The sequence below is a fragment of the Marmota monax genome, unplaced genomic scaffold, assembly GCF_021218885.2.
Source record: "Marmota monax isolate L192 unplaced genomic scaffold, Marmota_monax_Labrador192_F-V1.1 WCK01_AAM20220418_F8-fsc00021, whole genome shotgun sequence".
Lineage (NCBI taxonomy): Eukaryota > Metazoa > Chordata > Mammalia > Rodentia > Sciuridae > Marmota > Marmota monax.
This window is the reverse complement of record NW_026695228.1, coordinates 5,007,447-5,068,394: the sequence shown is the minus strand read 5'-3', so window position 1 is coordinate 5,068,394 and position 60,948 is coordinate 5,007,447. Positions and strand designations below refer to the sequence as shown.

Below are 60,948 nucleotides of genomic sequence, written 5' to 3'. Positions count from 1 at the left end.
AGTTCCTCATTTAAAAAAAAAGTGAGCTCTAGGGGTTGGGGTTGTGACTCAGTGGTAGAGCCCTTGCTTAGCACATGTGAGGCACTGGGTTTGATCCCCAGCACCACACACACACACAAAAAAACAAAACCCCCAAACAACAAAACAAAACAAAACAACAACAACAAGACCTAAATAAACCAAACAAAGATATTGTGTTCATCTACACCTAAAAATATTTTTAAAAATCAGCTTCAAACTCAGTGCTTTTGAAAAGCAAGCACATTATAGTATTATATAATTGAATAAATCAGGAAGTTGATGCAGCTCAAGGCAACAATAATGGCTGCTCAGTGGTATGCAGCTGGTGATTGGTCTGCTGAGGAGTGTCCAAGACCACCTTATTCATATATCTGTCACTTCTAAGGGATGATTGGAGGTCTGGACTCAGTTAGGACTGGAAAGTGATTATATGTGTCCCTATATCCTGCCTGGCAGTCTCAGTGCAATGAGACTCCTCACATAGTGGCTCAAGTTTCCTGGAGTCTCAAAAAACTTGGATGGAAGCAGCAAGACACCTTAACACCCAGCTTTAGAAGTTCCAGAATACACCTTGTGCTGCACTCTATTGTTCAAGCAAAACAGAGATCAATGTAGATTCAAGATGAAATGAATTGTACTCCACATCCTCATGGGAAAAGGATGAAGAATCTGCAGTCATTTTGAGTCTACCACATCTCAAATACACCCTCCTGGTCCAAACTGAGACATGAGCCTCTATATCATTGTATGTGCACAGATAGATTTCGTCTTCAGTCCCTTAGTGCTGCTAGATGAAAGTATTCATTATCAGTACGCACATAATTAAAAAAAAAAACTTTCAGAAAAAAAGTGTATCGGGGAACTTTTGATCATGAAAAACATTGAGCCATCAATCACTTAATAGTTTCTTAGCACAGTTTCTTAGCATCAATAACACTCTGAAACATCTGAAGGATCTTTTTAAGATCAACGATTTCCATCTTCTCTTCTGTGATGTGGGCCCAAGGAAGATTTGAACCCTCATTCTGTGCTTAGGTATGTGTTACCTTTGTGAACAGTTTGATGATGCCAGTGATCCTAGCTTAGAATTCAAACTGTAAGACTAATAGATGTGTTGACTTTCTGGTTTTATAGATCAGTTGAGGAGTGAATGACTTGTGTTAGAGACTGATAATGAAATATTAAGATGGAGCCCATTGCAAAAATGTGTGAGTGGAACGAACAACAAGAAAGGCAGAGGACTGGAATTCAATTATGCCATAAATGAGAACAGGGTAGTTGTAAAAGAATGCAGTTGGTCTCACAATTGTCTTTCATCTAGTACAAGTCTGTGACAGTTTAGATATGAGGTGCCCCCCCCCCCCAAAACTCACGTGTGAGACAATATAAGAGGGTTCAGAAGGGAAATGAGTAGGTTGTGAGAGCATTAAACTAATCAGTGAATTAATCCCTGATGGGATTCTTTGAGTGGTAACTGAAGGCAGGTGGGGAGTGTCTGGAGGAGTTAGCACATTGAGGGCATGGCTTTGGGGTGTATATTTGTATCCGGAGAGTGGAGATCTTACTCTCTGCTTTCTGATCAAAATGTGAGCTGGTTCCCTCTTGTCATACTCTTACGCCATGATGTCCTCCCTCACTTCGTGCCCCCAGGAATGGAGGCTGCTGACTGTGGATGGAGACTTCCAAAACCGCGAGCCCCTAAATAAACTTTTCCTCTTCTAAAATTGTTCTGGTTGGGTCTTTTAGTCACAGCAGTGAAAAAGCTGACTAAAACTAAGTTTTACAGCAGAGGCACCAGGCTGAATTTGTCCATCAAATTAGTGGGAAAGCATGATTTTCTGGTTCACTCTTCTTTTCTTTTTTTGTTACTGGGGATTGAATTCAGGGGCACTGAACCCCTGAGCCACACCCCCAGCCTTATTTTGTATTTTATTTAGAGACAGGGTCTCACTGAGTTGCTTAGCGCCTCGCTTTTGCTAAGGCTGTCTTTGAACTCTCCATCCTCCTGCCTCAGCTTTCTGAGCAGCTGGGATTACAGGCCTGAGCTACTGTGCATGGCTGATGTTTTCTTTAGTTTGCTTTTATTGTGAATTTGAATGTATTTGTATAAGGCATCCCATAGAAACTCAAGACAATCAGCCACAGTCCCTACCACTCCTTATTGTCTATACTAATCTGCTTTGCATATGTATTTTAATTTTTTAGCATCTGCAATTTGAGAATGCCTATTAGCTCTGACCTTCTATGGCCTTTAACAGCTTTGGGGCTCAGAAGCTAACCTCTAACACAAAGGGAAATGAGTATATAAAAAAATGTATCAACCTTAGCTGTTGAGGGGGTCCTAGAACTAGGGCCAAGTTGAGTTGGGAAGGAGTAGAATAAAGCTTGGGTCATTTTGTGGGAATGCGGGCACCTAACAATGGCATTCCCCTTTGGTCATATAAACTGACTGTCTTGTAGTTTTATCATTGAACTTTCAATCCAATAGCAAATAGATTGACCCTTATTTTCACAATGCTTACTCTGGTGTCTTACATCATCCATCTAAACCACACCATGCTGAAAAATACCTCATTTGTGGGAAAGGCAGCATTTGAAAAGAATGTACTCTAGAGGATAAACTGGTTTTCTTGGAGTTATTCTATTGCTTGTCTGGGGTCACTTTCTTCAAAGTCTGAGAAGCCTGTTGCTGATTATATTAACAGTGCTTGCAGTAGACCATCAATAGCTCATAGCTGTAGGGAGAATAAATATTATAGTTTTAACATTAATTTAATTGAGCATATTAAATTATCATGAGATTGCCTTTATTAGTCACCAATCAATCAGGTCAGGTCAAGCTTTCCCTGTTTTGACAGAGCAAATGCATTTAAGGAAAGTACAATTAATAAAATGATCCTTTTTTAAAGCATTTATATTTTCTTGGAGATATATTTTTCCCACCGTGAATATTCTCTACACACACATTATAGCTATTTCTTCTCATTATTGACACTTTAAGAACTTTCCTGTTGGATGACAAAGTGGAATGTTTCCTGGGTCGTATAGTAAGCACACTGCTGGATCTCTTTCAGGGACTACTGTAATTAGAGTGCAAATATTGGTTGTACCTCTAGTTAAGAGGTTATTCCTATTTCCAACCCCAAATGCCTTGCGATGTGAGACTAGCTATGTTTTCCATTTCTCTGTGCTTGTTGCTTTTTGGTACTGTGTCAAGGAATTATTATCATTAGTACAATAACAACAAAAACCCTTTGTTCTTTCATTGGTCTCTTGGGTGGTTTTGGTAGTATTGAACTCAGACATATATTTGCTGGTTCCTGAAATCATGAATTCCACATCTCAATGGGGTCATTACAGCCTTACACCATGAGATAAATCAAATTGTATGGCATTTGTTTGAGAGATTTCTAAAGAACAAAGGGAGTATATATGTCAGAAGGAAGAATGGGAGTGGACAGAAGCTATTCATGCCTCTAGGATCATGGAAAACTCCTTCTACTTAAAATAGCTGCTCTTTGTGGTAGATGCTGCTATTACCTACCCCAAATCCATTTCCCCTTCTTCCTTCCTAGCAGGATCCCTGATTTTATTTAGGGCTGCAATATATGTAGGTAAAAAGACCCATCTCCTGGAGTTGCATTGTGGTAATGGAACTGTTCCCTATCTTGATTGCAGTCATAGTCATCTGAATCTAGACAGGTGATAAATGTCACAGACCTGGGCACATAGATATAAAATCCAAAAATTAAGGGCATGCAAGAACTGGTGAAATCTTACTGGTGTCCATAATGCAGTCTAGCTTCTTATAGTCTGTCAGTGTGAATTTCTTAATTTGGATAATGTACTGCTATGTAGTTATATATCAGCATTTAAGGACACGTCATAACGGCTTCATAAGAACTTTAGTTATGATTTTTGCAATTTCTTGTGACTCTCTAATTTTTGAAAATAAAAATTAAAAAAAAAAATAAATTTCCAAAGTTCTTTGGAAATTGAATGACCTGGTTTTGACCAGTGAGATATAAGCAGAATTGCACAGATGTTGGTCTTGGGTAAACTATTTTATCATATTAAACAGATTATGCACGTTTTCACCCTTTCTTTCTTTCTTTCTTTCTTTCTTTCTTTCTTTCTTTCTTTCTTTTTCTTTCTTTCTCTGACCTTTCTTCCTATAGAACATAGATACAGGGCCAGGGTTACAGTTGATTTCCTCTAAGAATGGAGTAGAAAGTGGAAAAAAGTGGGTACAGTAGAATACTAGAAGGGACCTGGGTTCTGAACTAGCCTATTCTAGGACAGGCTACTGGGTCATGTTCTTTGTTCCGCATGAAATTCTAAATAACCTTTGTTCAGAGTATAACCTTGGTCACCAAAGTTCTGAGTGCCAGTGAGCTTTTATTTCACCATACAAAGGACACCTCAGGAAACGATGTTCTTGTAACAAGAATAGATAAGATGTTCCTTTTTCTCGAAAACAAGAAGGTTGGACTCGAGAACCCTGAAGGTTCCTATTTGTATGATTCAAGGAAAACCATGAACTAGGGGAATTGATATTGAGAGAATATGGGACATATTATCTCAGCAGCTGTGAGCAGAGTGGTGTTGGAGCAAATAACGTAAGAACCAAATGGAAATTGAAAAAGAAGGTGGCAGGATGTAGTGGCACACAACACACAGCCTCCCAGCGGCCCAGGAGGCTGAGAGGCAGGAGGATCGCAAGTTCAAAGCCAGCCTCAGCAGAAGCAAGGCGCTAAACAACTCAGTGAGACTCTGTCTCTAAATAAAATACAAAACAGGGTTGGGGATGTGGCTCAGTGGTTGAGGGCCCTGGAGTTCAATTCCAGGGTACACCCCCCACCCACCCACCCCCGCCCCAAATGAAGGTGGTAGCTTAAATCACTTTTCACAATTATTTACCCTGCTTTTCCTTTAAAGAGAATAATTGCTCCTTTGTATTCCTATGTCTTGATGTGTTTCCTGAGAGAAAGGCACTCATCTCAGCAACTGCCTTACTGACTTTGGGCTTGGCCAGGTGATATGTTTTGACCAAAGGATGTGATTTTTCTCACAGAAACTTTAGGAAGCACCACAGATTTCCATCTGAATGCCTGCTCCTCTCTGGAAGCTTCTCTACAAGTCTGGGTGGTGAATGAGAAGACATGTGGCCATGGTGAATCCACAACTCAAACATAACACAAACTAAACCTTTGTTGTCATAAGCCAATGATTTTTAAGGTTCTATTACTTCAGCAAAACTGATTAATACAGAGAGGAGCCTACAACCATCGGCAAGAAGCACTCCAACGAGGAATTTGCAAAAGTATAAAGCCAAAATCCAGGGGGGGAATTGTGAGTAGAAACTGGGAAGTTGTGCCAGGCCCTGAAGAACAGTGACTTGGATTTGGTTTGGTCATTCTTTACATTCTGTCTGATATTTTCTAGTACACTATATGGCATAATGCCTGCAAGCAGAGACTCTAAGGCCAGATGCAGGGGCTCTAATTCCAGCTCCTCCATTTGTGAGTTGGTTGCATCAAGTTTATTAAGTTACATCACGTTTCCTCCAAAAAAGAGTAATAAATAGCATCTATTTCTTTGGCTGGTGTACAAGGAAGATTAAGTATATTAATAAACAGCAGTTCAGGAACTCAAGAAATGCTAGCTAGTGTCATGTGAGATGTTGTTTCTCACCTCCATTATTCTACACCATTATGCCTTTGGCTTTCCCTAGACAATCAGAAAATTACCAGAACTGGGAGTATAAGTCCTAACCAGTAGGGAAGGTCTAGAAAGAATGAGGTCAAGATAAATGGAAGTTAGATGGAACATTTCTCTTTCACCCATTTTTCTATCAGTCTATCTACTTACCTACCCATCTGTATATCTATATCTATCTATAAAACTTGAAGAACAAATCAGTGTCAAAAATAAAATCAACTTTTTTTATTTTAATAGATATTTAAAGGACATCAAGAATACAATATACTTTATTATTTGAGAAAAATAGGTGAGATGGCTCTGCTGTTATAGTCTTTCTACCTACCACCTACCTACCTACCTACCTGTCACTTTATGGATTGGCCTCTAATGAAAAATATATTGACCAAAAGCAAAGGAAGAATCCCAGAGAGTTTTTTTCTCTTTAGCTGAACTGCTCTTAATTAATATTTTTTAAATTGGAAAATTTTTAAGCGTACACAAAATTAGAGGGAATTGTACAATGATCCCCCACGTATCCAGAAGTGAAGTAAAATAGTCCTCTATTCATGACTACTCTTGATTCATCTGTGTTCCTTCTTCTTCTGACACATCCAATCATCACGAAGAAAGCTCCAAACATCATAGCATTTGGTTAAATAACTCTGAGAAATAGTTCGCAATGGGTCTTTTTCTAGTAAAAGGAGAGCATGCTTGGACTCTAAGAGTTTCTCATTATGAATTACATAGCATCAGAAAATCAGAGTATAATTATTAGCCAGTGGGTGGTATATCAGCTTGTTAAAATACAAAGTGTGGGCTATGATCGTGGACTGGAGCCAAGAGTCTGCCACACGTGCTTCCTACATGGCTTTGGGGCACTCCTTTTTGGCATGCAGTGGTGTGAGCGAGATTTTTTAAAGTAGCACCTTATAAAACTCAAAGAACAAATCAGTGCCAAAAATAAAATCAATTTATTTTATTTTAATAGATATTTAAAGACCATCAAGATTGCAATGTAATTTGTTATTTGAGAAAAATAAGTGAGATGAGCCCTGCTATTATAGTCTCATGAGGAGATAACACGTAGTATAGATAATTTATAACCTAAGACACTTTGAAGAATTTGAATATGCTTAGAATTCTTTAGTATTCTTTAGAATTCCAAACCAGAGGCTCTAACAAAACAGGGGGTAGGTAAGTACATTTGTATCTAAAGAAGATGAGGCAAAAATAGTTTCATAGAGGAAGCAATTTTAATATTAGCTTTTAAGGAATGTGTAGCATTTTGATAGGCAGACTAGGAATTAGGTGGGTCAGAGTGAAAACACATTTTTAAAAGGTGTTAACATACATGTATGACTTATGGAAGAAATCAGTGACATTTAAAATCCCAATCTGGAAACTTCTTTGCAGCATTATGTCAGTCCAACCAGTATTTTAGAAACTCCTTTTTAAAAGACATCATTTGCAGGCATAACAAAAGCTTCCTATATACTGATGACATTTTATCCACAAATCAAATAATAAAACATTTACTTTTATTTTACATATCCCAGGAAATTTGGGGTCAGCAAATTATAGCCCTTGAACCAAATCTGGCCTTCTGCCTCAGTTTGTAAATAAAGTTTTATTGGAACACAGGCATGCCCATTCATGTCATGCTGTCTCTAGCTGTTTTGGCAGAATTGAATGGTTGTAAGACGAAGCCTGAAGTATTTATGCAGGTCAGGACTAGGGTAAGGAGAATGAAATATTTAGGGTGCACTTTTTAAGAAATCTCCCACTTTCAAGGGCTCTTGCGTAAATCCTAAGGGCCTATCCTAGTCTTGAACCTTATTACTATCCTGCTCTTTAAGCAAGTTTTTCCAACACCTATAATAAAAATCTTTACAGAAGATTATATTCTTAAATTATTTAGTTGCCTTCCTGAGATGAGATGTAGACTCCTCATTTTCCCATAGAGAAGAATAGAAAGTGGTTGACCATGAACATTCATTAGATCATGGGAACACATCACAAGTGGGAAATATATTCCACCACTTCTTGCTACCAGGACTGTTCATTGATCGCAGCAGAATGAATCAAGTAGGATTCATTTATTGATCTTTTCTCTTTCTTGTTTATTTTGTGTGATATGATGATTTTGACCCTGTTTGGTTATAGTAATATAAGCTTCAGGTATATGGGCAGATTGCTTTGTATTTGATGCTTTTGTCAGTGTATTCGTTGAGTTTAATAAAGGATTCTCACAAGATGAAAATAATATGAAATATGTTCTTTACAAATTTCTAGAGCTAGACAAAGCCCTACACTAGATGGGTCAGACTAAGCAAAAGCTCAAAAGGGATGCTTATGGTTGTAGCCTCTGCATCCCTGCTAGGTTTTCATGCACTCCTCAGATCACTCTAAAAAGCCCTCTGAACATGCCCCTGACTTCTAGTACTTCAAACAGAGCATTCTCCATAGGATCTCTGCATCCATTCCTGAGATGATTGCTTTAGAACAATGGCTGATACCAGTTTTTATCCATGTTCTCATAGCTCTTTCCACATAAAAGACCCCAAGTGGTGCAACTGAAGGCATCACATCACCAGTACTGCAGAGCTGAGTATCCAGACATCATGAGAATATGTCATCAGACTTATGAATATCTTTTTGTGAGAGTATACAGCATAGGGGAGGAAAAATAATTTTCTCTCTTCCTCTCCTAGTTCTTAACTTGGCCTCCCTGTAACAAAACACAGATTAACAAGAGACAAACAGAATTAAGTGTGCCTCATGGATCATGGCAGAAAACCTAGAGACTTCAATGAATCTCTACAGCGGATCTCAAAAGAAGATGATTGAACTCCAAGCTTAATTGCATTAAATTCATTTTCTAAAGCAAAGAAAGGAGAATGTGGGAGAAATGAGATGGCCAGGAAAAAAAAAATCCTTTAAAAAACCCAGAAGGTATGTTATGCAAATTCAAGTTGATTGCCATTGTTTAAGGGTCTCTAATGATTTAGTTGCCCTTCTCCAGGTACAGATAGGAAACACCTTTCAAATGGAGATTGCCTATGTAGGTGCAATAGAATAACATTTCAGAGCTACTTCTGTCTTCTATTTCTCAAAATAATCATTTGACAACTATCCTTATGGTAAAGAGGCAGATTTTTCTGGTGCCATGTTCTGGTTTCCTATAGGCATATTTTGGGGAGATGTGCCTTGAGCCTGTCAACAGCTGTTAGATTAAGAAATTTAAATGGTTGGTGTATTTTGCAACTTCATGAACAAATATAAAATGCCATCTATAACAAGATAATAACTCAATAAGTAAATATTAGATATCTAACAAAATAATAGAAGTAGTAGTAGGAAATGCAAGGATATATTTGAGATTTCCAATGCATTCCAGAGCAATAGTTTTTTTTTTAAAAAAAAATAACATTTGTGTGTTTTTTTTCTTATAGTTGTGTGAAAAATAGACATCAAGTAGAGACTAATAATAATCATTGTCCTGATGTGCCAGTGAAAACATAAATTGTTAGTGGATGAGATCAGGGTGGATACTAGAAAATTCATATGCAGCATTCATATGCAGGAGTGAGAGAATGAACACATCAGATTTATTCAAGGTTGAAAGAAAAAACTTAGAAAAGGTGATAGCAATAGCAGCGTATGGAGATACCAAAGGCAACAGAAATAGTAAAATACAGGAGTGTGTGTGTGTGTGTGTGTGTGTTGTTAATAATCACAGTACTCTTTCTGTAGCTCAGAAGTCCTGCTAACAAAGGTCTCTAGAAATCCAAATTAGGGGGACAAATGACTGGACATTGTTTACACATCCCACATGTTTCAGGAAGAAAACCACCCTTCCCACACTCTCCAAAGTCCCCCAACTCTGTACTCCAACAAGTGGCACACAATAGGGTGCTTATGTGGTGTTTAGCACTTCCTCAAATGAACCTGGCATGAGCCTCAGCAGGAGACAGGATATCAGCATAAATAGGTCATTGTTCTGTCCCATTAGGGTCATGCTGGTGTTCCTGTTGCTGCACAAAGACACCCGTGCTGGGAAGTGAGGGTGATTGTTTCATAGAGCTCACATTTTAAAGAGCTCCCCAGTTTCATCTTTTCAGAGTGGTTCCTCAGTTAGGGACCAGCTGGGGAGAGGGGCTTGAGAACAAGGCTGGGGTGGAGGGGGAGATAGCTGTTCCTTCTGTCTGCTGTTCACCATATGTTATGCATTACTTAGCAGAATTCCTAAAGTAGACAGGCGGAGAGCAGGCAGCCTCAGATGGGGCTTGGGGGAGATCTTGTGGTTAAAAGCAGAAAGAGAAAGTCATGTGAAAAACACTTGTAGATATACAGGCGTTAATCCATGTGTTGGTATTTGTTCTTTTCATAGTAAAGAAGGAGGATTTTTTTAAAACCACTCTGCTATGTGTAATGTGATCTAGAAAACAACTAGATTTGGAGATTTCAGGGAAATACCTACATATATTTGCCAGAGCTACTATCACAAAGAATCAGAGGATGGGTGGCCTAAGTGGTGGAATTTGTCTTCTTACCTTTTGGAAGACTATAAGTTCAAGGTCAAGTTTTCTGTCCTTGGCTATGGAGGACGACTTTTGGTATCTTTGGTCTTTGCTGTGTGTGTCTGTGTCCTCATCTTCTCCTCTTACAAAAAGAGCAGTTTTATTAGATTGGGGACCACCCAGATGAACGCCTTTGACTCAAATTACTCCTTAAGGCCATATCTGAAATAACCTCATTCTGAAGTGCTGGCGGTGAGGACCTGAACATATAGATTTGGGGTGGGGGCACAGTTAAGCCCACAGTAATACCTTTTTCCCTTCTTACTAGCAGACACTCCCTTTTTGGCTCATATCACAGAAAATGTGTCTGGTTTATAAATCTGGTTTATAAATGTGTCTGGTTTAACACATCTTAGCTGTGTTATTCATGGCCCAATTCACACAAACATAGATAGAATCAAAGAAATAAAAGATAGTTAGAAGGGAGACAAAAGAAGAAAAAAGAGGCTGTAATTTTAATCTGAAAGCTTTGTGTTCAAGTTCCTCACACTATCTCTGCCCAGGCCAGTTTTTCTTTCAGGGTTATCACTCTCAAATTTTTGAGAAACCGGTGAATCTTAAAATTACTGTAAATTCATTCACAATCTTAAAGTTATTATAAAATTATTCACTTATCAAAATGGCCTTGTGCACTGTAATTAGGCCACGCAAGGTAACACATATAAGGTAACAACACATGCATTTTTAGAATAAGTTAAACCAAGAGAGCTGCAATACTTTAAAAAGTGATAATGTAGGGTGCATTCCCAAACTTTCCTATTGCTCAGAAAGATGAGACCACATAGATCTAAATATCCTGAGAATGGCCAGCCTACCATAAACCTTCTGTGAGCAACAGGCTTACCAATCTTCCCCACATACCTTCCTAGCCTGCCTCTGGCAAAGTTTCCTTTTAAAGAACACCTCGAGAACCCCAAAATGTTTCCCACTCCCCACTATCAGGCATTCTGCTTTGAGAATGTGTATCTTCACCTTTCATTTACTAATACAACTCTTACTCTTTGCTAAGCCCTGAAATGTCCTTTAATTATTTTCTGCAGTGTTGTCAAGATCTTGGATGGTCCCAGAAAAGATCTCCTCTACCTCTGAGAGACATTCTTGAAACCCCTTACAGTGACATTCTGACTGCCAGGTCTGTGGAAGTTGCAGGTGCCTCTCTTCCAGAGCGCTTGGCTCTAAAAGTGAGCTTCTCCTGGTTTCCTCAGAATGGGGTGGAGAGTGATAGAGGAAGTCTCTGGGTCAAGACAATGACAATACTGAAAATTGAAAAGTTGGCACAAAATTTGCACAATTTTGTGTACCCTGTTGTTGTCCGTGAGCTATGCCATTAACAAGGACAGGACACGTTTGTGTCTTTCCACAATGTCAGAACTGATTGAAAAACAATCAATTCACAAGGTACATTACTTTCATCAGCTTTAATTCATGGACATTTTCAGGTTCACTTGGTGTCATGACTAAGGCCATCACGAGTTATCTTATTACTTTCCAATCTTAATTACTAATGTCTATGTTAGTTAAGTCACAACACAACACACTAGACACAATGACATAGAGTTCACAGAATGGCTAAGAAAGGGTTAATGGTGGCCTCAGAATTTCAAAGGCTGAGAGAGCAGATACAGATGCAAGTGGGGGCAGTGGGTCAGATAAGGTTATATAACAGAACAAGAAGAACTGGTTCAGGGGAAGAGAGCTGTTCAGGACCCTTGTTCTGGGCAAGGGTCTGAAGGGCAGGCAGTCAGGGAGATCAAGCTAAACAGAAGGCCCTGCAGGCAGTGGAGAGCTGGCTGTCTGTTGACCACATGATGCAGAGGTCTGATAAGATGAGGGTCAGCATATGCCCCCACACCACCATCTCGGGTGTCCTTCCTTTCCTGTATTCAGGGGAGGGGACTGCATCATTTGATGGTCTGGTGCATTTGATAAGCTTATAGGCCTGGTTTCCCTGATATGGACTTGATATGCCCCTGTGTCCATGAGCTGCTGAAACCATTCAGTAAGTCCACAGGTGGTCATTTCTTACTAGCATGGTTGGCTTATTGATCAGTTTGTGCCTTACGATTGCTCTGTGCAGCTGGGGGTTATTATCAATAACTTTGGTATGTCCAAAGTCTGGAGGTTATCTTCTTGCCCAGAAAGTTACCAAGTCATTCTGTTGTAGCACTCGCACTCAAAATGGGGCAGCTCAGGACAAACTGCTGCCTTATAAAATTTAGTAACTCAGGGTCATGCTCACCCTTCTTAAAACTGCTATCTGTACAACATGGAGTAGTTCAGAGCAGGGCACATCATGCTTTCCACATGTACTTTTTAAAACATAATGATTTTTTTTACTTCCCCCTTTCTATATTTTTTCTTTTTCACTGACAATTAAAAAAAGAAAAATTAATTGTACTTTGATCCTTCATTATGTCACCTCAAGTTGTTTGTGAAAGAGTGTGAACACTCATTAAGGCATCAACTTTTATCAAAATTTATTTCTCAGTTATTATTATGTTTATTGAAACTTGCCTTCATCTTAATTATCACTATTGGTGTCCCTGACGTACTAAAAAGGATCTATAATATCACTTTCATAGGGATAGATCCAATGTTAATTTAACCTTTCATTTACCCCAAGAATTTTATTTTAAAAATGTTAAATGGAAAGACTTAGAATACAGACAATGGAAACTATAACAGGACAGCCAACAAATAGGGACAATGTGGTTAAAGTATCCTGGGGATGAGGCCTGGTCAGGTAGAAGACAAAAAGGAGCCAGGCTTATTCTTTTATAAGGCATGGAGCTTCCTCTCTGCCACTATCAGGCTTAGTGGCTGCAGAAGTCCCTTTCTGCTATCAGACTGAGATGCCTTCATAGGTAGGAGCAAGTTTGACTTGAGACCATAGGAAGTGGAATGGAGGAATAAGGGTCAATTCTTAACTCCCTATTGGATGGCAGTCTCTCTAAATGTAATTATGACCATTGGATAAGGATCAAAGCCAAGCGATAGAGAGCTTGTTCAACTCTTTTAAAATCCTTAAAGGCACAGTTGCCCCAACTCACAACTGTCAGGTAGAACTGGCAGGATGTCCTGCCCTCTTGTCTGGAAGTTGCTTGGGTGTTTGCTCTCCGTTTGAAATGTGGAAATGAAAACTCAGAAATAAAGGAAGCAGTGTCCCCATCTATTAGTCAGTAAGCTCAATGAAAGATATGTTTTGGTGACAGATTTGAGGAATGTATTTAGTCACGAATGTCATTGACATAACCTTTTATTGCTTACCATACAGACATATTGAATAGTAAATAGAAGTAAATAAGTCTTCCTTCTGTTTTACAGACTTTTTTAGAAAGTCCTTCTGTTAGAGGTTTGTTTTTTGTCTTACTATTGATAGGGGAGAGATGGATGTGATGTGAGTGGTGGGAACACGAGGTTAAGGAAATAATTCTATAAAACGAACCCGCTGTGGAAACCCCAAATGCTTTTTTTTTTTTAAGAAGCAATTTACCTGCAGCCCTACCTGGCTTCTGTGGGCAGGATATGTCACATTCCTCAGCTAACTACCTGTTATCTGCAGGAGAAATGCAAGCCTGAAATAATGTTGGTAAGAGGAACACAAGTTACCTTGAAGGGGGAGACTTTTGTGACCTTTTTATACAACAGAACCCAGAACTCAGGGAGAAAAGGATAATTCCTCCTAACCATAAAATATGGATGTGATGTGAGTGGTGGGAACTTAAAATATATAAGAACTTATGGTTAAAAATTTAATTAGAACTAGTTGACATGGCCAAAGTAACCTAGAGTAGTCTTGGCTATGGGAACTCGAAAGTCTAATGTCATCCTGCTATCAATCAAAAGTCAAGAGGTGAACATGTATGGGACTCTTTGAAATCTTCTCTGTGATCCCCAATAAAACTGGAGTGCAGTAGAGGCATGCTGTCCCTTTCCTCTCTAAAAGGACCCACTCTCTCCCTTGAGAGTGTCCCCTTTCCCTTCAATACACTGATGGCTGTTACTCTGAGCAACATGCCTGAAATCTTCCTGACTTGATTACAAGAATCAGAGTTTAAAAGGGGACTTCACACTGGTTTCTCAGAAGGCCCCAGCCCTGTAACACTATCACTTTGTCAATTTAAAAAAAAATTATAAATTCCATTTTATTAAAAGACTAAAGACTTAGACACCAAGGTATTGAAAACATACATGAAATTGGAATCACACTGTGTTTATTTGTTCTTACAAATGTTAAGATTTGTTAAGAATTTATCACAACTTTTTAATTCTAACCTGACTTATTTATTTATGCTTCTAAGACAATTTTTTAACAGCAGGTTTATGTTCGCAGCAAAATTGAGAGGAAGGTACAGAGATTTTCCACATCTTGCTGTCCCCTCCCTATGCATTGATTTATTTTTTCTTATAAACTTGCTATGTTTTATCTTTCGATCAAAATCATTTTTAAAAGTTGTGGGGACTGTAGTTTCTTGGCATTTTCTGCTTTTATTGACTACCTTTTACTGAATTTATCAGGTGTCTAGAAGAAAAGTGTGTCAAAAGTGGGACATTGGATAAATACACTGTGAAGGATGAGAGGCTAGTGAAAGTTTCAGGGTGTAGGGGTCAAATCTAATGACCTACCCAGATAGGGGACACCTTCAAACAGCAGTCACTGTCATTTATGGAAGAAATCCCCAGCATTTTCCTTTGCTCTAAAGATAATCTAAAACCTATTCAACTTAGAACCTGTGATGTCCCTTAAGATAGCTGATATTTAAATTTAAATTTCCTGGCCTTGTGGGGAAAAAGAAGAGCTTCATGAGACAGTAAACACATGCTAAAAGAGGACCTAGCTAGGTGTTGAAATTAACCAATCACTGTTTCAAACTTGACATTGGCAGAAGCCAAAGACTTTCACAGACATGAATCTCTAGAGGCCAGAGGATGCTGAAGATCGAACACAATACAACCAAACTTCTCCAAAGAGTCCTCATCTTTTCCATCAATGTCTGAGTTCTATACCAAAGCCTCTCTCCGATGGGACTGTGCACTTCTATCTTTTATTTAACAAGCCACTTTTTATTACTTCTTTTTGAGATTTCAACTCAGTCCAAGTATTCTCAAATTACATTCAATACCAGATCACCACTAATTTAATTAGCTACATTAAATTGGTATAGTTCTTATATTTTCTAGGGGAAATTGCTTTCCACCAAACACTGGACATCAGTTGGATTAACAGTTAGCATATTACCATGTCACAAGAAGCTGGTTTTCACGCTGCAATCTTTTAATCATGTGCTTACAGTGAATGGAAAATAGGTGATATGATCCATGAGTTTTCCTTTAATTTGTTTTGCTATTCTAACACATTCTTAATTTTCATATGTGATGACCAGTACTATTATACCTCAATGGAATCCCATTTTTTTGCTTCCCTTTTAAATGCTCAGTATTAGAGATTTTAAAAACCCTTTAAATTCATTTGTTCTGGCATGCAAAAGTAGGGCATTTTGACTTTCATAGTAATTGCATATATAAGAGATGAAATCATCTGTTGATTTTTAATGCATTTAGGTTAAAATAATTTCCATATGGTTGAATTAAGAATGATCTCCACACATAAAAATCCATCAGACTGAAATTATATATACTAGACTTTAGATAAGGGGAGACGTGAAAATTTTACCACTGCTACCATGCAAATTAGCAAGGATAGGTTGCCCCTCACAAAGCATCTAAAATCAAATTGTCCATAATTGAGACATTAGTAATAAAAACATGATTCTAAAATCAAAAGTAGAAACACGTATAATTTCTTAGTGCTGACTATGTGCTAGAGACTGTGTTAAGTGTTTTAAAAATATTACTGAAGGTAGGTGTTAGCTAATTTTTCCCCTAAAGAGCCAGATAGTAAATACTTTAGATTTTGCAGGGCATGCCCTCTTTGTCACAGCTACCCAGCTGTGCTGTTACAGTGTGGAAGCAGTCCGGGACAAGACTGAAGGAATGCTTGTGGCCCTATTTCAATAAAACTTTCTCTATAAAAACAGCCAGTCAGCCAGGCATGGTGGTGCATGCCTATAATCCCAGAGGCTCAGGAGGCTGAGTCAGGAGGATCTCTAGTTCAAAGCCAACCTCAGCAAAAGCAAGGCACTAAGCAACTCAGTAAGACCCTGTTTCTAAATAAAATACAAAATAGGGTTGGGGATGTGGCTCAATGGTCGAGTGGCCCTGAGTTCAATCCCTAGTACCAAAAAACAAAAAAACCCAACAGCCAGTCAACCTGATTTGGCTGTTGGATTTCAGGTTGCCAAGTTTGATCTAAATTAATCCTCATACATAACTGATGGCTTTGTGTGGAGGATGTTCCTCCACCATGAAGTTTGTTGCTAGTGGAGTGAGGAAAATAAAAAAAAAAAATCCTCTCCTCCACCATCTGGGCTAGAAGGATCTCCTCTTGCAAAGGCTACAGGTACCCATCTATCAGTCCTAGACCTCTTCTTTGTCCTCCTTTCATTTGGAGCTCTGAGCATAGGATCAAAGCTGTGATGTCACATCACAGATGTTAGGGAAATCAGGCCTCAGCTACTGCTTGGATTTGGGATACCAGACTACCTACGTAAAACAATCAGATTTCAATGAAGAATTTATAATTTGAGAAAACCCTTTTCCTAAAGAATTGGGAGCTGTTGAGAATCTGGGTCAGGAAATGGAGGAGATAGCAAGTCATCTATTGTATATGCATCAAGATAATCAGAGTATTGGCATGCCTCAGTCTGGCAATAGTACCCAGAGCTCACCCCCAGAACCCATAAGCTTGCAACATCTCAGGCCAGCCCTTGTCTTACAGACTCTCCCAGGGCTTCCTGCCTACCTTCCTGACCTCCCCCTCAGGCTTTGACCTGCAGAACCTCATTCCATTGTGAATGAACTCCACTCTCTGTGCAGGCTCTCCAGAGAATTTTTTCCCCACTTGTTTTATCTTTCTTTCCCTTCCTATTTCTCTACTGTTCCTTCCCAGCTCCAGTGAGGATGGAGTTATCCCTGCCTGCAGTAGTTGGAGGGTCACATGGGGTCTGTTACAGCCAAAGTCTCTAGGATATCACTCTTTACTAGCCATGTCTTCTTACCCATTTAGTGCGTGCATACGCGCGTGCGCACACACACACACACACACACACACACACGAGGAAAATAAAGGAAAAAAAGGTAAAACCAAAGCCATTTCATTCATTACTATAGAATTGACTTTCAAATCTGAATCTCAACTGGAATTTTATCTCCTAGGTGCCTTAAATATTAACACAACTGTTTAGATATATCTTCCATTTGGTTTTCTCCAAAATATCTTATACTTAGTATGATTAAAGATGAATTCAGGATCTTCTCTACAAACCACTTTTCCCTTATATTGGTCACTGAAACTAATGGTAACCTTTAATCTAATCCAAAATCTGGGATGCTTCTTGCCTCTTTCTTCCAATAATTTATTGACCCATTCCTGTAACATATAGCTTTCTGCATCTCCAAAGGCTAATCTAAAGACTGCTAAATCATCTTTCTCTTTTTTGCTAAATAATTATAATTATGTGGCCATTTGAAATAAAGACTCTATTTCCTAGACCATGGACATCTAGATTATCTGACTGCACCCTTGTAAGGAAGTGTTCTTTTTTTCCCATCCCAGAACGAAGACATGAGCCTTTTTCCTGAGTGACTATCCTGTATCTTAAAATGGAAACAACATTTTTGAAAATGAAAAGGCAGCAAGAAGGAGACTTCACGGATGAATTTGAAATTTCACCTTACCAGACTGGGTCTGGGCACAAATGGATTTCATTTAGATGTTCACCATCCCAATCTGCTCCAAAAAAATCCCCAAAACACCACAAACTCATGAACACATTTTGATCCTGTTTAAGACACTCTTCTTTTATGTTTTGTTTCATTCCCTTCAAAAATTCTCTATCCACAGGATGATCCTTCTAAAAAACCAAATCTTATCATTCAACTCTCCCTGTTGACTCTCGTTTCTGTTGAGAATGAAGTTCCAACTCCTTAGCAAAGCACACAGGTTTGCTCCTTCTGCCCTTGACTTCTATGCAATGATGTCTTCTAATATGGAGGGAGTTGGTGGAGACCACGGTACTTCTGGCCCAAACTTCCTGTCACATCTTTAATAGGGAAGGCAGGCAAAATCTGCATCTCAGGGCACCATCTAGAAAGGAATTAAGATCTAGGCTAATATTTATTAAACTTTAATGATTTTCTAGGTCCAAGAGAACTCTATAGATCAACTCATTTAATCCTCATAATAACTCTGTGAAATAGATACTATTATTATTTGTACTTTAGGAGATTGAGACACAGAAAGACTAAATTGAATATTTCAGTGTTGCTCACTTAATAAACATTAGGGCCAGGGTTTAATCCAAACAACCTAGAAATGGTCTACTTGACTATTGTGCTACAAGTTGCCTTGTAGATATAGAAAGCTAATTCTAACAGCCTGAAAGATTTTTCAGGGCTCAATTTTTTCCTTTCCATATCTGTCTTCAGAAGTAGAGGCCTTCACAATTTCCATGTTTCCTAAGATTATTTCAGCAAACAGGGTGGGGGGCTGTTTTATGATTCCCTCATTTACTCCTAAGTCATTAGAAGTATGAGCTCATTTCTGGTTGACTTAGATACTGTACAGTTCTAGGAACTATCTAGCACTAATTCTAACATAGACTTCAGTAAATTCCTACTAAGAACTCTGAATGCATCTGTGATGTAATAACATCAAGCTTCTAAATATTTTCAGTTTAACCTTTACTTTCCCAACATGAACTAAATCATGACGACATTTACTAGGAATTTCCTCAGCCCAGAGCAAAGTGTAGCACATGAGTTTCAACTGGGCAGAAAGGGGAAATTTGCTCTGTGTAAACGTCCGAAGGGCCAGAAAGATTTAAATCAAATCCGTAGTTCTGTAACCTTTATATTATTTTTATGCTTGAGTATATATAAGCAAGCAAGATTAAGGGCAAAGAAAAAAAAAAGAATGAAAATTGTGGGGCATTTTCTGAATTCTTTCTTCCATTATTCTTTGGAAAGGCACAAAGCCTATTATTTTCTATGTTCACGGATATGCCAAGTCATAGAATGTTGTTTGACCAGTTCTGGGGTGTCAAAAGTTGAAATTCTCTCCAATTAATTGCTTACAACATTGCTAGAATTACTTCATACAGAGTTCTGAGAAAACGTAAGTAGAATGTTCCAGCAGGAGTGAATTCTTTGCTGTTATGGTATTTTACTGATATTTTGGGCTTGTTGAATGCCTGATACTTATTGATAACCAGAATACAGTTGATTATACAGCCTTGTTCCAGAAAGGATTAAACAATTTATTAAGATATGGAATCACCTCTTTGGGATGCTGGGCACGGCTTACAGAATTGTGGCCTAGCGTGGTCAATGCTATGATGTGGTCTGTAGGTGCCCAGTGCTTAGGTATTGGATCATACAGCTGCCTGGAATTTTTCCTCCTTCTCAACCAAGTTTGTACCTGTGAGGCAGTCACAATCCCAAGAACACCAGTTGCAGAGAGACAGGGCCACCCAGCTCTATAGCCTCCCCTGGGATTACTTGGAGTCTTTGTTGGACTTGTGTAGAAGATTAGTTGCTTCCACCCTTCAATCCTTTGTTCCTCGCCCTTTATGGATGTGGATCCCTAGGGACTATCCCCCAAACCTGCTCACAAACCTCTATCTCAGGGTTAATTTTCTAGAGAAGCTGATCTAAGACATGTGGGTTCAAATCTCTCCATCTTCTTCCCCTCATTGAGTCATCCAGGCAATGTTGCAATGCGAGTTTGATTACACACCATCTTTCCTTTCAGTATCTTTCTTTTCTCTTTTCCCCTGCTCTGTCCTTGATATTTAAGGACACCCCACTGGGGAACTCTTCTTTTTTCCCTCACTGATATTTTATTGTTTTGGTACCGGGGATTGAACCCAGGGGTGTTTAACCACTGAGCCACATCCCCAGTCTTTTTTTGTATTTTATTTAGAGACAGAGTCTCACTGAGTTGCTGAGGCTGTCCTTGAACTCAGAATCCTCCTGGCTCAGTCTCCTGAGCCATTGGGGTTATAGGCATGTGCCCCCCACTCCAGGCTGGCTCTCACTAATATTACTAGGACTTATTTGCATCCTACTTTGTTAGTCCTTTTTGTGAGCCTGACCCCAAACAAGTCTGCTGAAGAACCTTAAAAGCAAGGCATATGAGGTACTTGTTAAGCAAACACAAGTTCACAGAGAAACTGATTTCTGTGATTTAACACATTGGAGAAAGTCTGAGTTAAGGAAATCTAAGTTGCTGCAAGAGTTCCCAGTGTTATAAATGCTAACATAAATTGTCAACCTTCAAATTATCTATTACAGAACTTTCTTTTCCCCTTTTTATTGAGGTAAAATTGACATAACATATAATTAACTATGTTCAAGTGTACAATTCAGTGACATTTAACTCATGGGCAGTGTTGTATAATGGTTACCTCTGTCTAGTTCCACAACATTTTTATGACTCCAAAAAAAATTCTGCACCCATTAAGAATTCATGTTCCATTGCCCTCCTACAAATCTCTAGCAACCATTCACCTGAACACAGTTCATCTGATTCCTGTCTCCATAGATTCTGGACACTTGATATAAGTGGGATAATATAACATATGACTGTATGTTTGCATTTTATTGTCTTGGACATTCTTTGGGCCTCCTGTCTCTTGTTTTATGGTGACTGCTTTTGCTGTTCTATGTGGATCTCAATCAGGTTCAGATCTCCTAGAAACAGGATCAATTAACCCCTTCAAGTTAAAATGCTATTGAACAGTATTCTACCTCAGTGGTGACTTGATGTCTAGCCTCAACTACTACTGTTAGAATCAAATGACCCAAAGTATGGCAATTTTTCATGAGAGTGGTAGGTCTGGGTGTGGTAGTCACTTTACTCCTGAATTCTAATTTAGCACAGACAGCATGAGAAGTGTGGGTGCCAGATTATCCAAACCAAAACTCATTTGAGAAAGAAAGGAGGAAGGTTTTAATAACAATAGGGACCAACCAGTGCTGCCCTGGGAAGATCAGGATGGATGTTACTTTCATTAAAACAAAAAGTTGATACATAGATGTATTATTTCTGAAGAATAAAACACCGAGTCCCTGAATGCCCCCTTTTTTGTTCACAAAAAAAATACCTAGTCAAGTTAAGGAAACAATGAGAGCAAGCCTAGGCAGGAAAGTCCAGATATATATTATGTTGAAGGACACTGGCTTTCTCCTTTGCATACTGGGAACCCGGCAAGTTAGTGTCATCTGTAGAAAGTCACTTTCTTGCATGCACACTAGAATAGTTGCTCCTAGGGATTCTCCCCAAAGATACACCCAAAGGTGACCTACAAGCAAGCCAGTACTGATGATGTCACTGCCTCTGCACCCTTATATGAAATCTCTTTCTGAGTGGGGACGGGCGAGGAACATGGGGCACTGCAGAAAGGATATGCGTCATTCCTCCAGATGGCTGTCACTGGACACAGTGCCGTGAGAGAGAGGAGGTGTTCCTTAGCAGAGCACCTTGAGGGTCAGAGATGCTGTCTGTCAGTTCTTGGCCACTGAGCTCTTCCTAAAGCAATCACTGATGGTTTTAGTCAGGTTTGCTTTGCTGTGGCTGAAGCACCTGCAAAGAACAACATGGAGGAGGGAAAGCTTATTTTGGCTCAGGGTTTCAGAGGTTCAGGCCACGATCAGTGAACTCCATAGCTCTGGGCTTGAGATCAGGCAGAACATCATGGCTAAAGGGCTTGGCAGAGAAGAGCTGCTTAGGACATGGAAGACAGGAAATGGAGATCTTGAGTGACTGGAGCCAGGGATAATATAACCCTTAAAGGTACACCCCGAGTGACCTACTTCCTCCAGCCATGCCCTACCTGCCCCCAGTTACCACCCATTAATTCATTCAAATTATTAATCCACTAAATGGATTAATGTACTGATGAGTTTTCCCAACTTCCATACTCTAATCATTTCACCTCTAAACATTCCTGCATTTTCTCACACATGAGCTTTTGGGGGATGCTTTCCTAGCCAAACCATAACATTGATCTCTTGTAAGCCTGGTTCCATGCTGTTTCCAGGCACTTTTTCTGGCTTTCTTGCAATCTACCCCACTGTCCTGGCACACCTGGGCTGTGAATGTAATAACAGATTGACGTTTAAGCCTAAGAGTGCCGTGGACCAGCAGTGGGTCAGGAGTTAGCTTGTTTTCTCCATAGGCTAAAATTTCCCATCTATAAGTGTGGCTATAATGGTTTCCTCTACTAGGCTATAGTTTAAATCTTTATCTGTCTCAAAACTGTCTGCTCAGTATCAGGCTACCCTAACAGCAGCATGAGGGTAAACTCCTGCCTCTGTTCAACCGCATGTCTGCATTGGTCACAGGTTTGGCACATGGGAGGCACCCAGTCTCTCTTTATTCAGTGAAAGCATAAAGGGATACACCCAAGCATGCCAGCTGATGCTGATATCTGTTTTATTGGAATTTTCCAGAGAAAGACACTATACATCATTCTAGTTCCTATCAACAGCAGTAGAATTTGTAATGTGGGTGTCATCCAGCCAATGTCCTGAAGAGTTGTTTTCTCCAGAGTTCTCAGGTTGCTGTAGATGTTGAATTCAATCATTTCTATAGCTTAGCTTTAGGGAAAACACCCACATATACACTGACACATACAAATTTCTTATTTTAAGCAAGTTGGAACTTGAAAAAAATAACACTGTTTATTAGGGAGATTGAATCATATAGACACAATTATTTATTTACTAACACATACATCAAATCATTAAATGTGGGGTACCTATTAAGCAATAGGCATGGTCGTATGCATTGAGGATGCATAAGTGATACAAAGAGAGATGTCAGACCTACTAAATTAGATTTACTATAGCTGGGGGAAAGAAATAACCAAAATATTAAACTAATAAAAATAATACACATAATTTTTATAGTGATAGTACTTTCAAAAAAATTATAGCAGACTATAGAGAGCAAAAAGACCAGGTAGTGAGGAAAGTTGTTTTTATTTTTATTTATTTATTTATTTATTTTTAGAGAAAGTGACTGTTAGCTTGAAACTTTAGGAACGATAAGAACTGAGTCATGTAGAACATTTTTGAGGAGATGTATAGAATGTGCAAAGGCCCTGGAGCTGAAAGTGCTAGAATGTGCGGAGAATCCCATCCTAGTCTGTTTAAAGCAGAACAAGCAAAGCAGATAAGGAGGTGAGACCATCAGAAGAAGCAAGAGCCAGATCATGGAGAACTTTCTAGGTCATGAGATGGAGTTTGGGTTTTATTCTAAGAGGAGTCAAATTTAAAATTTTTAATTTTAAAAAAGAGACTTGTTTGGTGAGGATAGACTTCAGGAAATGAGAGAGGAAAGATAGAGACAAGTTAGAAAGTGTTTGCAGCAATCTATCTGAGAAATGATAAAAGATCACAAGAAGCAATTGGTTTGAATGCAGAGCAGAGAGAGTTTGCTAATAAATCAGACACGGAATGTTAGAAAACTGGATGAATCAAGAACAGCGTCTTGGATTTTGACCTGCACGACTGGAAAACATTATTTGCTGTGACACTATTGGCTGAGATGTGGAGATGTGAGGCTGAACAAGTTTGGGGATATCAGAGAGTGGGGAATCAAGATTCTGTCCCCAACATGTCCTGGGTAAGATGCCTATTAGAAATCACGTTAGCTGTTGTTAATACCAATATAGGTTTTGTAAGGAAGAGTAAGGCCAGTGATGTAATTTTAGGAGTCATTATGATAGAGAGGCTATTTAAAGCATGGTCTGGATAAAATGGTTAAGGTACAAGAGAGGGAGGGGAGAATGAGTGAGTTCTAGATAACAGGAAGCAGAGAAGGATCTGATGCATCCTGGGAGATAGGAGGAACCTGCAGAGCATAGTGTCCTGGTCACCAAGAGGAAAAAAATAAATAAATAAACATGCACAAAAGGAGAAGGGGGGAATTCATTGTCTCAAATGCTGTCATTAGATCTGTTGAAATTGAAGGTACATCAAATAGCAATACCTATGTACAGGTCTAAGTTTAACTGTGCAAAAAGGCCTGAGAGTATATTCGAGAGAAGATGAATGCTACATTTTTGTCCACCAACTTAAGTATATAGGAGGAACATTTTCTTCAGTTACAACAAGCAAGCAGACCGTAATGGGAAGGCACAGATTGCTTGGTGGAATTTTATAAAAGCAGAGCTAACATTTAAATGGATTGTCCAACTGCAGGTCTCTTCTTGAGGTGCTGCAAAGCATATTACTGTCCTTGTTCTTTAATTTTATAATTGCAATTTTAAGTAACTTTATTTTTTCTTCCAGTGTCCTACTTAGGATAATAGGAAAAACTATCCTTTTCCAGGCAAAAAAGTTTGATGTTCCTAATTTGGCTTCTTTTCTTTGGGCTTACGTGAGTCTGTGTTTATTTTGGAATTTTCTGAATGGAATGTCAAGGGTCAGTGTCTGTCATTTGACCTGAGGGAAATGGCAGATTTTTTTTTCGTGTGTGTTTTTCTTTCCGTTTTCCACGGAGGGAAAAGATGACAATATATTTGCCTCATCTTTTTCAGCTTCAGGCTTTAGGATTAGTGCAATGGCCAGTATTTCAGAACCCTACAAGGTAATGGATCATGCGAGCTCCAGGCATAGTGAGGTCTTAATAGCTTGGAAATAACTTTAGGTAACTCAAATAAGATCTCCAGGTCTCCCTGGATGTGATCTCATGGAGAAATTATCCAACAAAGCCGGATACTAGAGGTGTCTTACACAATGCCAAAGGCAGAAAAATTCCTGAAGGAAGAGAAAATCAAGTTCTACAGGGTGACCAGTCTACTCCCATTCTTGTCATGAATATTACACTAGAAACTGAGAATACATATTCTAACTTTTGGTTCCACCTTGGCTCAGCTATTTGATCTCATCTATACCTCTCAGTCCCTCTGAGTTCCACTTACTACATTTTGTAACCTACGTTTCTAATACCCTCCCTGTCCCTCATGCATGTGAGGTCAAATATCAAAATGAGCCAATGTACATAAATGCGTTTTGTAAATTAAAATTACTTCAGGAACACATTAAAAAAATCAAACCTCAAATTCTTGATGTCTCAAAGTGTTTTATAAAATAATCCTTGCTATTGTGCTTTGATTTTTAGGGTTTCTTCTCATTTTGAGCCTTGGCTACCTTCATCTCTGTTAAGTAAGTCCCTTCACCACCCCTCACTCCCAAAGACATACGTCAGCAGCAACTTGTCATTCTTTACTCTACACAGAAATGGTGACAAACCGTGAACTATTCTACTTCCTTTAAGTTCTTGAGTTTCTTTCTCTGTGCTGTTCATCACCTCTGTTTCTCCTCTTGGTCATTAACCTCATCAAAGTCCATTGCTAGATTGTTCTAACTGCTCCATTGCTGTAGCTTTTTGCCCTCCAGTGCTGCAGTCTGGCTGGGCACAAATCACGAGCCACTGAAGCAGGAACAAACTTTATTTCTGAACTCCACCAGCACACTCAACACACGCTACTGGGAACTCTCCCCAATGCCACTAGGCTCCTCCAGGAACCACCAACCGGAAATCCCTCCTCCAGCACTTCCCCAACCAATGCGAACTCTTCAGGAATCCCCGGGAGAGCTCAATGGGAACTCAACGGGAACTCTGCCAGAACTCAAAAGTCATCATCTTAATGGCTCAATGGCGTCACCTCTCAACCACTACTTCTGGCAAAAATGCCATGCATCATCCCGACTTGGTGGTGGCCCTCAACACTCCAGTCCATTCTTCATGCAGTTATCTTAGAATGTTCCTTAAAACAAACAAAAAATTATATATATGATTATATATGATTTCAGATTTATGTGGCCATTGTTTGCTAAAAATGTGTTGAAATCTTCCTAGAGTGAATGCAAAATATATATATATATATATATATATATATAAACAAAATCCCCAGAAACCATGATATCACTTCCCATTTAAAAATTCACATACAGCTTTGCAATGATAGCAACAGAAAAATAATCCTTGGTGTGTTTTTTAAGGACTTCCATGATCAGACTTCTCCTGGCAACATTATACATGGACTACCCGTATCAGTTCTTGTCCCCAAATCTCCAGGCAAGCTGAACTCCATGAACTACCTTGACTCATCAATGGTTTTCTACCTTCACCTTCTCACCTTCTCATACTTGAGAACCTCCTATTATCAGACTTCTCATCTTTTAGGTTCTCGTGGTATGGCTCTCCAGATTCTGCTTTGATCTCCCTTGCTGGTCCCTCATCTAGTCACAATTAAGACTCCTTTTTCCACGCTTCAACTGTGCCCAGCTTAGTCCCTGAAATGTGACTTCACATAGGTGTTTACATGAAGGTCTCTCTGACCTTGAGCTCCTGCATCGTAAACCTCACCTTATTCTTTGTTTCACTCCCATTCCTGAAACCTTGTCATTACTTAACGGGAAGAATGGAGGGAGGGAGGGATTGTGCACATCAATTTATTTAAAACATTTATAAATTACATGTGCTGTTAATATATAAATCAATAATGTCTACCCACCTACCAGGCAAAATTTGGTGTTGGAAACATTTCTTTAAAAACATTCTGCCAACCATAGCCATGTTTTTAGGTTGCCCTTGACAAAAGGTTTCACAATCCTTGTTATTTTTCTACCTTTCCCTAACCTTCAGACTTTACCTGTCTTCTGAAAGCTGCAGCTACTGATATAGAACTTAAAATAGAGGATGCCAGGATCCCATCTGGAATTCACAAAATCTTGGCCAATGCTACTCTCAGGGGTCCTGGATATCTTTTAATCCATTCAAATTAACTCAAGAGCATGTGGGACCTTAAATCCATACTCTGTGTATTATTGCAGGTGCTTGTGAGCAAAGAAAAGCACCTACTTATTACATTTGAAATGCATTTTGAACAAAAGCTCTCTTCTGGTATCTCTACAATAAAGAATCCATCAGACCTCGGAAAGTTCATATGCTGACATCTGTTCTCTGAATGGAATCCACTGGCCAGAAAGAACTGTTTCTGCCCTAGTTTTCCTAGCTTCATGTTAGTGACTTCAGATCAGCTCCAAATCATCCATCCTGGGAATATTTATACCACAGAAGTTGGTATATACATCTGGCTTTTTCTTCCTTGTCTAGAGAGTCAGTTCCAAAACATGTCACTTTCCAGATATTTCCTTTTTGACACCCTCTTCTCTCCCACTCCAATTCCCAATCCATGCTTGAGTAGCTGTATTGCAAATAAAATCAGTTCAGAGAACTTGTGTCTCCACATAAGGATTTATTTGTTCATGTACCTCAGTCCAGGAAGTTCCCTTATTGTGCCTTTCTAGGAAGGCACTGAAAGACCATGTCTTCTCTTTATTGATTTCAGGTTTATGTGGCCATTGTTTGCTAAAAAGGTGTTGAAATCTTCCTAGAACACCAAGACTATTAAAAATGTCCATGACAACTGGTGGGAGGTAGGGAGGGAAGGAGGAAATGCTGAGGAATGACAATGGCCAAATTATATTGTGTGCGTTGTGAATATGTAACAACAAATCCCATCAATGTGTACAATTATAATACACCAATAAAAAATGAAAAACAAGTGTCTACGAAAAATTCCCCATTCTGGACTACAGTTATAAGGAAACACACATACACATAAACAAATCTTTACCATGTTCCCCTTATCTTTTTTCCTTCTCCAAACTTCTACCAATCAATCTTAAGAAGAAAGCTTTAAAATTAAGAAGGTAATAAATTCAAATGCCTTCAGCCCCTAGTTTGGGGAACTTGATTATACAGTCCATGGTACACTGCTTTGAAATGGTGTCTTAGCATGGGATTTACCATGATGCTAATGAGGCTTCAGCTTCAAAATTCTTCACTTTCCTAAGAAACTTCTCAAATAACAATTACAGGTATATTCACAGTCATGTGTCTTTGCAATTTTCCAAAGTAAGTTTGTTTTTCTTCTTGTATTACTTGCCTTTATGCTATATAAACTCAGGCCCCACAAAACCTGGACCCACCCACGTTGCTTTTTGCCTACTTTATTTAAAGTTGAAATCTTGCTTCCTTCTGCCCTTCTCATTAACTATATGCCCGTTTTTTTTTTCATCCTAATAAATTCACAAGGAAAGCTCTATGTCATGGAGATACTGGTTTTTAAGTTTTATGCTATAATTAAGAAAAGAAAATTAACTTCTAATGTAATGTGAAGACACTCAAATGCTGTTCCAGGGAAAAGATAAACTTCTTGGCAAGGAAACCTGGAGCTCAGTTATCTTACTCTGGACTTAGTCTGAAATGCCCAGTCTTCCCAATCTCTACAGTCCACTGTCCTCTAGCCAGCCTTCTCCTAAAGCTTGATCAATTTCTGCTTATCCTATCATTTCAGAAGCTTTCTTGGGTTAAGAATCCCTCTCTTCCTGGGTTATGAACTCCCCCTGAATTTTGGATTTCACCCTACAGTGGTCTTACCTCACCATTAGATCATGAACTCTAAAAGGTGAGCAAGGGTCAAACATATTACCTTCTCTCATGACTGGCACATGGGCCCTCCATTCATATTTGCCAAATAAATACTTGAAAATATAAAAGAATATTTTTGCTCAGGATTCAGGAGACCCCAAACACTTATTGTTTCTCTATCACTAAGAAGCTTGTGAGCATTGAACAAACCCATCGATTCTTGGGACTTCCTTTTAGCATATACATATGCATTCAGCGAAGACAAGGGCTGAAATTTACCCTTCAATTCCTACACATCTGGAGCCGGTCTCTGCAAGAAAAAAAATGAGAATTCTCTTTTAAAAATAACACATTTTAAGCAAAGACTAAATAGCTGCAGAAAAACTGGTTGAGAAGCAGTGGGTTGGTGTTGAGAAGGCCTGGGGATTTTGAATGTATCTGAGGCTCAGCACACTGATAGTTCTATGGACTAGGCCCCAGGACAGACAATATAAATGACTTAACAAAGTTTGTTTTTCACTTTTCCTCTACTCATTTCTTTGTTGGACTTTGGTATCTCAACATGTCAGCAGCATTAGCTTTGGCAACTTGAGCAGAGACAGGAGATGGAGTGGTGTTGGTAGGAGATGACATCTTGGTAGCATCAGGAGTCACAGAACCAGTGGCCTATTTGGTAGGTACTGGAGGCCAGGCAGACTCTCTCTGGATGTTACAGAGAGTCAAAGACCCCATCACAGTGAGAGGGAGTGAAGTAAGGAAAATGCAAGGCACCCAGTGTCCTATGGATACAATTCACAATATCCTTGTCACAATCTCTCTAGACCTGTGCAAAACTGTACAGAAAGGTAAGCAGGGCTCTGTGTCTCAAAGAAGGAAAGAAATGTGGTTTTATTTTTATTGTGTGGATCTCCTTTTGCTCAAAGGAGTGTTCTGAAAAAGTTTTAGGGATCTATCTGGAATTCCAAATTATAAATAATTAACCTTACGCAAAGGATGTGATACATATTCACACCTCAGATATTAAGTGAATAGAGCTAACAATAAATGTCCCTATGGCTGTGAAATTGGGGGACTTAGTGCAGAACCTAATTATTTTCCCAATGTAGTAGAAAAACTTTAGAATTGGGCTGGTATCTGAAACTTCACAGATGAGTTAATTTAGTCCTATTATTTAGCGTATATGAGTCTCAGTTTCTTTAACTGGAAGATGATAATATCGCCTTTACAGGGTTGTCAGGCAAGGAGGGTATCTAAACACCTAGGCAGTGTGCCTGGTCTTGAGAGGTGTCTAATGAACATGAGTTCCTCCTCTGTGCCTTCATCTCTGTTAGTAACAGACCTTCTCCAGCATCCTGAGAAAATAGACATTCAACTGAGAGAGGACATAAGGGTGAGAGGAAATGAACTTCACGTGGTTCTAGAAGCTCCTTTTTGACATTGATTTCATTTTTTTTTCAGGAATTAAGGGATCTTTGGGGGAGAGAAGAAAGAGACAGTTTTGGTTTCTAGTCACTGCCAACAATTTAATGTTTTCCTTTGACTTTTTCTTCATTTTCCCTTCTTTCTGGCTCAACACCTTGCACTTGCTCAGATTGCTGAAGGCTTTGGTTGTGATCATCTCCTTCAACCGATCAAAATCATAGGTCACCTAGCAATCATCTCAAAGCCTGTTTAAAACCCACAAGGGTATATTTTCCTTTTTCTAGCTCATGTAAATATGATATTCATGCATATGCAAAGGGCCTTTGCTATCCATGGATTTCATTAACATATTAAAGTTGTTAACCATGCCACAGGGACACCAGTGAAGTATCTGGTGGAATTATGAACCTAGGGCTTCAGTGTTTTATTCCAGATGAATCCCAGGCAGACATTTCCATACTCATGCTCATCATCCTTTGCTCTGATTGTGTTTGAGTGACTGATAAGGGAGTGTGTATGGGCTTATGTGTGGATACACACAATAAGGTCTAACACACCCAGTGAATGACACAGGGCTTGTGAGCTGTGGTAGAATTGTCAGCACTTAAGTGACAGCTTAGCCACATTAACAATGTGATCTTGGGCAATTGACAAAGCTTCAGTTTTGTTATCTTTTGAATGAGACATATTTGCAAAAACATATATGGAAGATATATGAAAAAAACAGAGCATCCAAAAATAACAGTAGCCATGCTATAAATTCCATATACATGAAGCATATGTTAGATAATTCATTAAATTGTTGTAATCAAATAGGTTTTAGGAGAAACCTCTTATAAATAATTGTTCTGATCTTTTGGTAATAATATAACCCTTAGAAACAGACATAAAATTTTCATAAATTATTTACTAATGAAGAAAACAGGAAAACACCTTCTAAAAAAAACATGTTATTCCTTTATCGATTCTTTCCAACTCAGTCATTTGGAGTTAACAATAAAAACAATATTGATTCATAATATTTCCTAAAACCCACCCTGAAGAAATTCTCTAGGGCCTTTTATATTAACAGAAGAAACAGGCTTAGCAGTATCGCTTCTTCCAAAAATGATCTGGCAGAAAACAATATCCTGCCCGGAATTCACGTTTCTTCATTTGTGAAAATAAACAAACACAAGTTCATTTCCTCCCAAGTTTTCTCAAGATCCTTTCTCCTGATTTATCTCTCAGAAATCAATTTCTCATAACCTCTTTACTTACTTTGATGAAAAAGACCAGACAGATGCTTGTAAAGGTGGAAATGAAACATTTTAAGAGCTAACTCATGTCATGTGGATGTTTCATGACTAAGTCTGAAGGAGCTTAATGAAATTCTCCATAGTAATTATTTCTGGCAACTGCTTTCATACATGACTGGATAATTCTCATTATTTTGCTTATGTACATTTATTATGTTTCCTACAACAGATATATATTACTCATGAAATAAAACACCTGAAATTCAAAGTGAAAAGTATGGTGCTTTTAATGTTTTAGCCAATATACTTTTCTCAGAACTTGTGGCCATTTTCATCATGTTTTTATGGGCTTGGTTCTTGACTGACATTACTTTATTGAATTCTCCTAACAATATCTACTCACATTACCCATTATATCATTGAGGAAGAAAAAACCCAAATATTTTAACAAATGTGTCTGTTTTAGTCAGCTTTTTCATCTCTGTGACCAAAAGACCTGATAAAGACAATAGGGGTTTTCCTTTTTCTAGCTCATGTAAATATGATATTCATGCATATGCAAAGGGCCTTTGCTATCCATGGATTTCATTAACATATTAAAGTTGTTAACCATGCCACAGGGACACCAGTGAAGCATCCGGTGGAATTATGAACCTAGGGCTTCAGTGTTTTATTCCAAATGAATCCCAGGCAGACCATTTCTATATTCATGCTCATCATCCTTTGCTCTGATTATGTTTGAGTGAGTGATAAGGGAGTGTCTTCTATAAAGACCACATAGAAGCAGAAAATTTATTTGGTGCTCAAGGCTTCAGAGGTCACAGTCCATAGACTGTTGACTCCATAGTTTATGGACTCAAGGTGAGGCAGAACATCATGGTAGAAAGACATGGCGGAGGAGAGCAACTCAGGACATAGCAACAAGAAGCAGAGAGCAAGAGAGAGCTCTGTTCACCAGTTACAAATTATATACCTCAAAGGCACACCCTTAGTGACCTTCCTCCTCCAGCCATACCCTACCTGCCTACAGTTACCACAGGTCAATCCATATCAGGGATTAAGCCACTGATTAGGTTATAACTCTCACAACCCAATCATCTCACCTCTGAGCATTCTTGCATTGTCTCTCATTTGAGCTTTTGGGAGACACCTCATATCCAAACCAAAACAAGATTGAAGTCTCACAGCTAGGAAGAGGTAATGCCAGCATTTGGCCATTATTAAAATGAGAGTTTCAGTTTTTAATCTTCTTATATACATAGGTGGCAAAGCAATTATTTGAACTCAGTTTGTCTGATCAAAATCTGTTTTTAAACCACATTTACTCCATCAGACAACTCCCCCAAATGAAAACCCCAGAGGCTGACTAATGTGGTTTCTTTTTGAAGGTACAGCTAAACTGAGGCAAATTTTACTGAAAATGTCCATATAGTTGGTTAATTTATATTCACTTTTTATTGTATGTAGATTTCTAATATTTTTTAATTCTGTATCATTTAAACTTCCTTAATTTGAGTAAATTCACTAAATATTTCTAAAAAAAAATACAAAACAAAAAAACTAATGAGAAAAAAAAATAGTATTTTCCCTGCCAATTGAATGGCCAATCTTTTGTTCTTTCTGAAATTGATGAATTTTATGAGATAAGAGTTCAGGCTTTCTGATCTCAGAACAACCATAAATGATACCTTTGTTTGGAAAATTTTAAGGGCACTTTCCAAAGTTACTAAATGATAAGACAATATGTGAGAGATGGGGAAAAATGATCACAATGATAACAGAGGGACATTAGTGAATCCCAAGATATGGCCAATTAATATAATTACATTATGCATTAATAAGCAAATATAGAAGAAATAATTTAAAATAGACATTTTAGAATATCTACTATTCTAAATATTTGTAGGCAGCACTTGAAGCTCTTAAGTGTCTCTGGGCTACCATCTAATAACCATTAATTGCCTTTTAAGCCAAACATATTTTGACCTCCTTTGAGATTTAAAAACTTGTCACTAAAACCTTTCCCTACCATGCTTATATTTCCCCTTCTCAGATGTTGGTTTTTGCTTTATTAAAAAAAAAATCTACTTATTTTCATTTAGTTCGGGTTGAGAGGCAAGAAGGGCTCGCCCCTCTTTTGTGGGGTTCCAGCACTGATGTCAAGTTTAACTGAATAGTTCAGGGAATGAATCTGATAGCAATAAGCATGAATCAGTCCAACTGCCGAGGAACAGATTATAAAACTGGTCACGTGTTTTTAAAGCAGTCCTAGGTTTCAATTTTGGAAAGTTGGATTTAAGAGTAAAATCAATGCCTGGAGGCTAATGGAGAAAGAATAAAGTCTTACCTGCTCTGCCTTCATCATATTAAATTTCCACCATCTCCAGCCTCAATTTCAAGCAGAATTAACTTGAGAATGAGACATTCAGGAGACCAGGGAATTGACAAAGAAGAGGGAACCCAACTCATTGGTTCAAACTGTATAGTAGTGGCTGGGGAGGACATGTTGCCAATTTGATAAGCAAATCAGTTCTACTCTGAAGCCCATCACAGTTCTGAGCAGAACGATTTTGCATTTTATTATTGTTGATTTCTTGACCTGGAGCCAAAATAAGCCCCTGAACTGAGTATGCAGTTTTGTGTCTAAGGCATTTCAGTGTCTCCACCGTGTCAAAGAAAAACACGTACTTTCCCCCTGTTGCTATGTATATTGGCAAATATCCTATCCAAAGAATTGTGCTCCAAGAACTCTGGAAACACCTGCCAGCAGAAAACTTGGGAGCTTTGTTTAAACAAGTGTACCTGCCAACTTTCCAGTACTGTTGATTTTGCAGAAATGAAAAAAAACGTGGACTATTTTAAAATCTACTTGATGGATAACAGGAATGGATCCATGGAGATGAGGCATGGAATGTGCTTAGAATCATGTTTACCTTTTATTTTCTACTTTTTTTTTTAACATAATGTAGTCTGAGCCCTGTGCAACAAAGCTGTAGTGCTAATCTCCCTTCAGCACTGGGTCTACCAAGTGGCTGTGAATACTGAGAATATTTGGGCTGGAATTCAAGACACTTGGCAGAGCAGTGTTTTTAAGAAACACTGTGGTAATCCAAAGCAACTAGGCTCTGTGACAGGTATAAGCATAAAAACATGTCCTGTAGGTTATCATGAGTATGCAGATTCTTTCTATAGTATCTTCTACAGCATAGTACTGATTGCCCAACTTGGACATTCTCAAGCATTCTCAAGTCTTGGAGAGTAATTCCAAATCTGAATGTTAATTAGCCTCTACCATAATAAACAGTTCTGATCTCAACTCCTCTTGTCCTATTAACTATCATCGATGAACATCTAATAAGCAAGGTGTTCTCTTGGATTATTAAATAAAGGTATATGGATGTATAAGTCTTAATAACATAGAAATGCATACTCAGGACAATAGGATTTAGTGTCATTTGATTTTAATCCCCATAACTAGTGTGTGGTTATTTGAACATAACTGAACTGAAATTGGGGGAATTGGAAAGATACCTTACAAAACATTAGGAGGTCACACTAAACTTCAGTTGTTTCCTTGACTGAGCAGGATAGGGTGAAGCTTTCTAGACAGGATCATTGTTCTGCTCCAAAGGCACATCCATCTGAAGATGCTATCCTTTGCTTGACTGGAAGGCAGAAAGTTGAAAACCTCTTTATCAGTTTGTTCTGCTGGCCTACCAGGAACAGGTCCAAACCATTCTGAGTTTCTTAGGAAAGTTACTTTGATTCTGAGTTCCTCAGTTTTCACATCTATACAATCCAAGAATTAGTTTGAGTGTCATTTAGCTATCACATTAATACCACCCCACCTGCAAAACTCGGGAACTTAAAGCAACAACCATTTGTTCTCATGAGACTCTCTGTCGGTAGGGGTGGCTCAGCTTCAGGCCACTATGGCTGGGGTGGCTTTTCTTGACACTGAGGATCTACAGGTCAGTTCTGTCCCACTTGCCATTGACTAAACAAGTCACTTGACTGACCCTTAAGTCAAGGAGTGAAGAACTAGATTCCATTCATGAAAAGGCATGGCCGGGGTTAATAGAAGGAAGAGTAAAGAATTGGGGTCAATAATCCAATCTACCCCAGGCTAGTTCAGTGTGTTCTAAATTGGGGGGTTCTTATACCCTGCCATAGAGATTTATCAAATAGAATATGTTGCAGTATCCCCACATTTTAAGAAAGGAAATCTATTTGTTATCTATCTATCTATTATCTTTCATCTTTCTGCAGATCGCCTAGGGAACTCCTAAAAAATTGATTTTTGGAATTAGTACATTTAAGCATCAAGTTGGGAGCTTGTAAAAATTTAGATCCTATGGTTATTTCTAATACATTCTGATACAGTAGAACTGAGGTGAGTGGTCTAGGAAATTCCATTTTAAATCAAACTCCTAGTACAGGGGCTATGCGAATTTTGGATATTCTAGAATCCCAGAATTCTAAGCAGCACCTCTATTTTGACAGCAAATATAGATATCATGTACTAGCACCATTTTACTGAGTCAGACAACATGTCAGTTGAAATAAATTACTGTTGCTATCCCAGCTGCCACATCCGACAGGGACCGAGACCCCTAGCCCCAGCCAATGCAATTAGAGAAGGTAAAAGCAGGAAAGAATAAAGAGTATCTCACCAATGTCTGGATACTACAAGACTTATCTCAAGAACTAAAGGCAAGTTCTGATTCTTAGCATTTGTTTTAGAAGGTTAGTATTAACATGTAGGTATCCCAGGCCTTGAAAACCTCAAGTGAAACTTCAGTCATTTGATGTATCAACCAAGATTATACCAGGGAAGCAGAATCAGAAGAGAATACATGTATGTATGCATGTATGTATGTACCTCTTCTTCTATCTATGCAAACATTAGTATGTGTGATTTGGAAGTTGGATGTGCAGGTCTGCAGTCCATGGGGTGGCCACAAGGAAGGGTAGGCTAAGAACTGTTGGGCAGAACAGAAAGAATTTTTTCCTCCTCTGGGAAATCACACTTGTATTAAGGTCTTTCAATGGAATGAATCAGGCCCAAGCAGATTAGAGAGGATAATCTCCTTCACTCAAAATTAATAGATCACAGGTGCTAATCACATCTACAAAATAAAGGTATTTTGTAGCAAAACTTAGTTTGGTGTTCGATTGAATAACTGGTATAATAACTTTGCTGAATTGACAGGTAGAACTGACCATCATACTTGAGGATTTTCTCTTTTTGATCTGAGTGACATTTGTGTGTCACCTATATTCTTATGTAACATTTTTAATGAACTCATTTTTTTCTTATATTTAGGCTCCTTGTATGTAATAATAACTATGAAATTTATGTTTTGCTGTGCAACTAGTTATGTGCATTTTAAAAATAAAAATTATGACTATTAGAATTGTTTATCTGTATTCTACATTAAAGAATTTACCACACCCTCTTGGAAATTCTAGACTAGTACATCAAATCAACTGTCAGAGAGCTGGATTGAAGCTGGGTTGCTACCAAGATGATAAAGAAAGAAGTTATTTTGATAAGCATAGAGAGTCTCCAGGTGGGAGCTGAACAAGACTTGGAAAAACCCAAGAAGATCTTTTCTGTTTAGAAACAGCCTTAGGAAAACCTGGGGGGCGGGGTTGGATGTTGGACATCTGTGCTGACGATGGAAAATGGAAGAAGGCTAAGCGATTTTTTGACAGTTTCATATATTTTTGAGGAATGACTTTAGCTGCTTGTGTAATAACTTTCAGAAAGGCTCTGTTGAAAAGAACTTGAAATAATTGAGTTCATCAAGCCAAAGAGACAGAAGATACAAAAGAAACAACCTTTGCCCTTAAAATCCTTATAGTCTAGCAGCAAAAAGGAATTTCAAAGGATGAATGCAGACTGTGGAAGATGTGGCAAGGGACCTGTAGAGGTGTTTGAGGAAAGGGTGGGGTGTTCAGCAGAGGCTGCCTGGAGGAGATGTCCAAGTTGGGGCTCAACAGGAATTACCCTGGTGAAGGAGCATATGGGGCATGAGAAGGGGGAATATTCCATGTCATATGAAAGCATGAGACAAACCCAGGCTTGAACCTGCATTTTGTGTGTGTGTGTGTGTGTCTATGTGTGTGCTTTGTGTGTGTAGCAGACAGGCTGGAGTGGATACAACAGAGTTAAGTGAGGAAGTACTTAACTTTCACACAGGGTCACTCCATTGCAAAACTTTGTCGGTCACTATTCTCAAAGATGTCCAGGCTCATTTCAAGTCTTTAGGACCACAGGCTGCTGAGGCGGAGGCACGGAGGATGGGATGGTGGCGAACTATGTTGGAGAGCTGGGCAGAAGCCAGGTCATTGTGAATTCTTAATTCTGCAATAAGGAATTTAACCTTTATGCTACAGAGCAGTTCTGCATTTCCCAATGAGCAGATCAAGCACATACTTAAGACATCAGTGAGTCAGAAGGGCAATAATTTTTATTTTGAAATGGTTTGTAAATTGTTTAGGTATCAAAGCAGTCATTTTAGGGGAAAAATAAAACCCCCGAAAACCAACCACTGGGTTTTCTTACACTTGTTCAGAATTTTGGCATTGCTTTCATTTTTGAATTACATACAGCAGGATGTGGGTAAGGTAGGAAGCAGTGTACGTTTGTCAGTATTTTGGGCAACTAAGATTTCTAAGTCCCTCTTTTTAAACATCTGCAGCCTTTGAAGAGGGTTAACATGAATGGATATAGGAGAGAGGACCTGGGGACCAGGGCGAGGTTTTGGTGTCAGATAAAATAAAGTAGTGCTTTTTCATATTCTATGACCACTGAGAAGTGCATACAAATAGTATCCTGGTATTATGAAGTTTTAAAGTTACTCACGGAAAATTATACTAAATCAATCCTAGTTCCTGCAGGAAACAAGTGGCACATTCAAATGGAATAATTCAGGAGAATTCACTAAAAGGACTGTTTATTGAATTGGAACTAGAATTATTTTGGTTTAAGGGAAAACAGTAGGGAATATTCTGGAACTAGCATGAAAGAGCAAAGTGTGGGAGCAGGAAGCAGAGTCTTGAGAGCCCAGCTGAAGTTTTGTAAGAGAACAAAATGAGGGAGCCATGAGAATACATACCTCTCATGAGGGAGCCATGAGAATACATACCTTATCCTTCTTCTTCTTCTCTTGCCTTCTGAGTTTCTAGCAATGTCTCCTGTTGAGCTGAACTCAAATGACATCCAGGGGTGTTAGATTGTACTGTGATGAATCCATAGAGCTCAACTTCTGTGGAGGGAGAGCAGGATGAAGAAGGATGGCAGGTGGATCCAGAGAGGCAAACAGAAAGTACCAGGCATAGATACACATTATAAGCAAACATTTTTAAAATAATTACTATCTGCACCAGGGGTCTGCAACTATGGCCCATGGTCCAAAGCCAGCTTGCAACCTGTCTTACAAATTAATGTTTATTGGAACATAGCCATACCATATTATTTAGCATTTACTATCATCTGTGGATGTTTGTGGTCTCCAATAGCAGAACTGAATAGTGTCAACAGACTGTCTGGTCTTCATATCTGATCCTTTACTGAAAACCTTTGTCAACCTTTGCTCTACCCAATAAAAAAGTAGACATTCACTTCCAAAAACAGTTTCATAGAAACAACAACATATTCCAGAGATGCTCTCATTACTTGCCCTCTGCTGTCATTAACTCTATATGACTTTCAGTCTTAACTTTTCTGTAGACACACACACACACACACACACAGTATTTACTGTATTAGAATCTCTACAAATTTGGAAATAATAAAAGTAACCAGCAAGTCATCTAGGGTGGCATATTTATGTGTTTTTTCTTAATATACCTGGTTCCTAGGATTTTAAAAATTATCTAGAATACTGATTTTAATTTTAATATTTGTTATTTATTTATTATACTGAGGATTGAACTTAGGGGTGCTTTACTAAATCATTAGCTCTTTTTATTTTTTATTCTGAGGCAGGGGCTTGCTAAGTTGCCCAGACTATACTTGAACTCGCCAAAGTTGGTCTTGAACTTGTGATCCTCCTGCTTCAGCCTCCCAAGTATCTAGGATTACAGACGTATGCCACCAAATAACTAGACTCTCGCATTTAATTATGTAAGGGCATCTCACCCATGGCAAATATGATTTTGACTTTGTATTAACATGATAACATGCATTATTTTCATTTTAATCTCCATGTATTTTGGAGATTACTGGAGATTATCCATTGGAACTTTATTTCATTTTAATCTCCATGTATTCATGAATGTAATATGATTTTTGCCCCAGATGGAAGAGAAAGATCTAAAAGCCAATAATTGACTATTTTCTGTTCTTCCATTGATGTTCGAAACAATTGGAGAAAGGGAGATAGGGAGGTAGAAAGAGGAAAAGAGAGATGGAGGGAGGGAAGGAAAGAAGGAGGGAGACAGAGTTGATTGTGTAAGTACAGGAATGTTAAAGGAATATTAAAGAATTGTACTTCATAGATTGTATTAATGCACCTGTGAGTTTTGTTTCCAAGTCATTTTGCCCTCCCCCTTTTTTTTCGGGGGATGGTACTGCAGATTGAATTCAGGGGCACTTGACCACTGAGCCACATCCCCAGCTCTATTTTGTATTTTATTTAGAGACAGGGTCTCACTGACTTGCTTAGTGCCTTACTGTTGCTCAGGCTGGCTTTGAACTTGCAATCCTCCTGCCTCAGCCTCCAGAGCCACTGGGATGATAGGTGTGTGCCACCATGCCTGGACCCCTTCTGTTTTTTAATGAATTCATATGAAAGCTCTTGGATGCTGCTCATGTAGATCTAAGCCTGCAGTTTTCTTAGTGCTGTGTGGTCCCACATTTCCACCACAGTTGAAACAAGTTTTATTTTATGTTACGGTAGAACAGAGAAAAGACTAAACTTGAAGTTGCAAAGTCTGTCATGTAGCCACTCTTCAGCAGTTGCTCGTAGAAAGAGTGAAGAAAGATATGACTGGAAGGAAACAGAAAGCCAGCGTGTGGGCACCCATAAGAAGACTCTGCATCCTGGAAGTGTACGCGGAAATGACATTCTTCATAACCACATGTGAAGGATGGCATGTCATGAAATACTGTGAACAAAAAGTGCAAATAAAAGCCGAATTCTGTGTCTGTGTTTGAGTGTCATCAAATTTCTACAGCAATGAATAGGAAAAAACCAAACAATCCAATAGACAAAAAGGAAAGTTTAGAGAAAATGAAATAAAAGTGAAATTTAAATAATGAGGAAATCCTCATTTTTACTTATAATTATTATTCAGGGAATCTGATGTTTGAAAAAAAATATTTGAAGTAAACTGTTATTAAGATTCCCTGAATTATAATTATGAAATAATAGTGTTCATCTTTTCCACTAATCTGCTTTGATTATGAATACTGTTGGGAAGGTATGGGAACAGGTATTCTAATGCATTAATGTGTGTGAGTGTAAATGATTACATCCTTTGTGGAGAAAAATTAGAAATTTGTTTTTAGTATTTAAGAGGACACATAGTCTAAGACCATAATTCCTAGGATTCCACTCCTAGGAATTTTACTAGGCTTCTGCAATAATGAACAGTATGTACATTGTTCTGTTGTCATAGCAAAATTAACATCACTTGTTAGGCTCTGGAAGGTTAAGACATTAGGATGCAATGAAAAAATGCATTTGTCAGTACACAGGTTCGAATACATTAAAAAATTATCAAAAATTGATAAACCCTTAGCCAAGCTAACAAAGACAAAGAGAAAACTCAAATTACTAAAATTCGCCATGAAAAAGGAAATATCACAACAGGCCATTACAGTAGGCTTTAATTCAATATGACTCTTACGGTTATAAGAGGAAGAGATACAGACACGTGTTCCCACAGAGAGACCATATGAGCACACAGCAAGAAGAGGACCATCACAAACCAACAACAAAGGCCTCAGGGGAAACCAACCCTTCAGACACCCTGATCTCAGAGTTCAAGCCTCCAGAACTGTGAGAAAATACATTTCTGTTGTGCAAGCCACCTAACCTGTGATATTTGGTTATGACAGCTCTAACAGTTGAAGGCAATAGGTAGTCAACCTCCCCCAACAAATACCAAAATAGGGAAAGGGAGGGGTCTTCAATGTGCCATTCTCTTTTGAAGGTCACTAACCCTTGCCTTAGTATGAGTTAGGAAGAATACAAAGAATGTAATATTAGGAAACTATTAAAAGTGTACAGTAGCTATACATTTACTGAAATGGAATAATTTTGGAGAAGTATGTTGCAAAAATCCAACAGGAAGTCAGTGAACAAGGAAGCCTGGGTGGGATGGTTCTTAGTAGTCAACATCCCAGAGACCTCCATGTGCAGAGAGGAGGAGGCTGAATCACAGAGGGATCAAGGTAAGTGAAGAAAAAAAAAAAACAAAACTCACATTCTTACAATCATGTCTTTCACGGTGGTGTTGCTGTGAAAATCAAATATGGCAGACTGCTTAATAAACACAGTGTGTAATATGACTGAAAGGCTTATTCATTAGCCTGTTGGATTGATTCTTGGCTCAAGGTCCTTAATGATTCCATGTGAGATTTATTTTCCCTTATCAATTAAATGAATGTGACATACCTTAAAATATTTGGGAGGAGTAGAAAGGGCTGAGAAATTTGAGCAAGAATCATCCACACAGTCACCTAAGACCTGCCAATCATCCTCCTTCATTATTGTGTTTCTTTAAAAAATTCTGAGCTAAAATAACTCTGACCCCAACTCAGAAAGCATGGGACAAAAGGTCACAAAAAAAGAAAGCAAGAGATGAGTAAACAGTGCACGACCTTGTTGCTGCTTTGGATTTAGACTGTTCTGGTAGACAAAAATCATCTACTTCGCTTTTTAACCCTGATCAAATGCTGTGTGGGAACTTTCTCAAATGCTATATTTACCATGAGTCATGTTTTGACCTACCCTGTAACTGGAAGTCACTTCTCAATTTCCTGAAATATTTCCAACACTTTCATCTTTTATTTCTTATGTGCTAAATCTTACCTTTTATCCCATAACAATGTCTTGGAGAATTTAGAGATACATTGCAAAGAGGATGTAAGCCTGTGAGTAACCTTCCCAAGTGCCTTCTCTGAGAAGTTATTCAGTAGGTGTTCAGGGCTGAATTGTGGCCACCTCAAAATTCACTCTGATGCACACACCCTGATTCCCAGTAACTCTGAATGTGACTATATTTGGAGATTGCCCATTTAAAGAGGTAATTAAGTTAAAATCATGTCATTACAGTAGGCTTTAATTCATTATGACTCTTAAGATTATAAGAGGAAGAGATAGAGACACATGTTTCCACAGAGAGACCATATGAGCACACAGCAAGAAGGGGACCATCACAAACCAACAACAAAGGCCTCAGGGAAAACCAACCCTTCAGACACCCTGATCTCAGAGTTCAAGCCTCCAGAACTGTGAGAAAATACATTTCTGTTGTGCAAGTCACTTAGCCTGTGGTATTTGATTATGACAGCTCTCACAGTTGAAGGCAATAGGTTTTTTTTTTTTTTAAACCAACATAGTTCAACTGCTGGTCCTAATACATGTCTAAACTTTGTGGAATCAAAGTTTAGCTCCTAGAAAGTCTATATCTGGAACAACTATTTGGGACTAGAGTATTCTCACCTTTGAAGAGGAAGTTAATAGAAGTCACTCCCAATTGACATTCAATAAAGGTAAAATTCTTAAGAATTTTAGGAGTTTGCATGCTGATTTCAAACATCAGCTCCACTTCCTACTATTGGATGACATTGACTAATTTATATAATTTTCTACACAATAGCTTTCTCCTGTGTAAAATGTGCATAATAATAGTTCCCAGGGCTGGGGATGCAGCTCAAGTGGTAAAGCATTCGCGTGGCATGCGCGGGGCGCTGGGTTTGATCATCAGTACCACATAAAAATAAAACAAAGATGTTGTGTCCACCGAAAACTGAAAAATAAATATTAAAAAATTCTCTCTCTCTCTCTCTCTCAAAAAAAAAAAAAGTTCCCAACCATATGTGATTATCATGAGAATTAAATGAGATGGTCCATAGGAAGTGTAGAGAATGTTGGGTAGCCACAGTAAGCACTCAAACTTTTCTTTATAGAAGTCTTCTATACTACAGCTAGTTATAAACTAGTGTGAAATAATTTGGAGAGTATTGGTGTAAATTCTTCTTTGAAGGTCTATTAGAACTCCGCTGAAAGTTTGTCTGGTCCTAAGCTTTTCTTTCTTGGTAGGCTTTTGATGGCATCTTCTATTTTATTGATTGAAATTGAGCTGTTTAAATTTTCTATGTCCTCCTGATTCAATTTGGGTAGGAAATATGTCTAGAAATTTGTAGATATCTTCAAGATTTTCTATTTTATTAGAGTATAAATTTCAAAATAGGTTCTGATTATTATCTGTATTTTAGTAGTGTCTGTTGTGGTATTTCCTTTTTCATGGCAAATTTTAGTAATTTGAGTTTTCTCTTTATCTTTGTTAGCTTGGCTAAGGGTTTATCAGTTTTATTTATTTTTTCAAAGAACAAACTTTTTTGTCTTGTTGATTTTTTTGGATGGTTTTTTTTTTGTTTCAATTTCATTGATTTCAGCTGTGATTTTAAATATTTTCTGTCTTCTACTGCTTTTGGTAATGGCTTGTTCTTCTTTTTCTAGGGCTTTGAGATATAACATTAGGTTATTTATTTGTTGACTTTCTAGTCTTTTAATGAATGAGCTCAGTGGAATTAACTTTCCTCTTAGTACTGCCTTCATAGTGTCCAAGAGATTTTGATATGTTGTACTTCTATTCTCATTTACCTCTAAGTATTTTTTAAATTTCATCTCTAATTGCTTCTGCTATCCTTTGGTCACTCAATAGCATATTAGTCTCCAGGTATTAGAGTAGCTTCTATTTTTATTTCATCATTGATTTCTAATTTTAGTCCATTATGATATGATAAGATGCATGAACTATCTCTATTTTTTTGTATTTGCTAAGAGTTGTTTTGTGGCCTAAGATATGGTCTATTTTAGAGAAGGATCTGTGTGCTGCTTAGAAGAAAGTGTATTCAGTCTTTTATGGATGAAATTTTCTATATGTCTGTTAAGTCTGAATTATTAATTTTTTTGTTCTATAGCTTATTTATTTAGTTTTTGTCTAGATAATTTATTCAGTGGTGAGAGAACTGTGCTAAAGTCACCCAGTATTATTGTGTTGTGATCTATTTGATTCCTGGAGTTGAAAGAATTTGTTCGATGTATGTAGATGCTTCATTTTTAAGGGCAAAGTATTTATGATTGTTAGCAAAAGAAATAATCAAGAACATGAAGAGAGAGCCTACAGAATGAGAGAAAATTTTTGCTTCCTGCACCTCAGATACAGCATTAATCTCCAGGATATAGTAAGAACTCAATAAACTTAACACCAAAAACCAAATAATCCAAACAGTAAGTGGGCTAAGGAACTGAACAGACACTTCACAGAAGAAGAAATATTATTGGTCAACAAATATATTTAAAAAATGTTCAACATCACTAACATTTAGGAAATGAAAATTAAAACTAAACTGAGATTCCATCTCATTCTAGTAAGAATGGCAATTACCAAGAATACAAGCAACAATAAATGTTGGTGAGAATGTGAGGGGAAAAAGTGCACTCATACATTGCTGGTGGGACTGCAAATTGGTGCAACCACTATGGAAAGCATTCCTCTGAAAACTTGGAATGAAACCACATTTGACCAGTTATCCTACTCCTCAATATGTACCCAAAGGACTTAAAATCAGCACACTATAGTAACATGGCCACATCGATGTTTATAGCAGCTCTATTCACAGTAGGTAAACTATGAAACTAACCTAGATGCCCTTCAACAGATGAATGTATAAAGAAAATGTGGTACATATACACAATGGAATATTCCTCAGCCATGTATAACTAAAAAGAACAAATGAAAAACATTTAAAAAATAAACTAGTGTTATTGTGACAATCACAAAAAGAACAAATCAGTGTCTATTTCAGTTGATCCTATAATTGATAAATACTGTCTTGTAGTCTAATTTCCATTTTCAGAATCAAAAAGTAGAATCTGGCTGCAAGATGAGGAGGACTCTGGGTCACTTGTAGAGAAACACAGACTAAACATCTACAAGTTTTATGATGAATCATAACTGAGGGGCAGACAGCTGGATGTCCCAGCATTTGGAGGGTTAGATTGGGATCCAACACCAGAGTTCACCTTATGGGAAAGTGATATTATCATTCACATTCCATGCTGATTTAGTTTTCTCTGGAAAGAGCTAGGTGGTTGAGAAATAAGATGATCAGCAAGGACCTCAGATGCTGGCTCACCCTAGAATTTGCATTTGGGTTTCCTTTTGGCTTTGGAGGTGTGGAGGGAAGTGAAGAATGTCATTAACACCCATAACCTGATCTCTATAAGAAAAACATCAGATTGCCTGAAAGGAAAAAAAAAATGATCTGTTTCTTAGTCTCTTTCAAGTAGGAATAGTTGTTATATTGTATGAGATAATAGGTGTTCGAACACTGAGACCAACAAGGCCTAGCGCACATGGTAATAACATGGTACTTTCTTTTATTTTTAAAAAAATTTTAAAAGATTTGTACCAATTAGTTATATATGACAGTAGAATGCATTTGGACATGTCGTACATAAATGGAGTGTAACTTCTCATTCATCTGGTTGTACATGATGTGGAGTTACACAGGTCATGTAATCATATATGCACAATCGTAATAATGTCTGATTCATTCTACTATCATGTCTACCCCCATGACCTCTCTGCTTCCTCCATTCCCCTCTGTCTAGTCCAAAATAGCACCTGGTATTTACTGCTTCTCTCTCTCAAACTATTTTTTTTGATAGACAAGTATCATTAAAAAAACATTTTTGTAGTTGTAAATGGACAGAATGTCTTTGTTTATGTTTATGTGGTGCTAAGGATTGAACCCAGTGCCTCACACATGCTAGGCAAGTACTCTGCCACTGAGCTACAAGCCCTAACCCTCTCCCAAACTATTGATATCTACTGTCTTCTAGTTTTTCTTTATGTAGCAGGAAATACCTTCAGAACCATGAATTTCATTTAATGAAATCTGCCAGGTGCTGCTTAATTTTCTTAACATCCATGAAATATAGATAGTGTCCCTATTCTATAGGGTCTCAGAGAGAGTGACCAACTTGCCCAAGCTATCACAGTTGGTGAGTTGTGAAGCTAGGATTTAAATCCTGGTTTGCCTGGTGACAGCATCACCCATCTTTCATGCTGCCAAATGATAGTTCGTGTGAAAGGTCCCACATGTTCACCCCACGTATCTATTGAGTCATGAGGAACTAGTTGCCCGGTCTAAGCAGTGCTCAGAGATCTGCACCTTCCGTGCTAAGATGCACAACAGATTCTTCTCATAGCTGACACACACATGAAAATCAGAGCCAAGTTTCTGTCTCCTATTCTGAGTAGCCGACTTCCTGCTATCAGACCTGTCTGTGAAATATAAATACCTGCTGATATGTCTGCTTTGCATCTATAGGCAGGAGTGGTGACGGCAGCAGCTGGGCTTGTTTCTCCCACCTTGCCTCTGACAGGGAAAGTGGTTGGGTTTTGAATCATGACGTGAATCACAGGTCTATGATAACAGACAATATGAAAAGGTAGAGATGTTGCTACACAGAGTTCTCTGAATCTTCCTGGAAATGGCACTCTCTTCCAGAACCTTCAGTGTATGAAGATCATAAGGAGTTGCCAAGAAAAGCCCAGAGTCTCTAGCCCTACCTAGATCTCTGCTTTCCCTTTACCAGCAGCTCTGGGTGCTGTTGTTAATATATCTGCAATCTGTCTTTCAGCAACTGGATCTTTCCTGACTACTCCCTTTCTTCCCACCTCAATGTCACCCAGGTCCGGACCTGACTGATTTTCCAGTCTCTTGGAAGTAAGAATGGGCAACGTTCCGTGAGTGCGGGGCAGCCAGCTGTGACACACACATTCTTTCTTTCTTTCTTTTTTCTTTTCTTCTTGGATATGGAGGGGGACAATTGACTATGGTGGCCACACAAGACTGGGATCCTCAGAGTCTGTAAGAAAGAGATAATGCACCAAAGTATTCTAGGGCAACTAAATATGTTATTATTGTCTCTATTCAATCTCAAAATATTGACTTGACAACAGGCAGTGCTCTAGAACCTTAAGGATTCCGAGCTGGAAGAGGCAGACTTGAACTCTGCCCTCCCAAAGCAGCTGGTCCAGTAGAGGAAGTAAATAAGTAATCAGACTTGTGAAATCCAAAGGAGTTTGTGATGCAATAGAGGGGCTTGAGTGTGTTGGGGGAACTCAGAGGAGAGCTGTGATGCTTTCAGATTTTGGGGAAAGAGAAGACCTGCTGGAGTACTTCATGAGACAGAAAGAGAGCAAAAGAGAGATTGAGAGAGAGATTGAGAGAGAGAGAGAGAGAGAGAGAGAGAGAGAGAGAGAGAGAGAGAAAGTTTTGCATTGAGAGAGAATAGCCTTTTTAAAACCAGGAAGCAAGAGGGCATCTGGAAATTTCTCAGAACTAAAGGAAGTTGAGAATGAGTAGAGAGGCCTAGATGAGGCTGGGCAGATGCATGGGTTATTTTGAAAGCCAAGTTACAGAACTTGGGTTTTACCCCGTGTATGAGCAATGATGGCCAATAATAAGTTCTCAGCATGAACAATACGTATTACGACATGCATTACAGAAAGACCACTGTTGCTTTTTTTATGGAGAGAAGATAGAGGTAAAACAATTAGAGACAAAGAGAAGTAGACTGCACTAGAGATGGCATAGGGTGAAGAGATTTTTAGAAGGTCAAATAAATGGGCCTTGACACTTTGGTATTGGAGCAGAGGAGAAGGGGTGAGGGAGACTGAGAAGCCAAGGGTGATTGAGGTTCTCAGTTTAATGGTGAGGCCATTTATTGGATTAGGAAACAACAAGGAAGGTATGATTCAAGGAAAAACAAAATGAATCCAATTTTAGAAATCTGTGATTTTGAGGGGTTTATAGAATGTCCCACAGAACATTTGCATAGATGCTTCTAGATGCCCAGAAAGAATTTGGGCTGGATGTCTGACTGTGGGAGTCCCAGAAGGCAGAGACCACTGCTAAGTGATTTTGGATAAGAATATCCAGGAGGAACATGTAGAACAAGAGGTAAAAGGGGCCTAGGAAAGACACCCAGACCTCCACAGAAACGTCTGGACCAGGACTCTGGTCCAGAGACAGCACTGACGGTGAATAAGAAGGTTGCAACAATGATGATATTAGCAGCAGTTATTGAATGCTTCCTATTTTCCAGCTGCAGTATATTTTCTCTTATTTAAACCTCAAACAATTCCACAAGATGTGAATTATTATTCTGACTTTACAGATGAGGGATACAGCTCCGAGAATTCGAGTAAATTGTAGGAGTCATGTGATTAGGAAGGAGCAGAGTCCTCAGGAAGAATTATCTCCCCCCCCCCACATCCCCCAATTCAGGGCTCTCAAATACCATGTTTTCCAAAAGAGGTCTGATAGACTACCCCAAGAGCTACTCAACCTCCTCACATAAATTAACTTAGTTCTACTGTTCTTTAAGGTATGTTTAAGCACAATCTAATTCTTTAAAAATAATCAAGGAGTTATTCCTGCTAATGGTAGCTATATGTTTCCCCATGTATGAGATACTATTCCCTCATGAATAAAGGAACCACAGAGATTTACATCACAGAATCCTAGAAAAGAAGTGCTTAGAGATTAAATACCTAATCAAAATGTCTTGGTCTTCAATGGGGCAAGCTCGGAGCCCTACATTGCTTAAAGCACAAAATCATTGGTGCTCTTTTTATTTCTATCCCATTTTTGTTTGTTTGTTTCTCAGGGAAGAAATATGCCCATTGTGACCTAATCTAGCTCCTTGGTGGAAATGAGAAGTCATAGGTCAAGCTGGAAGAAGCCATGGTTCTGTCTCAATCCAATTCTGGATATTGTCTTCCTTGACCCCTCTGTATACACCTGGGTACTGAATACACACATAATAGGGATGGAGGTCATGACCTACAGCCCACATGGCTGGGGACAGCACATGCCTTGGCTTCCTTTCCCATGTTCCCTGGAGGTCATCTGATTTCATCTCTATTCCTCTTGTGAGCCGCTTGCACTTCTGTGAAAGGCAGATATATTTGGAATCAATTGCAGCTGCCAGTTACAGGAACCCTCCACAACACTTCTCCGTGGGAGAGCCATGTGAGGCTGACCTCGGGGACATCACTGTGCAGTCTCCTGTCAACTTTCAACAGACATTGCCAAGAGCAAAATATATTTGTGCCGCCTAGAAAGCCCGCTTTTGCAGTCCCTCCCCATGTCTCCTCTGACCTTGGTGAGGAGCGGCTTCCACGGGCAGTGTGGGAACACAGGATATAATGCCCTCCAGGCACCAGCTCTTCCTGAATTTAAGTTCCAGGTAATTTCACAAAGTTGGGGAGGAAAGGAAGGAAAAGGAGGAAGGAAATGAAGATTTACTGCTGCTTCTATGGGTCAGCAGTGGGGCACCTGCTTTGTATAAATAACCTCTTTGCATTCAGATAAAACGCCTATGAACATGATTCAACTAATTTTTTTTTATAAGAAAACAGAGGCTCAGAGAAATAAAGTAATTTGCTTTTTTCAAAAGTGGGCAGCAAGCCAGATGTGATGGCACATGCCTAATAATCCCAGGGGCTTGGGAGGCTCAGGCAGGAGGATCACGAGTTCAAAGCCAGCCTTAGCAATTTAGTAGGGCCCTAAGCAACTCAGTGAGAACCTTCTCTAAATAAAATACAAAAAAGGGCTGTCAATGTGGTTCAGTGGTTAAGCACCCCCGGGTTTAATTCCTCATACTCAAAAAAAAAAAAAATGTGGGTAGCACCTTGCCTTCTCATCCTTTCTTAATCAGAGTGGCTTCCTGCATTGGAGGCAATCACTATTCTACATTTGACGCTTCAGACCACCACCGTTTTCATTAATGTAAAGCGACATTATTCACAGTTCATAGATATGGAAACAAAAGCCCATAGAAATTAAGATTTCACTAAAGAATATCTGACTTATAAATGAAGCAGCCAGAATTAGAAATCTGATCTAACAATCGATACACAGGGAAGACTCTTCATAAATGGAATGTTCTTTCAGTTGTTCTTGGTGGCTCATCTTCCTAAAGAGGCCTTATTCCTCTATGTCCCAAATCATAATGATGGTAAGCATTTACTCAGTGCTTACATACAAGTGGCTGGGATGTTTGCTTTGAGTGTCTACTCTCCAGAGTAGCTGGAGAGGTCAATACCTTCATTACCACCATTTGACAAAAGAGGAAAGGGGAGCCCTGGAGAGCTTATAAAGCTTCTCCAAGGTCATGCTGATGATCAGGGCAGAGCTGGCCCTTTAACCCAGGGTCAGTATGCCAGACCCTTGACTCCCACATTGTCCATCTCCTGGATGATGTTCTCACAGCTCTGTGGTGTCTTACCCACTCCCCACTCCTATTCTGCTGCCTGTGCCCCTCTCAACTGCCCCCAATGTTGAAAGCACATTATTTCATTGTACTTAGTTATTTGTATCTCTCTCCATTTGGACCACGTGTTCTTTTGAGGATAGGAACTATGTCTTGCTTTTGTTTTGGAATGGAAGCAGCTCTTTGGCCTGGTGCCTAACATGAGAAGTAGTGCTGTCACTCAGGAGTGAGTGACAGTCCCAGGACTCTAGCAGAAAGATGTGGGCTTAGGGGGTCAAGACAGCAATGATAGAGCTTTCCAGGACATTTGTTCCATGGATTGAACAAAAACAATTCTGTTGTAACATCTCTCCCATTGTCTTTAGTTTTTTTATTAGTTTGTGTGTGTGTGTTTTGGTTGTTTTCCAGGAGCATTAGGAAATGTGGGTTAGTGTTTCACTTTGTCACAATAATTAGGGGTCATTAATGGTTATAGTTTAGGAAAGTTACAACCGTCTAATGTGCAGGACAGGTTTGTGACTAAACTCTATAGGATAATTTCTCTTCTCCCAATCCTAAAGTGCTCTCATTCTAAACACTGGTTGTTGGATCTCTGTATTTGAGTCTGAAGAATCAATCATCCTAAAGGTCAAAGTATCCAGTAAAGCTGAGATTCTTCATTGCTTGTGAATGTATGCCGAAAAATCCCGAGGTACTATGAGAAGGAAAAGATGGGTAAAGATAGCCTAAGACAGAGACCATAGGCCACAGCATTTTGTTTAATAATGTTCCTTTTCACTGTCCTCTCAAAATGGATGGCTATGGGGTTGTATTAGGAAGATGTACAGTTGGAAGGGAGTGTAATACTGGCCTGGGGAAGGCCATTCTGGCTCATGTAAGTTGCATCCAGCAAGAAATACCTCTGATATAGCATGGATGCACACTGTGGACCGTGCCCCCTATACTTCACTGGCATCTCAAGGATGCAAAAATCTTCCTAATTAACATTAGTCTTTGTTAGTCCGCAGTCACTTTTGTCTTTAAGATATTCTGGGACTCTTGAAGTGCTTCAAGCACTGAAAAGATGTTGTATAATGTTAAAGTAAATAGAGGATGTAATGGAAGCAGGCAACATGGATGTCTACTGTGCTTTATTGTCCCCTGAATGCCCCTTGCCAGGCCTCCCTGATTTTGCAAACACTGTGGACCTCACTGGACAGTAGATATTTTTATTCACTTGGCTATACTTTAGATCCAGGCAAGTGAGTCACTTGCCCTCTTTTCAATTTACTTATTTATTTTTTTGGTGTGTGTGTGTGTGTGTGTGTGTGTGTGTGTGGTATTGGGGTGGGAACACAGGCCCTAGGGGCCTTGTGCATCCCAAGTAAGCACTCTGCCATTGAGCTACACCCAGTCCTCATTCCTGAGTGATTGTGATGGAGAAAGGCCACCTCCATGTATCCCACAGGAGTTGTGATTCTCACTTCCCATTGTAGCTACAAGAAAACTCCTCTACCCTTCTTTCTCATTCCTAGCCCTAAAAATATTTCCTGTTATTTACAAACCTATAGAGACCAAAGAAGGGGTCATAGGGCAACAGAAGTTTCCTTACAGTTTTTTTTTTCACTATACATACTGTAAAGAATGTAAAAAATGTTTCAAAATAAGAAGAGAGGAAAATGAGACCACAAATTATAAGGTATGTTTGATACACACTCCAAGTCCTGCTGGCCACCACCCTCTCTCATCATTCCTGAAAAAAAAAATTTAGTCCATTCTTTTATTTTCTCTAATCCCCTTACATACCCCAGCATCACAGCAAGTGTTTTTTTTTTTTTTTTTTTTTTTTTCTGGAAATGCTGAGCTCTGCACAGACAGTTGGGACAAAGAAATGTAATTAAAGGCCTTTATCAATTTTTATATCATCTTGTCCTAGTTTGACACAATGCTCTTGACGAACACAGAAAATGGCAATCAGTAATTAGTTTTTTTTTTCAGTTAGAGAATAAGGCGGGAGTTTGCTCATATGGGAGCAAACTCGAAGAGTAACTGAGTCTTGTGGTCTCTGAGTCCTAAAAGCTCAGACTGTTTCTCAAGAGAGGAGAGAGGCAACTCAGTACTTTTACGGGATGTCCCTGTCTGTGGCCAGGGCTATGAATGAGCCCAGTTATGTTGCAAAACAGCCACATGGGTTCTTGCCACACTTTCTGCTTCCAACCCAGATGCACTTCATGTATTTCTTGGCTTCCCCCTGCGGATGAGGTACCAGCATCCAAGTGAACTGAGGGCGTAGTTTTAAAAGCAGCCCTTGACACAGGGTGGTGGCCGAGCCCACAGGAAATGAAGAAAACTGATAGGCCAAACTTTGGAGTTCTAGGCTAAGGCCTGGAATCAGGACACTCTCTCTGGAGGACAAGAGCTACTTTGTGAAGAATAACCAATGTACCCCGCAGCCCAGAAGGCTCTGTGCTTAAGCAAAGCCAAGCCCCAAAACTCATTTTTCCATAAACACGCCTCAGCCACGGACACATAACTTTCTTCAGACTCTTTGGATGACTTCATGTGCTAGGCATGCCAATGTGTCCAGATGCAGTATTTGCTCAGCCCCGTTCACTGGGGATACAGATCTTTTCCTTTGATTTGGTACTAGCAGAAATGTCACTTATCAAAGTTCTTCAAGGAGTTGCCTATTTGGGATTTTTCTCTCTTTGGACCCTGAGGTCATTTTTGTGGTGACTGTCCTTTACCACTTCCTTCCTGCCCAAGTCCAGGTGTTCTCTTCCTGAGGAATTCAGACCTCCAATTTCTTCTCATGTAGTAAGTCTTTATTTTTTTAATTATTTATTTTTATGTGGTGCTGAGAATCGAACCCAGTGCCTCACGTATGCTAGGCGAGCACGCTACCACTTGAGCCACATCCCCAGCCCCTGTATTCAGTCTTTCTTTCTTTTTCTTCCTTCTTTCCTTCCTTTCTTTTCTTTCCCTCCTTTCTTCCTTGCTTTCTACTGCTTTCTCTCCCCTCCCTTCCCCTCCTCTCTTTTCCTTTTCTCTAAAAAAGATGGATACAACCCATTCTGTCTTTCAAATGTGTCCCTGTCTAAATGGCCTGGAATCTTCTTGACTGGCTGTTTAAAAAACTAGGAAAACACCTTCTTTCTTCCCTGTAATCTTTTTAACGTAAGATAATTCCCAGAACAAACAGTCGTAAGACAAGCCTATTTCCCTACCAAACAGGATTCAAACTTGATGAGCATCTCTTCTCTTTCACTTGCTGCTGGATAGAAAGTAGGGTGGTCAGGAGAGAAGGCAGATCTGAGAAGAATGTGCTTTGTCAAAATTTTAGATATGGGTCTGAAGCAAAGCAGGCAAGGAAAAGCAAAATACTTCCCTAAATTTTTATGTTGCTCAGCTTTCTTTCTTTTTTTTTTCCTGAGGTGGTTTCAGGCAGATGGCAGAGGCTAGTTCCATCTTCCTGTCAGCTGTCAGCAACTAAGACAATTGTGAATTCCCATCCCCACAGCCTGCTGGGTTTTCTGTAACTAGAGTTCCAACTGCTGTATACTATTATTCTTATAAATACCTCGACTTTTTAGGTTTTGAGTTTTTAATTCAGTTTTGATTTTTTATTAAAGCACAACAGTATACAAATCGTTAAGTGTGCATTTTGAGATTTTTTACTTGTGTGAACAGCCGTGTGTATACATGCCAAGACAGAACATTCCTAGCACCCATGGGTTTTTCCTCCAGTCTCTTCACAGTGCCAGAATTTATGAGCATCGTTTTTCTCTGCCCGTCATGTAATCACTCATTTTGGAGTCGTCTAGCTCTGGTTTCTTTCATTCAGTGTTAACACCTGTGAGATTCATCTCTTTTGTAGCAGGAGCTTGTTGCATTTCACCTCGATATAGTGATTCCAGTTTTATAAGTGCACATAACAGACCCCATATATTCTCCTGTTAATGGGAAAGGGGGAGCATCTAGACTTTTGATGGCGGAAAAGTTATTTACATGACCACAGGATATCAGATATCATCAAAGAGTGGGACAAAAAAGAATGGGACCTTTCAAACTTAATAGTGGGGTTCAAATACTTATGGGATCTCCAATATATTAGCTTTGGGTCTTCAGGTATGTTATTTAATAAATCTGAGTTTGTCCTATATATTGTTATGAGCAATACATGAAACATCATTTATATCCTAATGCTTTGCACAAAGGAAAAACACCATAAATGCTGCTATGATTATTAATTTTTATTATTAAGGACAAATGAGTTGCTAGTATGACACAGGAGAAAAAAAGACCTATATAATCATAGTGCTTCATTATATTATTAGAAAATGACAAGAATGTCCTGAGGAAATCCTTTTCTCCCCACTAGAAAGCCTTTTAAGCTTTATCTTGGCAGGCTGTGTTTAATATTTGGTATTATAGAAAATCACACCAGAACAGGAATCTGAGAATTGGTTCTAAGGATAAGGGTTCCAAAGATTCATCATTTTCAGATGTAGAGTAATTATTCAATGTTCATCCAACTAATGACTTTGAAGCAACTATAAAATTCCAGGCACAGTTTAAATAATAAATCAGTTTCTTTTTATGATTATTAGGTAAGATTCACCCACAGAGATAAAAGCACATACAAAGGCCCTTAGGCACATTGAGTAATAAATAGCAAGGAACCCAAAGTTCCTAAAGTGTAGGGAATTGGGGAAGAGAGGAAGTGATTTTGGTTGAGGTTAGAGTAGCATAGACTAAATCCCATGGATCTTACCCACTCACTTTCAGTGTCAAAAGTCTCCAAATGTGCCCTCTGCTTCAGGAGGTTAAGGGATTTCCCCAAGATCACTCAGAACCAGAGTTGAGAAAGAATCCAAGTTTTCTACTCCTGTGTTTTCCGTATTACTAATCTGTAAATGATATATCTCAACTCTGTTACAAAGGCTTGGGTATGATTGAATACAAATCAATTTAATTCAGCTAAAGGGCAAATTTAAAAATAGGCAATAAAGGCCGATTATTATAATTAACAAATTCTATAATGTAACAACTGGGATAATTTTTGAATAAATGTGAGTCTGCAGAAGAAGATGCCAAACTCTCTTTGAAGATGCCTTTAATAGTTGTTAAGCTATATACCTCCCCATGATGAAGTATGTATGGTGACATGAGGCTGCAGGACTGAGTAGTGCTAAGGACAGGGATGTGACACAGTGTTTTCATGTGGAGGTACAGGAGGCTGCGATTAGCAGGGTTTATCTTTACACGTCCACTGAGGGAATTGCATCATGATAAACAGCAGGAGTGCAAGCTCTGCAGGTGCCCCAGCCATATCTCTTATACCAGAGAAGGTACCTGGGCAAGTTTCCTAACATCATACCCCTGGCTCCCTTACCTATAAAATGAGGGCGTTAATAACCATATCGTGGTCCTTATCACTGCCACAACTCCTTAACCTCTCAAGCACAGACACCTTTCCCACCATTCACTTGCCAAATGACAGAACACAAGGAAAGAGGGATGTGTGGGGTACAGATGATGCAGATGGCAGCAGACTTCCAGTATTTACATTTCCAATGAAATGGCCATGCGGTGGCACAATGATTACAACCCAGCCAGGGACTTTGATGCGTTCAATTAAACACCCTTCATTTTATTTCAATGCTCACTAAGCTAATATGGGATCCTCAATAGGCCTGATTACAGGAAGAGATGTAAAGAGTAGATGGGTCTGTGTTTCTGATTGCGGTGAAGGTACATTCTTATAGCATCAAGTGGCCCTTTGATCTTGAGTAGTATTTTCATGTAGCTTGATCACAGCAGGGAGATGGCACTTTTCATAACATGAATATTTCTGGTCTGTGTGACAGATGGTTTATTGTTCTTGGGTAAATTAGCTTTCAAGAATGAATGAATGAATGCAATTTGCACATAGGCAGAATGATCCTAAGTATAGCATAAAAATTGCATTCCATTCCAGTCCCCTGAAATCAGGATTTACTGGTGTGGGCTACTTAGATTAGGGGGTATTTCTTCTCAGCTGCCACTTACATCTGCCATTAGTTAACCCTAGAAAGAGAATGATTGAAATTTTGGTAGGAAGTGAAAGTTCTACAAAATTGCAGTGGGATCAGGGAGAGAGGTCATCCCGGGGAAGCCTCTTGAGGTCAGTATTGTTGGAACTTTTCTTTCATACTGGTCCATTCGGTCCAGGTCTCCTGGTCTGCCACCTTGAGGGTCTAATCCTATTACCTGTGTTTGTTAGTCTGATCCCTTATAGAGTAAATTTCTATAACCTTTCAGAGAAGAGTTGGGATTGATTTATAATGGGAAGGCAATATCTTGATTTCCTCAACCTGTCATTCAAGGTCAGTTCTAACCAGGGGACATACACGATTGAATATGAATTGTATTTGGCAGCAGCCACCTCAATGTTTTCTGAGGGTTTTTTGGAGGGCATGATCTACAGAGAAGAAGTTGGCAAACAGCAGCTTATAGATCAGAGATAGCTTACTGGTTCTCTTTTAGGTCCCTGATCTAAGAGTCTTTTTTTTTTTTGCATATTTAAATGGATTAAAAATGTTAAAAGAGAAGTAATATTTTCGATATGTTAAATTATATGAAATTCAAGCTTATGCTTGAATGAGCTTTATTGTAACACAGCTATGTTCATGTGTTTATGTACTTGCTATGCCTTCTTTTGGCACTACACTGGCAGATATGAATAGTTGTAACAAAGAGTATATGGCCCCAAAACCTAAAATATTTACTATTTGACCCTTCATGTGAGTAGTTTCCTGATGTCTTTCTTCTCTGTAGTAAAATCAAAATACTTAGGCACAAAAATATAACAATTTCAATAATATAATGTTTTGATCAAACCTCCGAGAAAAACAAAGAAAAATAATTTGTAAAAGATACTTCTAGACTGGTTGACTTGCTGTGTAGATGTACTAGTTGTATTAGTCAGCTTTCTATAACCATAATGAAATGCCTGAGCCAATCAACTGATAAAGATAAAAGGTTATTTTGGCTCATGGTTTTGGAGATTCTAGTCCATGATCAAATGACCCCATTACTTGGAGCCTTTGGTGAGGTGGTTCATCATGGTGGGAGAGCATGGTGCAGTCAACCACTCATCTCTTCAGTGGAGAAGCAAGAAGAGACAGAAAGAGACCAGGGACCTGAATCTCCTTTAAAGGCATGCTCCAGTGACCTGAAACTCCCACTAGGCCCCACTTCCTAAAGGTCCACAGCAACTCCAAGTACTGTTACACTGGGGACCAAATCTTTTAACATATGGACCTCAGGGGGCTACTCATTTAATCCAAATCATAGCACTGGGTATATATCATTACAGCAAAGCAATGATTTTGACTTTAGAGTATTTTCCCTGTATTCCTTTTGTCTCCTGGCAATTGAATAACAGGTCTAGATTCTTGTAGTTTATTAAGGCTACTAATCACACATGCAAAAATTATTCCTGTTGGACTATCAGTCAAGTCAGTCTTTCTGTAGGAATGGGTTTTGCGAGCCAAATAGAGCTCAAACATTGAGTGAGATGATGAGGGACCAGCCAGGCTGTGTGGACTGAATATTTGTGTCTTTCCCAAGTTCATATGTTGAAGCCCTAACCACAAATGTGATAACACAGGAGGTGATGTCTTCAGGAGGTAGATATATTTAGATGAGATCTTGAGATGAGATCCCTTGATGGCATTAGTAACCTTGTAAGAAGAGGAAGAGACCAAGCCAGGAAATGACCCCACACCAAGTACCAAATCTGCTGGTGTCTTGATCTTGGACTTTCCAGGCTCCAAAATCATGAGAAGTAAATGTCTATTCTTTAACTCACCTGCTGGATGGTATTTTATTCCAGCAGCTAGCCTGGGTCAGACTAAAGCTGATGGAGTGTAGAGGAAAGAAGTTAGAGAGAGATAGAACATATTCTTATTTAACTCATTGTTATTATTTCTAATCTCTCAAGAGACTTTATAGCCACCCTGACTCTTAGTTAATGTTAAGATATAGAATTAATACAAACATCACTGCTCTGAGTCCATGATGACCCTCTGTGGTTTATTCTTTTACTCACATCTGTTAAATAAGGGTCAAGAAATCCCGAGAAACATCTTGTGTCTTCCGGAAAGATATCACTTTGAGGAGGATAACGACAAAAGTGCTCTCAACAGAGAAAGGAAGAAGTGAAATAATGTTTTTTTTTTAAATTTTTTTAAATTTTAGAGCTGATATTGAGCCTACCTCCTTCATGTACTACCTCTGTGGTGCCATGAAAACACTACATGGCAGGTACCCTTGCTGTCCTCATTGAAGACTAAGTGAAACTGAGTCTTAGATATATAGTTAGGTTGTTTATAACGTCATGGAGCTATAAGTGGTGGAACTGAACTTCCAGCTTGAATCTCTCTGTTGACAAAGTCTTTGTTGTTTAAAATGAAACATAACACCTCCTAGGGTTCCCTAGGTCCTCCAGAAAACCTACTTAGTGTAAGTGCCAGGGAAGGAAAGAGACACCCGCGAAACATGCTAGGTCATCTGCCAGGAGGAAGGACTAAAAACCCTTTTAGACTAAGGGCAAGAAATCCCCTACATCAACATTATTTTAGGATTGCAGAAAGTCCCTCTTCTGTCTAGAACATTAATGGCTCAGAAAGTCATTCACAGGGATGCAGTTGTCACTCAAGTTGAAGAAGGCACTGAATGATGAACTTTTTCCCACACTTGTCTGCTGTCTGGACCCCAATGCTAGTGGGGTACCAATTCTGCACTCTTTGGGGTCTCTAGTGAAATGGAAGTGTGTGTGAAAGGACTATTTTCAGATATTATTTGAGGTACAGGATACAAACAAGTGGAAATAACACTTGTTATTTCCAAAGCACTGTCAATCCTTCTTTGCAAAACACTGGGAAATCCATCTGTTTTGGATGCTTCAGTTTGTCTGTCTGCAAAATAAAACATTTTAAATTCTTTTCTTTTCCTTTTCTTTGTTGTCAACTCCTGACTCTTAAAACTCTTCAACTGCTTGGAGATTTTTTTTTTTTTAGTACCTACCAAATGCGTCCCATTGAACTTTGTGTGTTGCTAAAAGCATGAATATGAATTAAAAAAATAGCCACCTCCACTCCCCAATCCCAATCTCAGTTTAAAAGGTAATGAAATAATCTGATCACAATTTATACCTTTGTTCCAGTCTCCTCTTCTGTTCTTTAAACTTATTACCCATCTTGAATCTTACTCCTAGCTTTTCAGATTGGATAAGATGCTGCATTAATCACTGAACTTGGAGTTCATCTGTTAGATATAGTGCAGAGAAGGCAATCGCTTACAGACGTAACATCTGCCTCCCTCCAGACTATGATGTGGCTTTTCTCTTTCTCTGCATCTGGTTGACTTTATCCAGCAATTAACTCCAAGGTGGGATAGTCCATTTGATAATGATTTACCCAGAATGCACTAAGTCAATATTACACTCGTCTGATCTAATGAAGAGCCTCAGGTTCTTGTTCTCTCTATATATCTGGGATCAAGAATTTATGATGAAAGGAGGACTTTTTCTTTAAAATTTGAGATGGAGGATGGGCAGGATTCGTTATTTAGAAAGGAAAGATTTTTGAACAATTCTGTGTAAATGTCTTAGGAGATGCTTCATGCCTGGAGCATCCTAGAGGCAGAATGGTATTCTGTCTTATCAGAGGCTCAAGGGCCCTCATTTTTATAAAAGAATAGAAGTTTATCAGGGAGATAAAAATTCAACCTTGGAGAAGTTGTGACTTGAGTTCAGATTATAGCAGCATTTACTACTGTGTCACTTTGGATTAGGTATTTAAGTTCCCTAAATGTAAAAATATCTCTTCTAAGTGGACATAGACATATAG

At 38.8% G+C, this 60,948-nt stretch overlaps 1 long non-coding RNA gene across 1 annotated transcript; it reads right to left on the bottom strand.

Annotated features, from left to right (window-relative positions):
- Positions 1-22,853: 22,853 nt before the first annotated feature.
- LOC124088014 (uncharacterized) lies at positions 22,854-34,457 on the bottom strand. The gene is made up of 3 exons (XR_006850245.2): positions 33,883-34,457; positions 29,155-29,185; positions 22,854-26,203 (listed from the first exon to the last, which is right to left on the bottom strand). It is a non-coding gene; the product is annotated as an uncharacterized LOC124088014 (long non-coding RNA).
- Between the last annotated feature and the right edge of the window lie 26,491 nt (positions 34,458-60,948).